The sequence below is a fragment of the Arvicola amphibius genome, chromosome 2 (assembly GCF_903992535.2).
Source record: "Arvicola amphibius chromosome 2, mArvAmp1.2, whole genome shotgun sequence".
NCBI lineage: Eukaryota > Metazoa > Chordata > Mammalia > Rodentia > Cricetidae > Arvicola > Arvicola amphibius.
Genome location: NC_052048.2, coordinates 7,997,960 through 8,053,976, shown reverse-complemented (window position 1 = coordinate 8,053,976; position 56,017 = coordinate 7,997,960). Strand labels below are relative to the sequence as shown.

The 56,017-nt window shown below is 42.6% G+C and overlaps 2 protein-coding genes across 2 annotated transcripts; one reads left to right on the top strand and one right to left on the bottom strand.

The window, feature by feature from the left end:
- The first annotated feature begins 8,226 nt into the window (after positions 1-8,226).
- Positions 8,227-13,616, top strand: Spx (spexin hormone). Its single transcript, XM_038320684.1, has 6 exons — positions 8,227-8,731; positions 9,052-9,132; positions 9,258-9,315; positions 10,061-10,123; positions 12,349-12,432; positions 13,408-13,616. Exons 1-6 carry the CDS (start codon positions 8,726-8,728, stop codon positions 13,464-13,466), a joined length of 351 nt encoding a protein of 116 aa, XP_038176612.1. The 5' UTR covers positions 8,227-8,725; the 3' UTR covers positions 13,467-13,616.
- A 3,996-nt stretch (positions 13,617-17,612) lies between these two features.
- Positions 17,613-53,901, bottom strand: Gys2 (glycogen synthase 2). The gene is made up of 16 exons (XM_038321040.1): positions 53,542-53,901; positions 46,689-46,870; positions 44,051-44,242; positions 42,230-42,412; positions 39,215-39,359; positions 37,909-38,026; positions 37,012-37,132; positions 34,054-34,160; positions 32,970-33,029; positions 32,453-32,531; positions 31,442-31,555; positions 29,047-29,173; positions 24,171-24,266; positions 23,176-23,339; positions 22,016-22,096; positions 17,613-18,706 (listed from the first exon to the last, which is right to left on the bottom strand). Exons 1-16 carry the CDS (start codon positions 53,660-53,662, stop codon positions 18,485-18,487), a joined length of 2,112 nt encoding a protein of 703 aa, XP_038176968.1. The 5' UTR covers positions 53,663-53,901; the 3' UTR covers positions 17,613-18,484.
- Between the last annotated feature and the right edge of the window lie 2,116 nt (positions 53,902-56,017).

The window sequence follows — 56,017 nt, the reverse complement described above, 5'->3', positions numbered from 1 at the left end:
ATCAGCCTCTGTCTTTGTGACAAAAAAAAAAAAAAAAATCCCTTTGATTATTCCCCCAGATGGAAGAAAAGTTCCAGTACTCGGCCTTAAGTGTTTCTGTCATGTTCAAATGTATCTTCTGTAACAGAAACATGCCTGCAATGTTTTCCCTTACAATTCTCTGGAATTCAGCTGCTTTAGAAGTCTCATGGTCAAATTATATACTCTAACAATGGCGTATTGTAAATACACTTGTCTTACCTCAATAAAAGGGTACTTTTCTATTCATTGGTGGTCAAGTTTATCTTTAAAATTTTAAAACTTAAATAGCATTATAAAATAATTACGTTCTTTAAAAAATTGGGCCTAAGTGCAAGTTTTTCTGTCAAATGGCCTTGACATTTTAATTTCTAAATTGCTTAAATACAGTCAATTAGCAAACACATTTGGAAATTATTAATGTGTATAAAAGAATATTGAGTGGATGGAGAGAAGTTCCAGGGGTTTGGAACTCTTGCAGAGGATCCAGACTTGGTTTCTGGCAACCATGTGGCCTGGCTGATTATATCATTCTTGGAACGTGTTCCCTGCTTCAGTCAAACCTTCAGGAGATTCCCTCACAAGCCTGCCCACAGGTGTCTCCTAGTTGATCCCAGTGACATCACAGTATCTTTAGAGGACAAAAAAAAAAAAAAAATGCTATCAGCATTAATTTGGGGAGTTTCCCTCAAAATGTGATTTTGTTTGCTCTTCAAGAGATAGGTTTATTGTAGGGTGAGGGGATGGGTGTTGGAAGACAGTCCTTTTCATTTCTTTTTGTTGTAAGCCTCAAGAGTCAGAACTGTCACTGCTACTCACTGTAATAAGCTCACTGTAGGTTTTCTATCAGTATGTGTAACTGAGCTTTTGAGGGAAGTCCATTGCGGTTGCTGCCTTTAATTCCAGAATTCAAAATACTTTATTCTGGAAAAGAAATTTATTGCCCTTGAATACTTGTGACCTGGATGAAGTGAATGTTCATCCATAGTATTTTCATCATAAATTCTGTTATAAGCAAATAAAAATATAAAATGATGGGTCAGTGCACCCCTAACCTGCTAAGTATTTACTAAGTCCCATATTAAATATTAATTGTAATTTATTGTCACTGGTAAATGGACATCTTGAGTCTGTTAAGTATCTGTCTCACCACTTGGGAGGCTGAAATAGGAGGATTGCCAGGACTTCATGGCCAGCCTAGACTAACTAACTAATGTAACATTGTCATGACTGATAGATGATTGGCTGTAGACAGACTTTTCTTGTTCTGCCAGCCAGCACCCAAATTACACACAGACATTAATTACGAAAGCTCAGCCTAGAACTTGGACTTGTTCGTAACTAGCTCTTGCGATTTAAATTAGCCTATAACTGTCAATCTACATGTTGCCAAATGACTCATGACTTTTACCTGTTCTCTAGCATGTCTTGCTCCCTCTGCATCTGCAAGTCCAATGACTCCATCCTCAACATTCTTGCCCAGAAAATCCTGCTTAGCTATCAGCCAATCAGCTTTTTATTAACAATGAGAGCAACACATTTTCGGTGTACATGATTATTCCACAGCAATTGGTGATAGGTGGTCGATAAATGATTGGATGGGTGGATGGATTGATGGATGGGTGGATGGTGGATGGATGGATGGATGATCTAGCGCATCTCTCAAACCTTGTCCTGGAGCCAGTTTTAGCTTGAGTCCTGTTGTTCAATGAAGTAGGATGTGTGAAAGTTACTGGCTGCAGTACACCTATATTACTCAGTTGTGAAGACCTCACTAAATGCCACTAGAATGTCTCCCTTACCTGTCTGCTTGGGCCAAGACAGCTGGATCTTCTGGCTCCTGTCCCTTGCTACTTTTATACTGATTGGGCAGCAAGTGATCCCTAAGGCTCCAGTCTCTTACCATCCATCCTTGTCCTTTCACATGTAAATGTTGAACAATTGGAAGTGTGGTTATCCAGCTTTGCTTTGTCCCCTTCAATACCTTGTGTGTTGAAGTCAGTTTTTTGGAAGCAGAGGTCTCAGCCACAGTGAATGAGGTGAACCTCTACTCCACATCCTGAACTTTACGCAGGGTAACTTGCTGGAGGAGAGGTTGGATCACCAAGGGCAGCATTTCCTTCCTAGGAAAGCAAGATGCCAGGGCAAATGGGCATAAATCATTGGTTCTCAGGTCAACCTCTATAAAGGGGTGGGGAGGACTTTGTAATTAGGGTTGATATGATAAAGAACTCTACTAAGGGGAAAGTAGTGAAGTAAACTTACTCCCTACTTGAATTTTCTGTAAACACCAGCATGATTCAATCCCTGGCAGGTGTAACTGCTTAAGAGAGGCAGTGGAACCCTTGGGCCTTGAGCCTTTCGGTGTGGTGCTGCGATTGTAGTGTTAATGCCAAGCCCTGCTGCGGCAGCCCCAAAAGAGGGCTGCCAGCTGGTGTCAATACCCCACTGAAAAGATAATTAGGGAAAGAAGAGAAAGGAGATGTTTCTCCATGTGCATGGGAAGGGGACTAAAGGGCCCCAGTGAGCCCCAGTCCATCGCTGGGCAGGCTAATAGGAGTGGCAGCTCTCAGCAGCAGTGGATTGGGGCAGAAAGTGCAATAGGTACGCAGCTCTGGTTACAGTGTAGCCAGTAATGCTTTGTCTTAGCTCTGATTCCACGGGGTCTAACGAAGTCATTAGCTAGGCATGATGGCACACACCTGTAAATCCTAGCAGTTCGAGGTATAAGGATCAGGTTGTAATCCTATTGCTGCTAGGCCTGGATGAGGAGCCTTCTTCCTGAAAAAAAGTGAACTTCTGAGCGCCTCTTCCCATGTGCTTGAGCCAGTGAGGCAGCTCTGATTTCAGCAATTGTGTTAGCACTGGTACCGATACTACCTTTAGCTGAGCATCCAGTCAATTCAAATATATGTAACTTGAGGGGATGGCACTTTGAACAGTGCCCAATGATTGTTGTTCAAATGGAATCTGGGCATCCTAGAGCCAAGTTTCAAAATCCACGTTATGCTAGTGGCAAAGGCAAAAATGTTCTCTAATGAATATTCCTTTAGAGAAGGCATAAGAGCCTGTTTGACAACCTGCCTGTGCATACTGTCAGCAGAAGAAAGTTCAGTATTGTGACCTGTCATATTTTGAACCAAACAATGGGGCCCCCTCTCTTGTCTTTGGCAGCAGTATCTTCCTGGAGGTGGTGCCCTCTGCCAGCCTTTCAGAGCAGCATCTGGCATGCTGTCCGTGATAAGACTGATATTGACAACATGTCAGAGTCGTTCCCTTCATTTGTTCAACAAAATGGAAAATGGCAGCTTTGACGTAAAACGCCTACTTACCGATTCACCAGACATACTGAGAGTGTACTTATCCTTCCTTGGACCGGAAGTACCGATTCACCAGATAAACTGAGGGTGTACTTAATCTTCCTCTGACTGGGAGTTTTTCTTGGTGATCTTGGTGATTTCCTTTTCCTGCTCCTCTTCCTAAAACGTTCATGTCGGTTTTTTTTAAATGTTTTATTACATTACTTTACCTGTGTGTGTGTGTGTGTGTGTGTGTGTGTATGTGTGTGTGTGTGTGTGAGAGAGAGAGAGAGAGAGAGAGAGAGAGAGAGAGAGAGGAGAGGGAGACAGAGAGAAAGGGAGACAGAGGGAGAGAAGAGAAAGAGAGAAAGAGAGAGAGAGAGAGAGAGAGAGAGAGAGAGAGAGAGAAAGTACATGGACCACAGCATACATGTATAAGTCAGAAAACAACTTTTCACCTTATAGACCCTCAAATTTGCCAAGCTTTGCTGTACCTACTACAGCGGCTCCCTGGCCCCTAGTGCTTCATTTAACCTGTCCCCTGAGGCAGTGGGTACCAGCCACAGCTTCAGCAGCTCCAGCTGCTCTGACGGGAGGAACCGTCCCAAATCCCTACATATAAACTTCTCTCTATTTTCCAGTCACACTGGCTATGATGGATGATCAACTGTCACCCTGCTGAGTGAGGTTCAGAGCCCTTGGCACGCCCTGAGAGGTTACCTTCTTATTGTTGTTCCTTTTTTTAAGAAGTACTTTTAATTAAAATGGAATTATATCACTTGTCCCACCCTTTCCTCCCTCCAGCCTTTCCAAACTGCCATCTCTCAAACCCCTTGCATGTTCCCCTCAAAAGTCAATAACCTCTTTTTCTTTATGTTTGCTATATACATATGTGTGTGTATCACAAATATATATATAAATACAATCTGCTGAGTCCATTTTTGTTGTGTTGTGTAAATGGTTTCCAGGCTGATCACTCTGCTTGAACAACCAATGAGGTTCTTCTCCTAGCAGGCATCAGTTACCTGTCATCCTTTGTCTAGGGTGGGACCTTGCAAATGTCCCCCTTTCGTGATGGAGGATGGTCATCTGTCTATGTGTTACTTTCATTGGTTAATAAAGAAACTGCCTTGGCCCTTTAATAGGACAGAAAATTAGGTAGGCAGAGTAGACAGAACAGAATTGTGGGAGAAAGAAAGCAGAGTCAGGCAGACGCCTCAGGCAGATGCCTCAGGCAGACACCATAGCTCTCCTCTCCAAGATGGACGCAGGCTAAGATCCTTCCCGGTAAGACACCACCTCGTGGTGCTACACAGATTACTAAATATGGGTTAAAGCAAGATATGAGAATTAGCCAATAAGAGGCTACAGATAACGGGCCAGGCAGTGTTTAAATGAATACAGTTTCCGTGTGATTATTTTGGGTAAAGCCAGCCAGGTGGCGGGAAGCGGCCCTCCGCCGCTCCCATCACAACACTTTCGTGTTAGTACATCCGTTGATCCTGTGCTGTTGCAGTCTTGTTTGTTCAGCCTTTTCTTGGAGAGACTGTTTCACAGCAGACTTCACAGTACTCTGGCTCTTACAGTCTGTCCAGTCCCTCTTCCCAGATGTCCCCTGTGCCTTAGGTGCTGGAGCTTTGATGTAGATTTATCCACTGGGGCCACACTGGAGGGAATTATCTTGATCAGGTTTACCAGGGTAAGAAACCCCATGTGGGTGGCACCATTCCTTGGGCTCCAATCCTGGGCTGTGTATAAAGGGAAAAGGTGAGATGAGCAGAAGTGTCCGTTGTTCTTTGCTCCTCTGGATGAAATGTGACCAGCTGCTCTCATCTCCATGGATGTCATGTGACAGTTATAGACTATTGGGTCTTTTGAATTTGGACTGGATGCATTTTTACATTATGATATTACTATGGTTACAAACTTTTGGGGACTAGGGAGTAGAATGTGGTGGTTTGAAAAAAAAAAAGGCTACCAAAGGTGGTTTGAAAAATAATGTCACTCATTATTAGGACATGTGGCCTTGTTAAAAGAAGTATGTCACTGTAAAGGCTGGCTTTGTGGTCTCACATATTCTCAAGATATGCCTGTAGTGAGAAGCGGCGGGGCTGTGTCCCACCACCCGGCCGCCGGCTAGCTTTACACCCGAAATAATTACACGGAAACTGTATTCTTTTAAACACTGCCTGGCCCATAGTTTCAGCCTCTTATTGGTTAATTCTCACATCTTCCTTTAACCCATATTTAGTAATCTGGGTAGCACCACGAGGTGTGGCTTACCAGGAGAGATCTTAACCTGCGTCCATCTCGGAGAGGAGCAGCATGGAGACTCACTATGGCGAATGCCTGAAGCGTCTCCCCAACTCCTGCTTCCCAGCATTCTGTTCTGTCTACTCCGCCTACCTAATTTTCTGTTCTCTTAAAGGGCCAAGGCAGTTTTCTTTATTAATAATGAAAGTAACACATAGACACTCCTCCATCATATGCCCATTATCTCAGTTCAATTCCTGTTGCCTTTGGATATAGATATAGAATTCTCCAGCAACATGTCTGCCTGCACACTGCCATATGCCCAGCCACCATGCTTCCTGCCATGATAGTTGAGTATACCTCTGACTGTAAGCTGCCACCTCAAGTAAATATTCTTTATAAGAGTTGTCGTGGTCATGGTGCCTCTTCCTGAGATTAGAAACCCTGACTAGGATAGACACAGAGTCTCAGGCCTCTGCCAGCCTTTAGCTTAGGCTTGTTCCCAACTAGCTCTTATAATTCAAATTACCCTGTTCCTATTAATCTGTGTTCTGCCATGTGGCTCAGTTGCCTCTGCTCTATACTGTATGTCTGACTTCAGAGTCTTCTGCTGTGATCCGAGCCTAGCTTCCCCCTCCTCTTTTTTTCTTTGCCTGGAAATCCCGCTTATCTTTCCTGCCTGACTATTGGCCATTCAGCTTTTTTTTAGATTTATTTATTTATTATGTATACAACATTCTGCCTTGATGTATGCCCGCACGCCAGAGGAGGGCACCAGATCTCAGTACAGATGGTTGTGAGCCACCATATGGTTGCTGGGAATTGAACTCAGGACCTCTGGAAGAGCAGCCAGTACTCTTAACCTCTGAGCCATCTCTCCAGCCCCTGGCCATTCAGCTTTTTATTGAACCAAACATAGTGACACATCTCTACACAACGAAACAAATATTCTGTAACACACATTCTTTTACCTTTTCCCCTTATCTTTACTCTTTGTTATCAATTGCTCTGATTATCTTTGATGTTTTTCAAATGATTGTTATCACCAGATAATGACAAATCTAACTGATCTAAACAAGAAGACACGAAGGAAAGATAATCACACCCCAGACCTGAGCTCTGGAATTCACAATCGCTCTAGAACCTACATCTGTGCACACTGTGCCAGGGGTGCCTTCTGTCCCAGCCAAAGGCTACATCAAACACACAAGCATGCTAGAGAAGCCTGGGGGTAGAAATATACAAAGGTAGGGAGGCATTTGCTTGCTTCTACATAAAAGAAGAAAAACTCCACCACCCAATGGCATCATAATTCCACAACCCACAGCTTAGAACACTCTGACTCATTATTTTTCCTCCCCAAAATGTGACTTTTGGGCAAGTTATCAATGCTTTTTTGATTTCCTTATATTTTAGTTGGTATTTAACCCACTCCAATTTTGCCTCTACCCTCAGACACCATCACAATTCCAAATCCATCGGCTATCGCATCATCTAGCTTGAGCTATCAAATTTTAAACTACATTTGTCTTTGTGTGTACGTGCGCGCGCACGTGTGTGTGTGTGTGATCTCTCTCTCTCTCTCTCTCTCTCTCTCTCTCTCTCTCTCTCTCTCTCTCTCTCTGTGTGTGTGTGTGTGTGTGTGTGTGTGTATACAACACCATGTATGCAGTCAGAGGAAATTTTACAGGAATCTGTTCTCTCCTACCACCTGAGTCCTAGGGCTAAAACTGAAGTCATTAATTAGAGGTGGCAAAAAAAAAAAAAGCACCTTGACCTGCTGAGCCATGTCGCCTGTCACTTGGGCTCTCACTATCACTGCACACTCTCTGACCTGCTTGACAACAGCCGCCGAAAGGGCTCCTTTTTCCTGATTGCTCTCCCTCACCTCTTTTTCTGAACACCTATTTCCATAGCTCTGTCGTTTCCTCTTGTTGATACCTTCATTCAAGCCCAGTCTTTCCCCCACTTTTAAAGAATCCTTACAGTTCCTACAGTGGATTACTCCTTTGTTTAGAAACACATAAGCTAAGTTAATGGCCTCTTTGCTGGGCTCCTAAGTCTGGCATCTCCGGTCACCTATTTTGCATTTCTACTTGGATTTCAAATACATATTTTGGTTTCTGCATGTTCATAATTTGTTTCCTTAGGAAGCCTCTGTTGCTCCGATAAACTGTTTCATTTATCCGTGCTTAAAGCAAAAATCTAAGCAGTACCCTTGACTGATTTATTTTCTCAAGCTCTCATTTGCCCACAAATCCTGTATCTTCCACCTCCAGAATCACTTCTAGCTCCCCATTCTTTGCCACTCAAGCCTACCATCACAGCCTTTTGTCTGTGACCACATTTTCATATGTGCCAGCCAGTGCCAACCCCCCCTTCCCTGTGCCCCTATAGTGTTACTGCCTCCGCCGCCTCATAGAAACCAAGCTGTTTGCTGTCTCTCCGTTCCTTTTCAATTGTCTGTAGTGTGTAACTGGAATACCAATTCCTAATCCCTTAGAATCTTCTCTTTCTAATCCCCTTTGACTTTCAGTCCCTCTAAAGTAGCCCTGCACCTCCCCTTAATGTCATCTTGCCTGCCTTTACTGACTAAGCTCAGCACTGTTCCCTTGTTCGTCAATAGTTTAGAGGCCGTCCCCCCATCACTAGAAGATTAGCTTAGGACCAAGAGGGAGGCTTGGGTTGAAGGAGGAGATGGACATTCAACACATATTTGTTAAGTCATTGACTAGACAGATACTTGAGTGAATGGCTGATGTCCAGTTCCTCTGAGGTTCCCTAACCTTTTCATGTTCACTGGGGTGATTCATCTTCCGCCATAGCTCCTTATGTTATCAATAGCGATGATGACAGGATGCTTTGGGCGGCTAGCAGGGAAAGCAAAGGTGATGCAGAATGTCTCCTGGCTGGTGTGGTCAATTCCTAAACAAATAATATCCGCTCATCAGTCATTGTCCTATTTCTGCCAACTAGATCTCCCCAGAGGAGTCATCCATCAGCTTGGTTCCGAAGACTGACAACCTCACCCCGGTAGTCTCCTCTTCCCTGTACAGACTCATACTAAGAGTTTTAAAAAGCCCCAGGTTGCAACACGGTTAGCAGACTTGCAAGCAGAGGGACAGCGATCGAGGGGCTCTGGAAAGGGCCAGAACATGAAGGTAAGCCGCCGACACCTGTTTTGAGAAGTGTTCCTTTATACCTAGGTTATATTTAACGAGCATTCTAGCGGCAGAATATTTGAAGAATATGCCTTTAGTGAAACTGTTTGGCTTTGATGAGTAAAATAACGTATTCCCCAGTTCTTAATTTGGGTGAAGTTATGAAAATCATATATTCCTAGTTTTTAAAGTTACTCTGTGTGGATTATCTAGAAGGTAGGATCATATACTAGAGTGAAGAGCTTATTGTCTGGTTTGAGGAGAAGACAAAAAAATCCAGCGCAATTCAGATGGACCTGTTTAGGTGATGTTTCTTGTAGGGCCCCAGCAGCTTGGTGATGACAGCCTTAGCCCTTCTCCTGGTGCTGTCTGTCCTGGGAAACTCCAGCGGCGCTCCGCAGGTAATCAATCGCATTGCAAGCAGAGAAGACCGCTTTAGCGGGAGCTGTTCGGGCGTCTTGGCTTTTCCTTCCTTCCCATCCCACTACCCTGCCTTAACTGCTTTTTTCTCCCATCTGGGCTGCAGAGACTCTTTGAAAGGAGGAACTGGACCCCCCAAGCTATGCTCTACCTGAAGGGCGCTCGTGAGTCCCAAACTCTTTATTTTCTTCACCGAAGTGATGGGAGGCATCCGGGGAATCCCGGAAGCCACGGAGCAGGAGCCTGGGGAGACAGTGTTACAGTTGGCTCTAGAAAATAGTTGGGATCTTAGACAATCCAGAAATGGTGGGCGAGGGCAGGCGGGACCAAGAAAGATTCCCTGATATCGAGAGAGACTCTACTAGAGAGGACCCCGGTGTCGGGGCTCACAGCGGTAACCCCAGCACTCTGGAAGCTAAGGCTGGAGAACCACGGCGAGTGTGAAGCCAGCTTGGGCTACCTAGAAGGTTTCAGGTGTAAGGACGATCCTGTTAAGGAAGGTGGGAGGAGGGAGAGGGAGGGAGGGAGGGAAGAAAGTGGAGGAGAAGGGTTCTAGAACGGGATAAGGAAGGCAAAGGGAAGGGAAGGAGAAAGGGAAATACGGGAGGGAGCACTGGTTAGTAAACTGAAAAAAACTACTGTTTTTTGTCGTTGGTGGTTTGGGTTTTTGTTGTTGTTGTTTGTTTTTGTTTTTGCTTTTGTTTTTGCAAACAAGGTATCTGGGGCTGGTGAAGCAACCAATGAACTTGACGAAAACAAAAACTAGGAATTGGGCGGGTAGAGGGGAGAGGGATGCTCGAACCCTCCTGGGGCTGCTCACCCAGGCAGGGTCGCCTCGCAGGCCGCCACCTGCGGCCTCTCCTGGCCAGGGGTTTGGCGGTCAGAGCTCAGCCGGTGTCTCCCCCGCAGAGGGCCGTCGCTTCATCTCCGACCAGGGCCGCAGGAAGGAGCTCGCTGACCGGCCGCCTCCAGGTGAGTGAGCCCAGCGCCCGAGGGGTGGTGGTGGGGCTCCCTATCTGCGCTGCCTCGCCCCCAAGCAGGCGACTAGGGCTACAGTGGAGACAGAGGGCAGAGAGATCGTCCTGGTTCAAGAAACCCACCCGGGTATTTATGAATCTAAGACCCTTGCTCTTTTTTCCTCCTAAACACCAATTACTATTAAAGAATTACTTAAAAGTTTCAGATGTATCTCCTCCTTAAATTACCAGAAACAGCTACCAAAAGATTTTAAACCGAACATAATTAGGTAAGTCATTAAAAATAGAACCAGGTATGAAGGACTGAGGGAGGATCAGTTATTTTCTTGGGCCAAGTTCAGGTTAAGCTATCCAATCTCGAGTGGTCAGCCCGAAATATTTGTACACTGAGTAACACTAGGTAACTGTGTGAGAGAGAGAAGGAGGGAGGGAGAAGGAGGGAGGGAGAAGGAGGGAGGGAGGGAGGGAGGAAGGGAGGGAGGAATGGAGGGAGGGAGGGAGGGAGGGAGGGAGGGAGGGAGGAAGGGAGGGAAGGAGGGAGGGAAGGAGAGCGAGCAGCACATGCAGGCAACAATAATGACTAAAGAAAAGGTCATGAATTTGAGAGCAGGCATAGGCACAGTAGGGGGACAGAGAGAGGGAATGATGTGGTATTCATGATATGTGAAATCCTCAAAAAAAGAGAGAAAGAAGAGAAGAAGAAGAGAAGGAAGGGAGGAGAGGAGATGGGAGGGAGGGGAGGGGGAGGGAGGGATGGGAGGAAAGAAAGAAAGAAAGAATAAAGAAGAAAGAGAAGAAAAGAAGGAAAGAAAGAAGAAAGAAGAAAGAAGAAGAAAAGAAAGAAAGAAAGGAAGGAAGAAAGGAAGGAAAGAAGGAAAGATAGGGTCATGGACTTTTGTTCTTGATGAACTTAATGTCATTGCAGTTTAAAAAGAAGAAAAATTGATTTTAGTAAAATGTTGTATACAAATTCTAAGAATAAAAGCTATACTGATTTTGAGAATTCTTCAACACCACTGAACATAACCCTAGCAGATGCTTCACAAGTTTTTGTTTCATGTTCCTCAAGTGTGCAGTGTAATTAATCTTATTTTGTGAGGGTAAATATGCTTCTTCTCTTTCTGTTACTTTCCATTAAACTCAATGTCTGCATTGAATTGGGAGTATGTCTTCTGGCAACTTAAATTTGAGATAGAGTTTGACAGCATACATAGTGCGTGTAACCTGAGGAATTTTAAATAGCTCTGAATATTTAGCAAATTTATCTTTAGTCAGCTAATTACCTTATGTGTGGCCCAGAAGGCAGATGTTTATCTAAATCTGATTTGAGAGAAGTAAAGTAGGAAACTCAGGCTCCAATGGAATTATACCTGAATCTTTTGGCCCAGGCAACTCCCTTCTAAGCCCTGAAGAGGGGAAGTGCAGTTGCTTCTATCCTGTCTTCCTTTTTTGTTGTTGTTGGTTATTGTTTTGTTTATGTTTTTGCTTTTAGAGAGAGGGTTTCTCTGTAGCTTTGGTGCCCAGCCTGGAACTAAATCTTGTAGGTCAGGCTGACCTCAACTCAAACTCACAGAAATCTGCCTGCCTCTGCCTCCTAAGTGCTGGGATTAAAGGCATGCACCACCACGGCCCGGCCTCCTGTCTTCCTTTTGTGACACACTCCCTAGCATAAAGTGTACATTCCTCTCCCATCCCTGAATGTAAAAACAGCAAAAATAACTGAAAGTCATTTCCAAGAGACATATGATATCTCAATTTATGAAGATTGTCATGAAGCCAATGAGACTTCATCATCAGCAGTCACGTGCCACCAGCTTTACTACCTACGTCCAATCCCTTAGAGGATGCATATACGGAAGGAGAGAGGAGACTCCCCAGAGTTGTCCTCTGACTTCCACATGAGTGTGGGCACATGCATGTGCACGCATGCATGCACGCACGCACACAACACACACACAGAGGACAGCACTAAATAAAATGCTGTATAAATGACTACTTCATTTTCGAAAATCAATATGCAGTGTACGCTGCTTACAGATCAAGGGTTGGCCTCACAGAGGCCTTCCTAATCTCATACTGCAGAGCAAGCTCCATTTACATGAAGGTTCAGTTGATGCAAAATATCTGAGTGCTATTTATTTACAACGTTGAATGGGCATGAAATTAAACGCTGGTGTGTTTATATGAATATCAAGGCTGTATACATTTCTCTTTCTCCAGAAAGACGAACCCCGGATCTTCAACTGCTGGCTCTCCCAGAGGCTGCAGCCCTGTTGCTGGCTTCCTTGCAGAAACCACAAGAAGGTACAGATGTTGGTGACCTCTTTCAGTTCTGGACTAAGAAACTTTGCTAACTACCGAGCCTCTCCTTAGACCTACAAAAATGCTTATTCAATCAAGCCAATGTGCTTCCTAGTAAAATTAGTCCCAAGAATACAAAAATACTACCTTCTTGAGAGTGGGGAGTAGTATATGAATTTCATAACCCCTTACCTGTTATTAGTGACATTTATTTGTTGGTTTATTTTCAAATACAGTGTCTTATGTACCCCAGGCTGGCCTCAGATTCCCTATGTAGCAAAAGCTGTCCTTGAACCTCTTATCCTCCTGCCTCCACCCAATAGTTAAAACTGAAAGAGCTCTAATCAGCTTTATTGTTTATAACTAAAACCTAAAAATGTGAAATAATCAAAATCCAATTGCTCACTATGTAAAATTAAACCAAATGAAAGTACTGATCGCCAATCAATCCCTTTCGCTTTTGCATACAACAGTAGGTATGGCTCACTCCAACACACAGGGCCAGCTTTGACTGTAGGCCCGTGTCATCGGCACCTCCCTGTCTAGCTTCTTCTAAGCCAGGAGTGGATGTCATCTTCAACCACCCTGTCCAGGTGGTGAAGAAGTACTGGCAGAACTGGGTTGGTAATAATGGATCAGCTAGATCTTTGGAAGTTCACAGACCTGCGTGTACATGCTTGCTCTGTCAACTTTGACTGGCTGTGTGACCCTGGCATAGGGATGGTCCCGCAACTCTAGGGACCCATTGTAATGAGATGTGTAGTGAGTGTGTGTGTATGTAGTATGTGTATGCGTGTGTACAGAAGTATGTACATATATATGGGTGCTAGATGTTGTCCCTGGATGTCTTGTCAATCACCCTTCACCTTAGTCTTTAAGATGGTTCTCTCACTGAGCCTATCTTTTTCTTGAGCTTCTGTTCCTCTCTCTAAAACCAAGAATGTGAGAGTTCATTTTGTTTGTTTTTCTTTCTTACAGATGAAGGAGGGAATTTTGATCAAAGCAGACTCCTGGAAGACAGACTGCTGAACTGGTGAAGATGCAGCAGAGCACTCTCAAGTGTAGTTCTATTCATGGTGAAAACCGTAGCCACACCATTAGGGCCCATGCCCCCTTCCATCCACACCTGTAACCCTAGACACCAGCACCTCTAGGATCAGTTCTTCAGAAGTAAGACACATGGGATTCTGAACACTGTCAAGTTCTACTGCCTTGGGTTGACATCACCTGACTTACGTAGGCTTGGGTTTTGTATGGCCTTTAGAATGCCAGGGTGGAGAACGCAGACTTGTTCTTTCTTTCCCCTGTAGTCAGGCCCTGCTGGATCTTAGCAGCTTGTTTCTCATCCCATCACCTTTTTGGGTGTCACTCAGCAACAGTTCTCCCAACCCCTTTTCCTCATCCCCGGTAAGAGAGAAGGTATGGTAGGATTTGTGTGGCTTTTTATAATTCATTGAGGAGAGGTCAGTTAAGGAGGGAGGTGAAGAGAAGATGCCTGGGATGATGCTCCCATAAAAGCACATATTAACTATGACTGCTGAGACAGAGGACCCTCCATGATGAGGAAGCCCTTGGAAGGTCTGGGAATACCCAGGGCTGGGAGCCTCTTTGTGTTTCAAGGGGATCTACTTAGAAACTTGGACCTTAAAGTTGCTGGCACACAAGCAGATGGGTGATGGAGTTTGCGAGAGCGTATGTTCCACAAATGTACAAAATAGCTTGAGGTACCCCGCTTTCTGTGACTGAAGGAGACGTCATCATGACTTTGCATTAAGGTACTCCCATGACACAAGTGTACTACATCTGCTTGATTTATCTGTTTCCAAATCCACACACACACACACACACACACACACACACCACACACAGAGTCAGGGGTGTGGGGGTGAGATTCCCCACAGCAAGCAAAATAACTAACTTGGAATTACAGCATGATCAGTGGTATTTTTTTTTTAACTAAATCAGTTCAAAGACATTAGCCATAAGTGCCCAAGTGACAAGTATTGATTCTCACCGTCCCCAGCTTACGGCTATTACTTTGTAGCTATAGAATATTTTTATGTGAATATCTCTGTAATGTGAAATTTTAAGTCAACTGTGTTAAGTAATCAAAACCATGTATATATGTTTTGTCTGCTTCTCAGTTCATAATTAAATAATAAAACTATATTCAAGTTAGTGTACCATTAATTTTTGCCAAAAAATGTCCAAGTACTAGAAACTGGGTGGCCTTAGAGGCACCTGTCACTAGTCATGACTTGACTTAAAAGTGGATTTACTAGAGTGCCCCATATCCAACTTACTAAGTACTGAAGGGATACACCTTGTATGGACTGCTCATTTAAATACTTTCTTTGTTCTAAGGATGTTCCTAACATCTAGCTCAGGAAGTAGGTCTTCTCACAGTCAGCCAGAACAACCTCAAATGTTTGTTTCAGAGAAAAGTGGGAGTCAAGAGAACACGTGGGAGAGGCAGAACAGGAGGAGAGGTCACATTTCATAATAGCACATTCCAGTGAAATGGCCCAGTTCCTGAGCCTGCAAAACTGCATTAATCACTTTTAATGACCTAATTGCTTTTTAAAATTTTGTTTACAATGGGAATTTGACACAGGCTTTGTGCATGTTACTGAGCTTCACACCTGAGGATTTTAATCTCATCTTAAAAAGCCCCACCCTCCAACATGACCACAATAGCAAGAAAATTCTAACATGAACAGATGGAAAGATTACTTTCCAGCAAGAAGAGCATGTGTTCTCAATTCTCTTTATTTCTACCTTTGTACAAACTGAAATCAGTAAGGTCACAGATAAAAACTGTTTATATTTTGAGACTTTATATTGGAAATTGCTGACCTCAGTACATGTTCAGGTACTGGACCATTTCCTCTGCAGGATTTCCAGCTACTTTCTGCACAATGCAAGATGTCCTTCCTCTCATTGCATCCCTCCTATCTTCAGCCTTGACCCTTGGTTATTCTCTCTGCATTTCTGGTAGATGGTTTCCTAAACCCCAACACCATTGTAATTCTCAAGAGGGCAAAGGGACTCTGCTTATTTGGATCAGTGTCCAGTCCACACCCCTTCTGTAAGAGACTCTGCCTTGCTTGGATCAGTATCTGGTTCACACCCACTTCTGTAAGGGACTCTACCTTGCTTGGATCAGTATCAGGTCCACACCCACTCTGTAAGGGACTCTACCTTGCTTGGATCAGTATCCAATTCACACCCACTTCTGTAAAAGACTCTACCTTGGTTGGATCAGTATCTGGTTCACACCCACTTCTGTAAGGGACTCTACCTTGCTTGGATCAGTATCAGGTCCACACCCACTCTGTAAGGGACTCTACCTTGCTTGGATCCTTATCCAGTTCACACCCACTCTGTAAGGGACTCTACCTTGGTTGGATCAGTATTCAGTCCACACCCACTCTGTAAGGGGCTCTACCTTGGTTGGATCAGTATCCAGTTCACACCCACTCTGTAAGGGGCTCTACCTTGGTCGGATCAGTATCCAGTTCACATTCCCTCTGTACTTGGTGAAAAGCATATGGGTGTGTATTAGCAACCTTGAGTCTCATTGTTTTACCTTGGCAATGCAATTCCATTCAGTTCAATCTTTAGGTGACTTAATTTTTTTTAGGAAGAGCTCATTTCTCCATTCATTTGATTCTTAAAAACGCTGCAAGAAGAGATAAAGCCATGTCACCATGCTTACTTCATAGAATGTTGAGCTCCTCCTATGAGGTCTCTTTGGACTTCCTCAAGAGGAGTCCTCCCTGTGCCTTGAAAAAACATCATTATAGCATTTGTAAGACCTACAATTCATAACAGCATGTGTAAAACCAGCTCGGTTCACCTTGGTTTTGCCATGGAAGGAGGGTGGTGGTTTCAGTTAGCTGGGACCACTAAAGCAAAATACCCCACAATGATAGTTTAACAAAAACAGATTTACCTCTTAGAGTCCTGACAGTGTTGGCAGAATAGATATCTGGTGAGGGCTGCCTCCCCATAGGTGACTCCTTACTGTAGCTACACTTTCACATGATGGAAAGGCAGGGCAACTCTCTGGGCCCTCTCTTCCTTCTCTCCCTCCCTCCCTCCTTCCTTCCTCCCTCCCTTCCTTCCTTCTTTCCTTCCTTCCTTCCTTCCTTCCTTCCTTCCTCCCTTCCTCCCTTCTTCCTTCTCTCCCTTCTTCCTTCCTTCCTTTCTTCCTTCCTTGTTCTCTCTTTCTCCCTTCCTATATTCCTCCCTTTCTTCTTTCTTCTTTGTCTTTTCTCTCTTCTTATTTTGGTATTGGGTACTGAGCCTAGAGCCGCATGCAACTGAGCTACATCCCCAGCTTGGTAGGGATGTCCCTTTTCTAAGGTCATTAACTTCATTCTCAAAGATCTTACGACCTAGATATCTTACAAAGGCCATGATTCCTAATGTTATCATAGTGGGGGATTTTTTTAACAGGACTGAAATTTCATGTTCCTTCTTCCCAACGTATAATAAAAGGTGAACTTATAACCATCTTCTACATTGGCGTGACTCTGTTTGTAGCCGTGCTTCTACTTTCTCTATGGGGAAAGAGGTGCTGGATGACAGCCTCCCCTTGTTTTCAACCATGTGACATGGTGCCTTTTTCACTGCTACTCTCAACAACCCAGATCTAAGAAGATCAACTCTTGTACAGAGCATTTTCAGAGCATGGCCAACTGATATGCCAATCAAAGTGAACACTATGCAGTGGGTGGGATGTAGTGATTGGTCAGTTATGAAAAATGAACCAGGAGTAAATCTGGGTTCTGCTGCTAGTGTTCAGTTTATGACATTCGAGACACAACTCTGCCTCTGTGCAACCATTCAACCATCCCCTTCAGTAATCCCAGATGTTAGAGAGATTGTTCCCATATTTAAGGAGATTTCTCTTTTTTTCAGTAATTCTTTTTTAAGATTCCTTTCAGCTGGGCAGTGGGGGCACACCCATTTAATGCCAGCACTTAGGAGGCAGAACTCTGTGAGTTCAAGGCCAGCCTGGTCAACAGGGGGATTTTTCTGGACCGCCAGGGCTACACAGAGAAACCTGCCTGGGGGGAAAAAAGATTCCTTTCCATTTGTTAGGTACCATTCATGACAAGTGCTTTACACATGTTAATTTGTCTGAAACATTTTAAGCAAGATATTATCAAAGAAAATAAAATTTGTAAATAGTGACACATTTATTCATTTGGATTTGGCAATTAATAATTATCTACAAAAGATTGAAATTTCCATTTAAACAACAAAAGTCCTGTTACAATAAGAGGACACACGTTGGTGGTAACATCTTATTATCAACGATCTGGACACAAATTCTGGACTTCCAACGTCATGTGGTAAATATCCACTGGACTACATAGAACACGGATTTGGGGTAGTTTGTTTTCTCATGGATTTTGACAATCATCTGCAGAGCAAGATAGAAATTCATGACTTTAAGGCACATGACAAATGAATAACAAAGTCTTTTTATTTAAAATATGTGAGTCATGCAGTTATAGTTAAGAATCAGTCTTTGCTGGAAGAGGTTTGCTTGGAGTATAGAAGCTTCCATAAATATTAATCAAAAGATTATGATGATGATTTTTGGACAAGAAAAAGAAGCTAAAAATTTCTGATCATTTGCGTTAACTGTGTGTGTGTGTGTGTGTGTGTGTGTGTGTGTGTGTGTGTGTGTGTGTAATGTCTTACTCTTTAACCCAGTCTGGCCTTGATATGAGGACAATCGTTCTGCCGCAGCCATCTGAGTGCTAAGGTTAAAGGTATGAGTCACCATCTCTAACTAATTTAACTATCATTAAAATGTCCCCAGTCCTGCCACTTCAAAAACCTTCCTCATCTTTAAATTCACAAGGAAAACAAGACTTGAAGATTAAAATGCTTCATCCCAAATTACAAAACTGTCATTCACTTAATCTCCTCCATTCTTCGTGGCCAGAGAGCATATTCCATTGCGATTTTCAGAAGAAAAGGGGAGTCGCGCATTTTCACTCTCTCCGAGAGCCATTCTGACTTTGTTTGCTCCGGGTCAGCTTTTATACTCCCCATGAAGCTTTTTCTTCCCCTTAGGAACGTGGTTCAGAGAAAACGGTGACTTGATATTTAGCCGATCCCTCTCAGCCTCCTCTTCCTCGTCGTATCTTTCGTCCTCATCTTCATCTTCCACATCACTGCCCTGAGGACTGGAGGTCTGAGATCCCGACGGAGAAGGGGGAACTGAGGAGGGCCTGGGATACTTAAACCCATCCGTCTGCCAAAGACAAATAAAACACACATGTTTTTTAAAAAGGACTTCTAGGGGGCGTCGGAGAGAAGGCTCAGTTAAGAGCACGGGCTGCTCTTCCAGGAGTCCTGAGTGCAACCACCTGGGTGTGTTCACAACCCTCCGTAATGAGATCTGGTGCCCTCTTCTGGCCTACAGGCATACATGCAGGCAGAACACAGCACATAAAAAAATCTTTTTATTTTTTTTAAGACTTCTAGGTTTTCTTTTATTGTTAGTTTTGTTTTGTTTTTGGTGGTGGTTTTAAAGTAGTCTCTATACACAGCTCTGACTGTCCTGAAACTCATAATGTAGATGAGGCTGACTTCAAACTCACAGAGATCCACCTGCCTCTGCCTCCAGAGTGCTGGGATTAAAGGTGTGTGCCACCACACCTCTTTCTAAATATAATTGCCTTTTTTAAGATTTTTAATTACATGTGTGTTTGTGTTTGTGATTACAAGTACATGCCGTACACATGATTTATCTTTTTCCAAATTAGCTTAGGTTTAACATCATCCAAACACATGTCCAAGCGCTTGCACACACACACACACACACACACACACACACACACACACACACACACACACACTGCTAACAGATACCAGATGCGAACATCAGATTTCCTGGTGCTAAATTAATAGGCCGTTACTCCTTAAGGAGTGCTGACAACTGAAATCAGATCTTCTGAAAAAGCAGCAAGCACTCTTAACAGCTGAGTCACCTCTCCAGCCCTGACTTCTTGATTTTCAATGACACAGACAGTATAGATACTAATTGAATTGTTTTTAGGTAGTCTACTGTGATCCTTCAGGAGCTTAGGAACTTTGACTCTGGTACTATCAGTATTAAAATAGACTCATTAAACATGTGGTTATCTTTGACTAAGTACTAAAATATACCAAATACTAGCTATACTGTCTATAATAATTGTATATAATCATACAATGTATCATTTAATATTTTGACAATATCTACATAAATTCTTCTTGCTTCCTCTCTGAGAAAAAGAGACAGAGAAAAAGCAAATGACCTACTGGAAGCCATGGTAAAATTTAGTGCTGGTCTGTGACACCCCGAAGTCTTTTAGTTTCAATGGCCATACACATTGCTCTGTCTTCTTGCAGATGCTTTCAGAAAGTTCCAGGACATGGGCAGTTAAATAAGCCACCAACAGACATCATTATATAGAATCCTGGTGGCTGGGTGACCTCATTGATTCCCGAGATTGTACCAATTGCATCATTTCAGTTGGTGGGAAGGCACCGCGAGGCTTTAGTGACACTGCCCAGCTGTGTCCAATCATTGAGAAGCTCGCTTGGCAAACACATGCTGAGCGCCAGCTGTGCTGTGCGTCATGGATCACAATGCCACCAAAGGCATAGCTCGGAATGCACCGCATCATCCCTGCTTCGCAGGAGTGTGTGTGCTTGAAAGCCATTGGTCAACCTCATTTCAATCATTTTGTACATTGTTATTAAGTTACACAATATAGTCCTATCAATCTCCTGGTACTTTGCTTGAAATCAGAAAAGGAAATGGAGCATGAATAACCCACCATGCTGCTAAAGAAGACAGACTCTCCCTCTCCCATTGACCATCAACTGCTGACAGTTGCCTCAGTTAGGGGTGGGCCGCATCCCTCTCCATGCGAAATACTGATTAGCGCTCTACACCTGCGTGTATACAAGCAGCACTAATTGGACTCAAAGCCTCAGAAGGAGAAGGAAGAGGAGGAGAGAACATGAAGTTGGAAGGTGGGGACTGATCTAAATACATTGTACTCATCTATGAAAGTATCAAGGAATTTTTGAATAGAGCTGAACCTGCATTTAGTTTCTTGATAGAGTAAGAGCTAAATACTCATTCATTGAATAAAAATATAAATGGGTGAATGGATCTGAGTCAGCAAGTGAAGATAAATGAGGCACCCAGCTCTCCAGAGAGAACACGGTAAATCCAGAGGTTGGAATGTGCCGAGGGGACGTTTAGGGGAATCCTCCTCCTTCCTCTAGGGGCTAATACTTCCTTCTACATCTTTTCCAGAAATCTGAGCTAGGCGGGCTAGTTGTTGCATTATTAAAGTTGTTTTAGTAAGACTGATCCCTGCCTAAGACCTTTAATCAAAGTGCAACTGGATTTGAGGGATTTGTGCCTTCTTGATGGGAATGGATAGTTGGGGGGGGGGGGGGGTGGTAAGATCGATGACTCTTGATACTGAGCATATGGTGAACATTTGTGTACATTTGTTCAAAAGATACGTCTTCAGGACACAAAGCCTGTTTGTTTGTTTGTTTGTTTGTTTTTGTTAAGGCAGGCTTGCTCCATGTTGCTTATGTTGGTCTTAAACCCACAAATTCAAATGACCCTCATGACTCAGCCTCCTGAGTAACCGGTACTATACGTCCACATCCCTAGGTGATCTTATATACAGTGGTGATTCAGATGTGTCCAACGTGCCATCCATGGGCTACATGAGGCCAACAGGGATGGCTATTAAAGTGGCCCAACACAAAACTGTAAACATTTTTCTAAAAGGGTAAGGTTTTCTTTGTGGTTGTTTAAAAAAAATATGTTTACTTGATTGTACAGTTCTTGTGTGAAGATTGTACAGCCCAGTATTGCAATATCAAAACATTGGATACGTCTAGATCTCATCTTCTCACTCTGAGGCTGTCCCTGGATGGATGCGAAGCTAAAAAGACGTAGTCCTCGGATCAGGGTGTAGATTCCAGCAAGAATGGATCATGCTGAAGAGAAATGCCCGGCTCTATGCTGCCTTCAGGTGTGCCCTGCTCTCTCTCTTTAGAAGAGAGCTCCTGTGAACTATGATGCTTTCACTGATAGAGATGTCTAATTGGTTGTTAGAAGAAAACTCCTCTGTGCTGAATGGAACAAAACCACTCTTAGGGTCCAATTCCCCCTCTGAGCTTGAATTTGCTCTATTTCATTCTTGCCAAATGGTCATTCTATATTTAAACACTTCCTTGGATAGCAATCTACCTCCTGCTAAATCCTCCTACTCTATTGTTGAGTAACTCTCAGGAAAATAAATGAGAACCTAGCAGCGATCCCCAAGCATCAAGGCAGAGAGTGTTGTAATGAAGAGATGCCTCCGATGATATGAATCAGCCATCTAGGCTTGTGTGTCTCTATTCTTCACTGTTCCCACACCATAAAAGGTGTACTACTGGCCTATTCAGCTACTTACGGATTCAAAGGTCTTGTTAGAACTACCAAATAAGAAATGTCATTTTTTTTTGTAAAAAAGCAAATACTACATTAAATACTTACCACTGGAGGTGAGGTGGGCTCCAGATGGAATTTGTCTGGAAAAGCTCTGCTCAGAGTCATGTGTCTGGCATGCTGGTAATACTGTCAAAACAAAGCCAGTTCACATGTTCTGAACACATGAGGTATTTCAGTAACCAAGTAAGGACATAAGGCCCCATCTTCCTAAGCCTAGGAAATCTATCGCCATATCAACTGCTATGTGAAACTGTACTTTGAGTGATACTTTACCACATCAGACATTGTGTTGACCGATAGATTGCTGTATATTTGAAGTTGGGGAAACTGTGTGTCCCAGATTAAGAATAAATAAAAAAACTGACCATCTATGGTTCTATTGCCTGTCAATATGCATGTCCAGAAATACCACAAAACATTGTGAGAGATCAGCTGGGTTAGCCATGCTGAGACCCGGATTGAATGTAAACATGACTGAAAATTGCTTTCGTTCTCCTTATCTAGACATATTGGACACGAATCCTGCCCAGACCTACATAAGGAACAGAACTAAGGCCCTGGCCTTCCTGCTTTTGGTTCAAATGAGGGAGTAGCATTAACTACTTAGGTCATCCTGAGTACCAGCATTATTGGACATAGATACTCAGCAGAGAGCTGTACCAATTCTTGACCAGGAGAATTCAATAATATGCAAAACCCATATTACAGGAAAGCTAAGGTACCTTGTTTAGTATTAAATCACTCAGTTTTAGGCCATATGGACACCTAGATGATTGCACACCTATGGAGCAAGTGAGTGGAGGCGTTGCCTGTACTTAATGCATTCGCAGATAGTGTCCTCTCCAGCCTGCATCAGAGAAGGATAGGACTGCACCATCTGTGGAGTGAACAACAACCAATGTCCTTGCTCCTGACGTTTTCTCAACTCCACAAAGCACTTCTGCATGCCCGTTGGGCATCAGATTAAGTGCATGCTGGGTTCATGCTACATCCTGAAAGATGTGGTGTCATGGATATCTAAACCCAGGAACACTTGGGTATATAGCTTTCAGGACTCTCATTCCGTCAAAAGGAACAGGGACACACCTTGAGATTTCAGCACTCATGGTACTGAGTTTAGTTTACAGATGGGGACTAGAGGCAAGGTTTTCATTGGGTAATATGATCTCAATGAGCTCTGCCTAGCTCCCGAGGAGCTTTCTTACTCTGCCTAGGTATCTCCAGTCCAGAAGATCGGAGAGCCTTTCTGTGCGATTCCTCTGGATGATTCTTTGACGGCGTGACTGTTTGCAAAACCCGTAGAGAAACTGAGTCAGTTGATTGCAAGAATCGTCTGGAGATCGGAAGCGCCTGTCGACGATGTAAATACCTGGAGAACACACACACAGATCAAAACACGACATCTAACTTACTGCCTAGACTCCACCAAAGACCACAACTTGCCCATCTTCAGTACCTGCCTAAGCTACCACCTCCACTTTATTTTCCCCTCTTCTAAAGTTCTATATTTTCTATGATCTTCTAATTATTAAAAATCATCATCAACCCTCTGCCACCAAAACAAATCTTACCTTAAAAATTATATCTAGCCCTCTAGTTTAGTAATTCTTTAGGAATTGCCACAAACCAGAAACACCAGATGGAACTTATATTAGCTTCCCCTTCCCCCACTTCTTGTTCCCACTAACAACCTCACTGAGAACTACCACAGGAGAGCTGCCTCCTGCAGACTCAAGGCACAGGCAGAGAATCCATCCTGGTCTTGTTGCTATGCAACATGAGCAGATACACAGTAAAATGCAAATTGTCCTACAGTGATTTTTAAATCACTTTAAAAAGTGATATTTTTTCTACCGTGACATGGATCTTTAAAAGAATAAATGTGATCTCTATAGAGTGACCAATATGCATACTCCAAGACCATAGCCACTGTGGTATTGCTCCTAGGACTTAAGGGGAAAAAAAATCCTATCACCACCATCAAAAAACAAGTTAAAGGCAAAGTTTGCCCAAGTTCCACCCTTCTGCAATTCTTCTTGAAAGCAAAATACTCAGCATTAAGAATACTCTTCCCTATGGATCCCCTACTTAAATCTACTTTTACTTAAATGAGAAATATAAACTTTAATTTCATTACAGGACAGCTTTAGCATTAGACCCCGTGAAGACCCTGAGGACACAATGAAGGAAAAAACCTCACCATACGCTGTAGGGTCAGCCACATGCTCTTGCATGAAACAGCCAAAGCCGGAGAGGTTTGTTGTCACACTTGGGATGCCCATCACCGTGCATTCGGCTGCAAGAGAATGGACAAAGGAGGAGCTGCAGACCTGCTCTCAATCCCCACATTCACATGGAGGAGAAAGAGCCCTGTTTCCTATGGATAGATTGTTACTCCCTGCCCCGCATGGTATAGACCCTTTATCTGCACTTGTAACACAGGTAATCTTTGCATCCATTCCATGAAGCGATGCCGACATCACCCCTCTCTGACAGGTGAAGAAATTAAAGCATGGGGAGTTGATGTCACTTGGCCGTTCTGTAGAATCGGGAGACATGGGAAAGCTGGGCTTGAAGTGAACCATCCAGTCCGAGAGTTCTTGCTAGGACCTCCTGCTTTTTACTAGCTGAGCCCAGCTGCCTATTTTCTGATTGACTTTTGTTCCATTGTGAGCTTGTGACTCTGCTTGTGACTTTATGGGGGAGGGTGTGTGCTTGGACACAGCCAGGTTTTCCCCTACTGTAATCTCCTCTGCACACAACCCAGCTACTCACTTACAGGTGCAGGGAATTCATGTCTCTTTCAGTCTTCCCTCACCTTTGAATTAAAACCCATTTCCCACAAAATATCTATGCTATCTCTAAAAATATCTTTCTTTCAAAGATAGCTGTGTTTTTCTTTGTTCATTTGTGCCTGAGTGTGAACCCGTGTGTGTGTGTGTGTGTGTGTGTGTGTGTGTGTGTGTGTGTACATTCATGTGTGGATGCCCAAGGCTGATGTCAAGGAAATTTCCTCACTTGCTCTTACACCTTATTCATTTAGGCAAGGTCTGTCAATCAAATCCATAGCTGGTATAGCTTGCAAGCTTGCTTTCAGGACCCCCTTCATATTTCCTTTGAGAGTGGAATTACAGGCTTATTGCCATTCCCATGAGGCATTTGGTGGGTTTGGGGTTCTGAATGCTGGTCCTCATGCAAACATACCCAGTCCTTTAACTCTTGAGCCATCTTCTTATCCCAACATCTACATTTTAAGCAAGCAATATACATTTATGGGCTTGTGGAAATCTCCTTGGTTCTTGTGTGGAGATGTGTGCAAAAGTTGTGTCATTACGTGTGCGGTGGTTCAGTTTAGGTCACGGCTTTGTCTCCTCTGTTTGTGAGTATTTCCTCCTGGCTCAGTTCTGCTGCCACACAGAAGTGCTTTTTACTTTTAGGGAGGTTGCAGAAGGGGAGCAGATAGGGATTGCCAACTTCTTTAATAGCTGCTGAAAATTTTGGAACTCCTCCTGGGAATAATTCATATAGCTACATAAACACAAAGTTTTGTCTAAAAATGCCATGAGATTAAAAAAACCCTTATTTTTCATTCTCATTCAGTAATTCACTAGTATATTTTATAGCAAAAGCCAGGAAACTACAGAAGCTCAATGTATGTCCCTTGAATGATTTTATAAAATAAACATTTCGTAGGCCTTCTCAAAGCCCAGTGCTGGTGTGTTAGCTTGCTAACTATTGCTGTCCTAAACACCATGACTGCAAACATTTGGGAAGGAAAAGGGTTTTTTCACCTTAGGTCTCACAGTCCATCCTGAAGGGAAGTCAGGGCAGAAACTCAGGGAGGCACCTGGAGGCAGGAACTGAAGCAGAAGCCATGGAGCCACACTGCTTACTGGCTTGGTCCCCATGGCTTTCTCAGCTTTCACAGACCCAACTGCCAAGGACTGACATCACCCACAGTGTGCTGGATCCTCCCACATAGATCATTAATCAAGAAAATGCCCCACAGATTTGCTTACAGGCCAATCTGAAGGAGGCATTTTCTCAATACAGACCAATGTGATGGAGGGATTTTTCTCAATACAGGCCAATCTGATGGAAGGATTTTCTCAATACATCATATAGGAGGTTCTTCTGTCTATGTATTGCTTTCATTGGTTGAATAAAGAAACTGCCTTGGTCTTTTGATAGGGCAGCACTTAGGTAGGCAGAGTAGACAGAACTGAATGCTGGGAAGAAGGAGAGCGAGAGACGCCATGAAGCTTTTGCCTGAGAATGATGCTGGTTAGAATCTTTCCCAGTAAGCCACGACCTCATGGTGAACACAGATTAGTAGAAATGGGTTGGATCAAGATGTGAGAGTTAGCCAATAGGAGGCTAGAGCTAATGGCCAGGCAGTAATTTAATAATACAATTTCTGTGTGGTTATTTAGAGGGTATAAGCTAGCCGGGCAGTGGGATGTGGTCCACTACTTATACAACAAATACAGGCCAATCTGATAGAGGTGTTCTTTTCAAGTGAGGTTCCCTCTTCCCAAATAACTAGCTTATTTCAAGTTTTCAAAAAAAACTTAACAACCTGTACAGTTGACTTTAGTGAATGCTTTCTATAGTTCAAGCAGCACCATGTTATTGTTATAAAAACAAACTAGAGATGATGTACTATGAGAAGGTTAAATCCATACCACAGAAAGGCTAATTTTTTCTTCAAGTACCAATTTAGAGAGTGACTATTCTCTTTGGCTGTTTGAATACAAGATGGCCATACAGATTCATGTGTTTGAACAGCTGGTGGTGCCATTTGGGAACCAATGAAACCTTTAGGAGGTGCAGTCTTGCTGGAGGAGACTTTGGGGTTTATAGTCTCTCCCCTCTGCCTGTGAGCTCTCTTCTTCCTGAGTTCAGACACAGTCCTCTACGTCTGCTTCCAGGCTTTTCATGTCTGCTGTCCTATCTTGTCTATCAAGACAGACCATACACCACTGGAACCACAAGTCCCACAAACATATGCTTTCTTCCATATGCTGCTTTTGTTGTTGTTTTAGGGTTTTTATTTGTTTGTTCATTTGTCAGTCAGGGTATTTTATCAAAGCAATAGGAAGAACACTTAACAAACTCATTTTGGTCAATTTAAAGGTACAGAAAAACTCATTGGCTGTATTAACTCTCACAACTTCCTTCCCCTGTTTATATCCCATAACTTCTTCCTTGTCCTTCATCTTAGAACATTAGATAAATCTCTACGATTTTGGGTCTTATAAAATGAAGTGTTGGGAGCCTGAAGAGATGGTTCAATAGTTAAAATCATTGGCTGCTCTTGCAGAGGACCCATGTTTGATTTTCAGCACCCACATGGTGTCTCACAACCCTCTGTAACCCCAGTCCCAGGAGATCCAATGCCCCTCTGGCCTCTGTGAGAACTGCATGCTTGTGGAGCACAGGCACCCATGCAGGCAAAACACTTATACACTTAAAATAGTAAAACCCTTATACACTTAAAATAAAAGTGAAATGACTTTAATAAAAGATGTTTTGCCAGGCCGTGAGTGGTGCATACCTTTAATCACAGCATTTGGAAGGCAGCAGGTGGAGCTCTGTAAGTTCGAGGCCAGTCTGGTCTACAAATCAAGTTTCAGTACAGCAAGAGCTACACAGAGAAATCCTGTCTCAAAAAACAATAAAAACAACAAACAAACAAACAAACAACAACAACAACAACAAAACCATTCAGTGGAAAGGCAGGGTAGGTTTATAACAATCTCTGCACTAATGGGCATGTCTTCCCAGTCCCCTCAGTCAGTCATGCATTTATTTTTCCCCCTCTGTCCACAGTAGGTTTCCCTACAGGAAAACCACACTGCATGCTAGCAATCGTGGGAAGAGAAATGGATAACATGTGTCCCGTTCATCAGCAAAGTGTGCATTTTGTTTATTACTTTATTAAATATGTGATTGAAATATTCTCTGTGGACATATCCTTCTTAGAAGGAAAACTGTTTTAAAAATGTAGAAGTGACACTAATAGTAAGCTTTAGAACTACAAGGGAGAAAAATGATTTAAATGCATTTTTGTCAAATTTCAAGAAGTAGTCATATTTTGTCTCTTCAAATTTTAATAATTTTCTACTGTTGATTAATTACATGGGTGAAAGGTAAAAGTTCTGGGTGCAAAATCGCATGAAGGAGAAAATTCTAATGAAGAAAAAAAGGAAAAATTAAAAAACAAATCCTTTGCAATTTGCTTGTTCCAATACTATAGAATACCATAGTCTCATAATTTGATGGGATTAAAACAATAGATCAGAATAAAACAGCTTCAGAGCCCTTAGACTGCTCATACGTAAGGGTGACAGTAGTCTCTCCTTATAGAATTCTAGATACTGTATTTAATTAAATTCTAGAATGAAAACATAGACATGCTGCTCTTGCAGAGGACCTGGGTTCAGTTCCCACTGCCCCCCACATAATGGCTGACAATCAACTATAACTCCAGTTCCAGGGGATCTGATATCCTCTTCTGGCCCCTGAAGGCATTGCATGCATATACACACATGTAGTTTAAACAATTATACACATGAAAAATTAAATATATTGACATTGTGAAAGTTCTTCTCTTTAATAATTCAATCTAAATCTGCCCCTTTACCTGGTCTCTGTTGTCTCTTGAGTTGTAGGTCAATAATTTTCTTTTAGCATTTTGTTTTAAAATAAGTAGAATTAATCTAGATCAGGAAGGATATTTGTTATTACCAAGAAGACACAGGAAAGTTATTCCTATCCTTTATGCTGGAATGCAGGCAAACTGCTTGCTTTTTTATTTATTATTTATTTAGTGGTGCTGGAGATTGGAGGGACGGCCTTGTATATTCTAAGCACAGTCTCATAGATTTGTCCCCATTCTCAGAATCTACAAAGCACAAAACTGATGCTTGAATGGATCCAGCTCATATCATTTTTTATAGGAACTGAGAAAGCAAAGCTTCAGTAGAGATTTCCTGCCAACTTTAACATACATACACATACAGAATAATGTGTAACCCAATCAGAATCCGTTTGTAATAATACATGTCACATACCTGGAGTGTAACCCCAGGGTTCATAGTAAGATGGAAACACCCCAAGATGACAACCCCGGACAAACTCTTCATAATCCATGGGTAGTAGCGGGCTGGTGGAGGACAGGAATTCAGGGTGTAAAATCACCTACAAAAGAAAGTTCTAATGAAGAAAATGAAGCAGAGACAAAGTCCCTCTATACTTTATTTCAATCCTAGAGAATTCATGTGTTTGATGTTCACAGATAGAGGGGAAATAAGTTGTAAAGATCTTAGACACTCCACCTCCTTCCACTCCGTAGCTCTAAGTCTGTGTTCTGCACTAACTTTGCCCTTCATCTCCAAATTCTGGGTTACAGGGTAGAGAGTTGCATGCACATTCTCTGCTTTCACACCAAACTCTTCCCTTGAGCCTTCTCCATCCCTGTTCCCCAACTGCTGATCCCTGTCTGATTTGTGAGTTTGTTCCCAACTTGAGCAGGGAAGAGGGGATGGGTCACCTGTGACCTACACATGAGTCAGCTGAGGGAGACAGACCTCAGGGGAGGGAAGGGGCTGGAACAGTCCTGCCCAGGTTGCATCACGCCATCCCCTCTCACCTAGAGGCTCTTGCCACCTACCATAACTTGCTTTTATTCTCCAAGGCTCTCTAGTCCACACAACACCTGGAGTGTCCTGCAAAGATGCTATTCATGCCTCTGCTCAAAAGTCATGTTTGCCTCAGAGAAAAATACATGTACATAAACGCCTGTGTGCAGTGGAGTGCCGGTGTTCAGGAACAAAAAAGTCAAATCATAAATACCTACTTCTATGTAAAATATCATCACTGTATGATATTCTGGAAAAGACAGAATTGTCAGGACATATGCAGAGCACAAAAGTGTTTAGGATGAAAAGCTTCCTATATCAAACTGTAATGATAAATACACATCATTGTTCATTTGTCCAAACTCAGGATGAATGAAGCCAAAGGTGAGACCTAGTATGAAGACATTGGAGGGATAGCAATGTGACAATTGAGACTCATCAGTTCTAGCAAACAGACCGTGCCACTAAGGATGCTACAGAAAGGAGGTGGTGCCTGGATGAGGCTCCCAGAGAATGGCTCTTGGGTGAAAGGCTATTAAAGTATATACACAGGGCTGAGAAGATGGGGAAATATGTAAAGGGCTGGCTGTACAAGTGTGCAGAACCCACATAGAAATCCAACGGGGGATTGGAGAGGTGGGTTGATGGCTAAGAGCACTAATTGTTCCACCAGAGGAACTGGGTTAGATTCCCAGAACCTACAGGGTGACTCATAGCCATCCCTTCCAGCTTCAGAGTATCTGATGCCTTCTCTGGCCTTCTTGGGTACCAGACATACGCATGGCGCACATGCATACATGGAGGTACAGGTGTGTGTCACTAAGCCTGGCAACCCGGGCTTGATCCCCAGGAACTGAAGACAGAAGGAGAGAACTGACTCTACCCGTTGTCCTCTGACCTTGTCACGACAGCCGTGCCACATGTTATCCTCCACCACACACACAAAATACATAACAAATAAATGTAATCTTAAAGATGAAATGCCACAAAAGAAAACGAAAAATACTTAAAAACATAACTCTTGTCAGAGTCCTTTCCTGAAGTAAGTTTTAGAGTACGTTTTGATCACTAAAAAGTAGGTAATTTCCTCGTGCCTACTCTCAACATTGTTCAGTTACTACAAATGCTAGGATCAAAGCTCAGAGCTGATGGAGATCTAAGAGTAATCATGTAAAGCAAGAAGCAGAATCAATCAATTTTTTAAAAAGTGTTTAAGTGTTTTTTACAGAAAACACTTACAAAAAACAATGAAGATCTTGTAATAAATTCCCTCTGAAGTATATTCTACATAATTCTTTTGTTAGTATATGTGAGCATGGCAATAGGTGTTCTAGTCTGTGCATGTGTGTTTTGATGTCCCTACATTTGTGCTGTTTTTAAGGAGTGTCCCATGTTACTATTTGAGGCAGGGTCTCTCTTTGGCCTGGAGCTCACCAATTAAGCCAGGTTAGCTTGCTAGTGAGCTCCAGAGATCCCATGGATTCCCTGAGCACTGGGTCTACAAGTGTATGGCACCTGACCAATCTTTTTTTTTTTTTTTTTTTTTTTGGTTTTTCGAGACAGGGTTTCTCTGCAGCTATTTTTAGAGCCTGTCCTGGAACTAGCTCTTGTAGATCAGGCTGGCCTCGAACTCACAGAGATCCACCTGCCTCTGCCTCCCGAGTGCTGGGATTAAAGGCGTGCGCCACCACCGCCCGGCTGCACCTGGCCAATCTTGTACCAGAGTGCTGGAGGGTGTCCTCAGGTTCATGCATGGCCAGCATTTTACCAACTGAGTCTTTGCCTCAGCCAATTCTGAAGTTGTTTATAACAAACCAATTAGTTCCACCTTGACTCTGTCTGCACGGTTGTTGAAAAGTCCGATCCGTCTAATGGTGCTGAGAATTGGATCCGTGGAGTCATCAATCATGTTGTGAGTGGTAACAGGAGGCAAGGACTGTCTCTGCGGGAACAAGGGGAAGAAAATGTCAGTGGTGAGAAGCATTAAGAAGTGTGATTCATTTCTGCAAAAGGCCACCGACATCTCATGCTCCCTCTGGGTACTCAGCCCTCTAAGATGATGCTGGTTTTGATGATTAAGCTTTGTGTATTTTGGGGGAAGAACAGAAAGCTTCTGTTCCCGCATGCAGCCACTGTGCAGAAGGTGTGGATGTCACGAATGCTTCCGGGTATGTCTAGAATGCTAAGGTACTTTGGAATCTGCACCCAGGATGAACTTAGTCACTGGAATTGTCTAGCAAACCACACTATTAACAGGACCCCCATGCACATCTAGAATACTACAGTGCATTTTAAAACAGCAATTCAGATCAGTAGAGAAGCATTGGCATTTTCTCTACTATGGTGGGGATTACGCACTTTTAGAGATTTTCACAAGTTATTTTGTTGTTGTTATAATGGAAATAATTTTCAGCTGAGAATATTGGCTCAAAAGGAATTCTGTAAATAGGTTCAAAGACAGACTTTGCGAGATTTCTTAAAGAATCCCTTAGAAACAATTCAGAAAAGCACATATAAAATCATTCAAGCGACTGTTTAAGAGTATTGTTCTGGGTGGGTAAATGGCACAGTGGTCAAATGTTCCAGTCTGATGATTTGAGTTCCATCTCTGGGAGCCATGTGGTGGAAAGACCCGAACTCCTTCACGGTATCCCCTGCTTCCACTTGCATGCCCTGCTTCACAACCACAAACATACATGGAATGAAAAAAGAATTATGTTTTCCAACTCAGATTTGAAATTTTCTAATTTGGCAAATTCCTTATATGAATGAAGAAAATTTTGCCTAGATTTATTTTAATGATTATGAGAGATTGTAGCTTCCTTTAAATTTTTCTTACCTGAGTTGAAAAAATGGCTCTTTTCATAATTGTTAAGTCATCTCGATCCAAGATGGTATTCATGTCAGGAATTTCTCCTCTGTGATGAAAACAATGTTTAAAATAAAAATGGTTGGCACTAGTTAAGTTCTTTCTGCCAGGCATATATAGCTCATTTATCATAATAATGTTATTTACTAAGATGTTAACACAGATTTAATATATGAATATTTACTATTTATTTGTCATATTAAGTCAATATATATTTGAATGTAAAATCCCCTTCATTCTCAGACTGATGTATTAAGGAGTACCCAGTGAACGAGAACCTGTGCACAAATGCACACATGGTCTCCTACGTGAAAGCTGTTCACTAATATTGTCAAACAAAAGGTAAAGGTCTAGTGCTCAAATGACATCTTCAAAGGCTGCAAAACTTCCGTTACGTATAGAAGGAAATGCGTGAAAAGTGACTAAATTGGGCTGTGTGGATGGCGAAGACTTAAATGTTGATGTCTACGTTGTTCTAAGCACTTACCTCAATAACCCATCGTAAAGCCTCTTTCCAAACTTTTCCTTCAAGGAATGCACAGTGTCCCTGTTTGACACAGACAGATTTCTAATTCACACGCAATCACAACTTTTCATTTTGATTTTTGGGAGTTTGAATGAGAATGGCCTCCAACAGCTCAGATATTTGAATGCTTAGTCCCTAGCTGGTGGAACTGTTTGGGAAGATTTCACAGGTGTGGCCTTGTTAGAGGAGGTATGTCATTGGGGGTGGGCTTTGCTCTGAGGTGTCAAAGTGCCCGTGTAATTCCTAGTTAGCTCCCTCTGCCTCGTGCTTGAGGATCAAGATGTAAGCCGTCAGCTGATGCTCCAGCATCACATGCCTGCCTGCCTGCTGCCTTCCTGCCTGCTGCCTCCACACCATGATGGTCATGGACCCTACCTCCTGCAACTGTGAACACTGGATTAAGTTTTTACTTTATATGCTGCCTTGGTTGTGGTGCTTTGACACAGCGACAGCAAGGGAATGAAGACCCCATCTGTTGTGAAGGTGCTGTTGTCTCATTAGCATTCCTTGAAGTTACAAGTATTTTTCTTTTTTTAACGCAGCCCCTCCGATTATTTCCCAACTGTCTAATTTAGCTTGGTCGAGAAAAAAAAATCCAGGACTAAGGTCACAAAACATTTGAACAGCCTAGAGAGCTGGAATTCTTTTTTGCTTGCTGTAACTGGGGAATGGTTGAGAGAGGGAAGGGTCAGTGAACAGAGAGAGCACTTTAGTGAAGTGTTTGGTAATTGTTTGATCTGGGCTGAGCGTAGAGGGAGTTGCTATACTCATCCCCTTGCTTTGGTATACATCCAACCCATCTTTAAAACCCATATGTGGACACGCGCTCATTCTGTGGCTGTTTGTTAGGAAGTTTTCCTAGTACCGCCCACCGTATTACGGGCATTGCACGGTCCAATGCAGAAGCTCAGAGGAGAGAACCACACAGAATTTAAGCGACCGTCGTCAAAGAGAAACGAAGTTCAAGGGCACAGCTCTGAGGTCGTAGACTTAGGCAAAACTCCCTTCACGGGTTGCCGGAGAAGGCTGACAAACACGAGATTACCACAGCTGTTTCCGCACCGCCTGGCCCTTCAGGGTTTCTACGTTGAAATTGTTTGTCTTGGCAGGCATGATGAAAAACACCACCACAGTGACGTTGCTCTTATGCATCTGAGGAGGGTCAGAAAACACAGTAACGTCACCTAGCAAAGATCAAAAGGCACCTGGCACAGGGACCGCAAGCCTGGAAAACAGTGTTTTCCTGTGTCACGGAAGAACACCGAGCTCTGAGCCACAGAGCAGGAGCTGATGTCTTCTTCCCAAGACTTTTCTAACTGACTTCCAAGCAGGATTTGCCGGCAACGAATATTTCCATACCATTGGCTATGTAAAATAGATAATAATTGCTGCTCAGGTCATTGTGTTTTTCTGTGGCTAAAGGACACATGGGACCTGACAGAAAAAAAAAATCAAAATTTTTTCTTTAAATGTTGAGGTCCATAATTTAATGAGGATTTATTTCTGATTCTTCTTCTAACTCTATCTAATTTACTGAGTTGTACAAATGGATTTCTTGCATGTTGCTGCTTCATTCCTAGATGGTCCATTTGATGCATTCTGACTTTTAGGCCAACACGTAAAGGAATAGAGCAAGCTGTGCTGGGCACTGTAAACACACAACTGACCTCTGCCCTTGTAACCACCACACACATTAGATGTGACTCATCTTCTTCTACTGATGCTAAGGAGCATGGATTGTGTAATATTTTATCTGAGCACCCAAAGCCTATTGGGGGAAAAGCTCATACTTATTTTAACATCTAAGATCTATGTTTTCTTGTTCTCTTCCACACATTCCTTAGGCATAACATCTCTCTCACACAAGGCAATGACATATTAAGACACTTTGGAGGAAAAGCCTAACCTCATTTAAAACTATGAGCATACGGATATCCTGATGGCGTAAAATTATAAGACTGTGTCCTGAGTTTGAGACATCTTTCCATCAGCTGCGTGGCCTCTGCCCTCTGACACCTCACAGTTCATTCAGGACACCTACAGAAGAGAGGGGACTTGAAACTCACTGCAGGTGGCAGCCAATGTACTATCAAAGAGGCTACTACTTATTGTGTATTTTAGTTTCTTTAAGTATCATAATTATCCTTTCTCTCTAATTTAATAACAGTAAGTTTTATTTACTCATGTCTACAAATAAAATGAGCATTTAATAAATGTATGGATTGGTTTATTAATGATGACCTTAAACATGATGCATGTTTGATATAGTTATGAGCATACTTACAAAACATGCTTTATGAATATATGCCTGGAAATATGAACAAAGATTATACTAGAATGACCCTTTTCACTTTAATCTTTCTTGCACATGGTGTTATTATTACTAATCATTTACTTATAATGCAGTTTTAGGAAGTCTTTCATCATACATGGCATAATATTTTTGCTAACAGAGGAAAAGAAGAACTATATTCCAAAAAACTTAGAGACAATAATGCAGAACTCAGGAAAATCTAGATTGTCTCAGTATCTTGTTTCTTTCTTTCTTTGTTTTAAACTGAGTGTGTATATGTGTGGGTGTGGGCACAAGAGCACAGAATCTGAGCAGGTCAGAAGAGGGCAGTGGATGCCCTGGAATTGGAGCTACAGGAGATTGTGAGCCGCCATGTGGGTGGAGGAATGCAGCTCTGAAGGAGAAGCCTGTGTCTTCAACTGCAGAGCCATCTCTCGGATGCCCAATGTCTCTGCGTCTCGATAGCTCTGAACTTTCACATTCTTGTGTCATTTGTCCTTTACTTTAGTGTGATAGGTTTGGAATAGAAACCAATCACTTTAATCAATAGCTATGACTTAAAGCCATAAGTCTACAGCTGTCTCCTTGGCCTGGGTTTCTCTGCTGAATTCCTCTTTTTAAGGCCTACTTCCTGAGCAAAGGTGATATACTATTAGGGGTAGGACCTTCTTGATGTTGGTGGAACCCTTCAGAAATGAACAGTTGGAGATCTGTCAACTTGGGGAGCTGGTGTAGATGGTAAAAGCGGGGAGAAACTGAATTAGCAACATCTTTCCTATTCTGTGGAAGGCTAGTGCTGTGACCCTTGACTGTTTCATGCAGCGGGGCAGCCACAGCTAGAGCTGTATGAATTCGGGTTGCTAAGTGTGATGCCAAGGGCGATATCTATCAGGACGCTGTATTATCACCCACAGGCTACATCTGGTTTTGTTTCTTCTTCTTTCCATTCATTTTTCCTTCCTTCCTTCCTTCCTTCCTTCCTTCCTTCCTTCCTTTTTTTTTTTTTAAGTTTTCAAGCTAGTGTGTCTTTATGCATCCCTAGCTGCCCTGGAACTCACTCTGTAGACCAGGCTGTCCTTGAACTCAGTGATCCTGCTGCTTCTTGAATTCTGTGATTAAATGTGTGTGTGTCAGCATGGCTAACATTTGGTTTCTAATAAATGATCTGTGGCTTTTAGTTTGCTTGACATTGCTGTATCTTTCAACAAACTCCCTTTAAGAAAAGGGCTATTAAAATGGCTTTCTAACATACATGTATAGTACAAAACTGTGATTTAAAAAGGTACTTTAGATCATGAACAAAGACACATGTGACTGACATATAACTCCAACATGTAAACTGAGCAGGTTTCCAGAATTACGTCATTTTTAATGTTTTGTTACATTCCTCTGCTCCTCCTCCTCTTCCTTCTTTCTGTCTCTGTCTCCGTCTCCCCGCCCCCCATGTGTGTGTCTGTGTGTTTGTCTGTGTGTTTGTGTGTGTGTATTAAGAGGGCAGTTTCTGGGGTTCTGGGGGTCTTTCCCTCTTTCCATCATGTTGGTTCTAGAGGTAGAAATCAGACTTGGTAGCAAGTACCTTTACTGGCTGACCTGTCTTACCTGCCCAAGGTTATCATTTTTAAAATACCAAAATCAAATTCCCTCTTGAAAGCTAGGTTCTTCACATCCCACAGAAGAAAGTCAATGTGCCACTCCCTAGAGGTTCCTTACCCTTAGGAGGAAATTAAGCCTGGATAAGGATTCCAAGAAGATGTCAGCTCCTTTGTTTGAGAACTCATACCTCCCAGCAATGAAAAGGAATAACGCCTTTTCCAGATCAAAATCCAAGTGACTAAAACAAAACAAAGCAGTTTCTGATAAAACATAACGACAGCCCCAAAACCCACGGCAGGAAGTCTCTTCAAACTTAAGGGGGCTGGAGAGAGAGAAGAGTTAGCTATATGCCTTGAAACCACCTTGAAAAAGGTGAGTGTGTGTGTGTGCCTGCCTGTACATGTCCTTGGAGACCAGAAAAGGGAGTCAGAACCCCTCCCCATGCTAGAGTTTCAAGTGGTCGTGAGCCAGCTTGGAACACAGTCCTAGTCCTCTGCAAGAGGAGCCTGTGTCCTTAACCATCGAGCCATCTCTGCAGCCCCCATCCTTTCTTTCTTTTTTGGGGTGGGGTGGTTTCAAGACATGGTTTCTTTGTGTAGCCCTGGCTGTTCTGGAACTAGTTCTGTAGACCAGGCTGGCCTTGAACTCACAGAAACTCACCAGCCTCCACCTCCCAAGTGCTGAGGTTAAAAGCGTGCATGGCCACAGAACATCCTTCCTTCCTACCTTCCTTCCTTCCTTCCTTCTTTCCTTCCTTCTTTTTATTTTTATTTATTTTTAAAGAGATTTATTTATTTATTTATTTATTTATTTTATTTATTATGTACACAGTGTTCAGCCTCCATGTATGTCTGCAGGCCAGAAGAGGGCGCCAGATCTCATTACAGATGGTTGTGAGTCACCATGTGGGTTGCTGGGAATTGAACTCAGGACCTCCGGAAGATCAGTCAATGCTCTTAACCTCTGAGCCATCTCTCCAGCCCCCTTCCTTCTTTTTAATAAAGAAAAACATACCCATAGAAATGACCCCGAACAAAATCCTGGATTCTGGCCTTGTACATGGCATGGAGATTTTGAAATTCATGCACTGCAGAAAACTTCTTAACATTCAAGCCATTTGGAGTTACTACATCTGAAAAAGCAAAATAAAAAAAAATGGGGACTCTTTTCTGAGCGGTAATGCATATTTTTTTTCACCTTTAATATCAGGGAGACTAAATTAAATAATTAATTAAATAAATAAATAAACAAATAAACAAACAAAATAAATAATAAATAATAATAAATAAATAAATGAATAAATAAATAAATAAATAAATAAATAAATAAATAAAAACCCCGAACTCGGTAGTTTCTTAAAAAAGGCAATTTCGAGTTCATGTGGGAGGACAAGCGCGTGAGGCTCGGTGGGTAATTGGAAGTGGACACTGTGGTTTACTTTTCCATGGTATTTGGCTGTGGGGAAAAAGAAAAACTAAAAGCAACCAGAAACGACAGCATGCAATGCTTCAACAGGGCAGCCCCACAAACAAAAACTTCACTTTAGAACAGGAAAAAGCAAAGCATTTGTGTAAGTGCAAAGATGGGCTCTGTGGGCAGAGAGAAACACAGACAGATCAGGAGAGAAAGGAGGACGTTGTTGGCCGAAGTCCTCTAAGAACATGAGTGTGTGACTGAGACTGACTGGGTGGGTTTTGTCAATTTACTAGGGTATCTGGGAAGAGGGGATCATACTGAGAAAATGTTTCTGTGAGATGAGGCAGCCCTGCGGTTCATCTTTTTGATCAGTGATTGACATGAGAAGGCCCAGCCTGGCCCAGCCCACTGTGGGCGGTGCCACCTCTGAGCAGACAGTCCTGAGCAAGCCAGGAAAAGCAAGCAGTCAACCAGCAGCGTTCCCTCACGGTTTCTGTTCCTCCGTGTTCCCGCTTCACTTCCTGCCTTGGCTTCCCTTGATGGCAGGCTGTGATCAGGACCTGTATGCTGAAACAAACCCTTTCCCCCACAAGTCCCTTTCCGTTGTGTTTATCACAGCAATTGAAACCCTAATTAAGACAGAGTCCAAGAGAGCCCCAAATCCAAGGGAACATTCGGAAAGAACAAAGACAACCTAGCACACCACACTGCCACTGCTCTGTCCTCGGGCTCTTGTTTTCCACTTGTTTGGTTTGGTTATTTGACAAAATTTATTTATTTATTGAAGAGCCTCCTCTAGGCACCCAGTGGTATCTGAAAGCAAGGGGGTGCCAGGTAAGATCACAGCCGTTAAGCACGGGTGCTGCGTGTGTTAGGAGATGGCAAAGCCAGCCTCCTGGATTACCTGGCTTCCGCTTCAGCATGTGCTCCGCCTCGATGGCTGTGATTTCTGACACGGTGGTGAACACATGCGCGCAGTGCACCGAGGCCCGCTCCATGCAGTAGCGGTGGTAAATCTGCCTCTCCCCTGCCTCCTTGTCTATGTCGAACTGTGGAAGACAAACACATATTCCTTGCGCGATCCTCTTCACAAGCAAAACAGAACCCGTAGTCCACAGCTGTTCTTCCTCACAGCTGACTGAAGTTATAATAACTCCATCAAAGCGCTAGTGCATAAATTATAAAACTGGTATTTTTAAAAATATTGTTTGCTTCATGTCTTCTAGACTGCAATTTCATCCCCCATAAAATTTTGACATGTTGTTGCATGTTTTCTTATTCCACAGTTTATAAATATACAGATAATCCTAACCTCCAAGGATTTTATATTTTACCGCAAACAACGAACCAGAAAAAGGCAGTGTAGCAGAGTCTTTCAGAAAAAGTGTGTTGGGCCCATAATAAAAAAAAAGGTTGGAGAAAATGGGGGCTGGAGAATGGCTCAGTGGTTAGGAGCACTGGCTGCTCTTGCAGAGGACCCAAGTTTGATTCCCAGTGCCCACATGGCAGCTCACAACCATCTGTAACTCTAGTTCCAGGGGATCTAATGCACTCTTCTGGCCTCAGAAGGCAGTTGGCACACACATGGTGCATGGACATACATGTACGCAAAACACCTATACTGATAAAATAAAATTAAAAATTAAAAAAATTAAACAAAGCTGACACCAAACTTGACACTGAAAGTTTGGATAATTATTATCCTATTTAATTTGAAAGAGAAAATATGAGAGATTTCTTTTCTCGGTTACTTACTCCTTCCAAGTTAATTTCAAAGAGTATATGCTCACTCCATACATGTGAGGTTGTCACTCGATATCAATCTTAGTGTAATATTTTTATGAGATTTTGTGGGTGCATTCCAGATATTTTAGCTAAAAACAGGCAAAACAACAACAACAAAAAACAAACAAACAAACAAAAAACCAGAAACCAAATCCTCAGTGAACCCTTAAACTTCTTTCATTTCACTTATTTGGGGTCATTTCTCACAAAACCCCCTGTGACATTGGCAGTGTCTTAAAAGAATGTGTGATAAATATACATACGGCGTCATCGGGTGTCTCCAACATGGCATTCAGCTCTGCTGTTTGTCGTGTTTAATTCTCAGAAAACTCACCTGTTCTATCTTCATTTTACAGAAGGGAAACCTGAACCTTTCAGAGGCGAGGGAACTTGGCTAGGGTAGCTTTTCTATTAAATATCTTAGTTGAGGAGAATAATTTAATGTTTATATGTTGCCTAAAGTAAACCTAGTGTGAGCTCAGAATCTCCTGCGGTTAAGAAAATACTTATAAATATTGCTCAAAACCTAATTTTTGACTACTTGTTATCCACTAGTGACTGGCAGAACTGTTTACTAGAATAAGGGGTTGAAATACATAGCATATATCTGAACATGATTGAGATTTGTAGTTATCATTGAAGGCATAATAATGTAACTAATCAAAAGGCTTGTAATCTATCTGCGTACTATGATGTCTTTGTTCCCAATAAGACACCCATAGTACATTATTATATTTTCTTGATTGTTGATCTCTAAGACCACAAAGCACTCTTCAGCCACGGACTCCAGGGGTCATTGTAAGATCCAGGCCTGACCTTCTGGGCCCATACTGCAAGGGTGCTCACCTCAGGGCGTTGTTTTGCCCTGATTAGTTGACTGTTACCACACACTGTTTGCCAGTCTCCTTGGTCTCCTGGCTTTTTAAATACTTTGTTGACTTATTGAAAGCTTGAATCTTCGCTTGAGCTGACCTTTTTGTAGGGCAGCTCTCATTAGCACTGCTGTCTGCACTGTCAGAGGCTCTCAGAAGGCGTGACCTTGCATTCCAAACGTGTTCGAGACAGCGGCATCAACTCCCCCGGCTACTGATTATTATTCATGCGTGTGCATCCACAGACACCCATTCTGATTCATAAGATCCCAGAACTTTAAGTCTGGGTAAGTTTTTAAAAATTCAAGTTTTCAGTTTCCTAATTTTCCTAATAGTGAAACCAAACCTTTAAGCCCTAAACTGACTTGATAAGTAAACTAGATATTAAACGCACACTGTTTTAGTTAATGGCCATCGAATGTGTGCTTTTGATAATCTTTCTGACTTTATGATATAAAATGCTTTGATGCTGTAAAGACAGCTCAATGGCTAAAGGCATGTGCTGCTCTTACAGAGGACCCGAGTTCAATTCCCAGCCCTCACTTGAGCAGTTTACAACTTGTAACTCTAGCTCCAGACGATTTGACATCCTCTTTAGACCTCCAAGGGCACTTGCACACTTGTGACACACACTCACACAGACACATAAATAGAATTAAAATTGAGAAGACACTTTTATCATGCCAGTTCAACTGAAAATTGAAGAAAAATAAAAACTAAATGATCTGAGGTCACAGACTTGGGCACTCGGTAAAACAGGCCATGAGGTGCCCACCTCCACTTTCCATGACATCTGCTCTCTGGCCCTGGAATCACCTCAACCGTGCACTCCAGAATTTCAGAGAGAAGCTGAGGCATTTGGTTAAAACATTTGCCAATAAATAACTCGTGCAGGGGACAAAGAGATAAGGCTCAGATTCCAGGTCTGCCTAAGATCCCAGTTGTCTATCTGTCAATCATCAGACCTTGAATCTGTGCCTGGCAGTACACTGTCACCTTCCTGTTATGCCTGTCTCGATCCATGTCCTCAGAGAGGGAGCAGAACTCGGACCTCTCAGCCTCTATATTCCACTGCACCCCGAACAAAGTTAAACTTCCTCCACCTCTGTCACCCAGGGGAGGCTGCTCCATGAATTCTGATGAGCTAAAAGGGCATTGCTGCCATGCGGTTGTTAGCTGAAATGTAGAGATCAATATCTTTCATCTTTGGGCTTCAGCGAGCTTAAAAGAAAGGGGACAAGTGGGGCCGGTGGGTGCTTTACCTTGTCAAGCTGGTTGTAGAAGTCAATATTTGCTGCACAGAGATACCGCCCAAGCAGTGTGGCATGGGTTGTAAATATTGTGGCGATGGGAAGTTTCCTGGCACGGGAAAGGACCAGCCCAGTTCCAGCCTGCCATTCATGGAATTGGGCAATGACATGTTTGCCGTCCACGTGGTCTGTCACCTGCATCAGGAGAAAAGCCTTTAGTGACTGGTGTTGCTTGATCTTGAGCAGAGGCACAGACATGAGGTGACAAACCGTATCCCTCTTAAAGGGGTCTAAAGAAGCATGAGGACTGAGCAAGAGGAAGGAGTCACTGACTCATGTTTTTATATCTTATGTCTTAATCCTCCCTTTTAGTAAGGGATCAGGTTTATTTTTGTATCCACAGAATAAATATAAATATGATTAACAAATAATAAATATCAGGTACTCTGTTAATAACTTGGATAAACATGACACAGACAGCAATATTCATTGAGTAACTGACTCAATAACAGTAGTAATACTTTGGAGGAAATCAAGGGAATCCACAGAGTCTACCCATGTGAGCTTCTTTCACACCCAAACCCCTGCATGTGAATATACCACACACCAAACATGTGCACACCACACACACAAACACACACACATACAGCCACACACCAAATATACTCACCTAACACACAGAAATACACCTTCACAGTAAGTACATACATGCCACATACATACAATAAACACAACACACAAATACACCTCACACCAAACACACACACATACCTTCCCACATAAATACACGCACTCACCAAACACATATTTACCACATACACGACACACACACACACACACGCACACACACACACACGCACACACACACACACATGCGCGCGCACACACGCACACAAACCCCTACACCAAAGACATCCACACTACACACAATACCACATGGCAGCTGGTCTCTAACTTGGAGCCATGGCTCAGGCAGGAAGACTGTAGAGGAAGAGTTGGTAGCACTTACTGGTACCATGCGACTGCATATCTGTCATTACAACAGACTTTTTCCAAATCACTAACCTGTCTTCCCTTCTACTACTACTAAGAAGCTGCCTATCCACCTTCTCCAGTCAGCCCTTGGTGAGTACTGCATAGGACTTCATCAGACAGGTGTATTAAGGGTAGCACCATCACAATACTATGCCCTTAGCTCCCTCCTTATTTGGGGTCTCCTTGCTTAAGATCTGACTTTTGTTAGGCGTAACCATCTGGAGGTGATGAGAGGCACGCACGGAAATCCTGCTACCGTGCTTTGAGAAGGTAAAAGACTAGAGGCTGGCCCCATTTACGAAACTGGCTTCTGGTGGTCTTCCTCTGTACATCTCTAGACTAAAAATTTGCTGTTAAGGACTCCTCAGTAGCTGCTGAGGCCACTTCAGGCCTTGGTGAATAAAGGAAATATCAAGAAGTCTCTCTAGGTCCAGCTGTGCTCATACATAGACAAAATGGACTGTTTCAAGTCTTTTCTGTTGCCTAAAATTTATATGTATTTTTCATGACATATCTCTTTTATGCATATATTTTGCATAACTTCTATATGAGCAGGCAATATAGCTGGGTGTTTTATATGCATGACTTCATTTAAATATTCCATGAGATAAGTATTAATAAGTATTACTATTTTGTTGCAAAGGTTGGTAGTTAAAGAATGATAAATATTTCCTTGACATCATTTTTAAAACGCATTATGACAATCAATAGAAGCCTTATCTCCAAATTCTTGAGTCATTGCTGGATCCTCAATGCAGAAGGTTGCCCTCTATTATGTCATTATATGGCAAACTGTACCTCTTTTAAGAACCAGGCAGTTAAAGACCCAAATATAAGCATGTCGTTGGCTTCTCGGTCATGATGAGGAATGCCAACGCTACATGCTTCCCAGAAGTCACCCTTCCACCTGTCCAGGTTCCATGCTGAAGAGCTGATGTCAAAAAGCACCACGTAGGGACTCCCTTCTATCAGCCATCTTCCAAAGTACACCTGATACGGAAAGAAAACATAGCCAGTGTTTCTTTAAGTAGAACGTAAGAGAAGAATGTGCACTTGGGCTTGGAAGATGTAAACATTATTTGCAGAGGGTTAGGATTTGAATGGGAAATGTCCTCTATTGACTCATTTGTTTGAACACTTGGCCCCAGCTGGTTGTACTGTTTGGAAAAGTTGTGGAGCTTTTCGTAGGTAGAGGCCCACTAGAGGTAAGCCTTGGATTTTTGTAGGCTGTCCTGCCTGCTGCCCTGGCTGTCCTGCCTGCTGCCCTGGCGTCTTCCCTGCCACGACGGAGAATATCCCTCTTCACCTGCAGGGCGAATGTGCCCGTTCTCTCTCACTCTTGTCAGAGTGTTTTTATCACAACCAAGAAACTAGGAGGCAGAACAATGGCAGACCAAGGGTTAATGTGAAATCGTTCTCCAGAGACAAAAGTGTATCTATCAGACTCTATCTTTCCGGCTACCACGCAGCTCCCAAATCATGACACATAGACTTACCATTAGTTTTGAATGCTTGGCCTAGCATAGGCGCATTTCTGACAAGCTTGTTTAACTTAAATTTTAACCTGTTTGTCTTTATCTACCTTTTCCATGGGGTTTATAACCTTTCTTTCTTCTCTATATCTTAGTTTCATGGCTTATCAATGTCTGGCTGGATGATGTCTGCCTGCCTTCTTCCCTGGTTATGTCCTGTACTCTCTCCTCCTTCTCTCATTCTTCATCCTTCTTTTTTTTCTATTTGAGCCTAGCTTTCTCCTCCTATTCCCTCTAGCCTGATAGCCTTGCCTATACTTTCTCCTGCCTAGCTCAGGTGCCTTAGGCAGGCAAGGTGAAACAGATGTAACACATCTTTACCTAATTAAACACACATCCTTACATTGTTAAACAAATGCAGCATAAACAAAAGTAACACACCTTTACACAGTTCAAGTAATATTCTGCAAATATAGCATATCTGCCTAGTTAAAATAACATTTCATAACAAGTTCTTATTTTAAATACCTGGAAGTTTGTATTCTTTAGAGTTTTCTGTATATAAGATCAATGCCATCTGAAAAATAGTGATAATTTGGCTTTATTCTTTTTAATTTAGATACCCTTTATTTCTTTCTCTAGTCTTATTGCTCTAACTAAGGCTTTTAAAACAAGGTTACATAAAAATAATAAAATTTGTGTATGTTTTTTGTTTTAGAGCTTAGAAAACTTTAAGCTTTTGGGTCACAAAGGTACTAACTGACTCAATGGATGAATTTCCAACTAAATAGCTATAAGAATGGGGTATTTTTTTTTTATCAATCCCTAGCCCTTGCTTGGTGCTTGGGTCTACTATGAGCTGAACAACCTCTAACCCATATTCACCTCCAACCCGATGATATTCCATCTCAACACCTCCCAAAGCAATGATGCTAGCTAAACACAGACTAAAATTGTTAACCCAAACTATAATTTTTCTCCTGTGAATTGTTTCTCAGGTACTTGTCAGCATGGCAAAAGTGTGACTTACTCATCAAGCTACACGGAAAAGAGTGGTGATATCATCTGACACTTGAGCTTGAAGTTGGAGGGAGCACCCATTTATCTGTGTCATCTACAAGTTCCGCTCTTCATTAAGTGAGGTCATTTGAAAGTCAGGTGTCCGGATCATATAATTTCTGCTTTTCTGTCCCTTGTTATCTTCTTGTGACTGAGTTCATAGATACTGCATTTAATATCATATGTGAGAAGTATCTTGCTATGTAATCCAGTCTGGCTTCCAGTTTGGAATCCTTCTACTTTAGACCATGAAGTGCTGGGAGGCCAGGCATGTGGCATGACTAGTCTGGGCATTTTGCCTGAATGTATGTCTGTGTGTCATGTGTTTCTGGCTTCTAAGAAGGCCAGGAAAGGCGGTTGGGTCCCCTGGAACTGACATAATAGACTCTTCTACCCTAGCTTCCTTCTGATAGGGTATTTTATCTCAGCAATGAAATATATTATTTCACTTTCTGCAGCTGTGAGGTTCTAACAAGGGCCCCTGGCGTCATGCATGCTAGGCAGTAATCTACCACTGAACTACATTCCCAGCCCTGTCACAGCAAAAGAAAAGGAACAAATTCAGAAGCCATTTGACCAAAAGTATGCACTTAGTAAACTGGTATTGAATAATGTCATCAACTCCTATGACCTAGCCCCACTTTATGTACAACTTTCTTAAGACTGTCTCAACTCTGAATCTTCCTGGGGCTCCCACTCATTGTCCTGTTAGAGAATCTTAGCCTTCACAAGGTGCCTCAAATGCCCTCTGTGTAAGAACAATCACTGTCTTTCTTGCAAATCTTCTCTTCTTCCTAAGCTAGGCTGATGGTCATCTCTGGTGAGTTGTCGGAATGTGTGTATGTTGTTTGCTGGTAACAGTTCATTGAGAGGTATAGAGGGAAGGGACAATCAGAATCTTTTACCTGGCAGCCGTGTTTGTTCATTGCATCCATGGCTCTTTTGACAGCATCGTTGGTTGGTTCACACTGCTCTACTTGAGTTTTCATATTATGTTCAAAATATGGACCTATCAGAAAGTAGTTTTCTCCCCATTCATCTGCTGTTGTTTTGGCCTTGGTCTGAATCACAGTGTAGATGCCCCCAACTGTAAAGGAGAAACCGTTCTATATTATTCCAGTTGGTGATGCAAGAGACGAATTACTGTCTATTACTGTACTATCTAAAGTCGCATTCCATTTAACCTTTTTAAAGGGCGTGATTTAAGGTGTTTTGAAAAGTTCAATGTTGGGCCCATTCTCAGTCACTTGAGGAGTTTCCCACAGGTCTCACAGAACACTACAGGGACGATCCTGTGTTTATTTCACAAACAAGTAAAGCGAAGCCTGGAGAGACTTCGCGATGGACCCGTCATCACACAGGGCTTGGGATTCCAGCTCAGTCTGACTCCACAACCTCCAGGCAGCAAAGTAGGATCATACCACAAGACATGGAGCAACAAATGGATGGGCCTTTGGAAGTCCCTAAGGGGAGATAGGTACAGGGGGAAAATGAGCAGTTTCGTGAAAAGATAAATGGCATTAGGTTTCACAGGGTGTGATGATGGAAGGTTTTTCTCCTTGTGGTCTCAAAAACCCACATGGAAAGCAAGAGCCCGATGAGATAGTTGGGGTTTAGCTTTCATAAAATTTTAAATTACGTTATTATTTTTATGTATGAGAGGTGCATGTGTGTAATAGCACATTTATGAAGACCAGAGGACAACTTGCAAATGTTGGTCCTCTCCTTCCACCTTGTGGGTCCCAAGTTTGATTGCAGGCACATTTATCTGCTGAGCCCTCTTGTTGTCCCTGGGTAAACTTGTGTGTATGTGTAGAGGAATGCATGTGTGCATGTATATAAGTCTGCATGTGTGAATGTATTTGTATGCATATGCATGTGCATGTGTATGCATATGTGTGTCTAAATGTATGTATCTATGCCTATGAGTGTATGTATTTGTGTGTGCATGTGTGCATATGTACATGTATATGTGTGAATGTGTGCATATGCATGTTTTCTAGATACTTTTGGAATGACAAATGTAGTGTGGAGCTGTGGGCTGCATTCCTGCCCGGCTCCCAGCCGCCGGCTAGCTTAAGCCCCAAAATAATTACATGGAAACTGTATTCTTTTAAATACTGCCTGGCCCATTATTTTCAGCCTCTTACTCACATCTTGACTAACCCATATCTAATAATCTGTGTAACACCATGAAATGGTGCCTTACCGGGAAGTTTCTAGCTTACGTCCATCTTGGGCTGGAGCTTCATTGCGTCTGTCTTCTCTCTCAGGAGAGGCACGGTGGTCTGTCTAACTTAGGAGAGGCATAGCATCTGACTGAGCCATCTACCTCACTTCCTTCTTCCTGTTCTGTCTACTCCGCCCACCTAAGGGCTGGCCAATCAAATGGGCCAGGCAGTTTCTTTATTAGCCAATGGGAAGCCTCCATCAGACAAAAAAGAGCCATGGCTTTTTTTCCCCTATTTTCTAAATAACCACATTTTTATAGTGTGTGTGACATTTCAGTACTTGTACATTTTGCAGTGTTGAAGTCAGGGTAAGCGTGCCCATAGGTAATACTGCATTCAGTGGAGAGACTCTGAAAGTTCTCCCTGTAAGCTCTGTGTAAGAAAGTGCTCATAGAGTTATCACTTCTCTTCAGTGTGGTGACAGAAGCCCATGCCAGAGTAGCATGACATGAGAAAGAAATGACCAGTTTCCAAGCTGGAGAAAAGAAAGTCAGATTGTTGCTATTTGCAGATTACATGATCTTCTATCTAGAAAATCTACTAGAACTAACAAATCAGTAGAGTTATAGGATTAAAAGTCCTCATGCAAAAGCAGTAACATTTCCATAGGCTAAAAGTCACTTGCCTGTAAAGAAATCAAGAAAGCATTCCTATTCACAATAAAATAAAATTTTAACACTTAATACCATCAAAACTCACAGCAACCAGCAAAAGAAACAGTTGACAGAGGCAGCAGAGACTTGCGCAAGACAGTTTGCTGAATATTAGTTTCATAAAGAATTAATATCAAGAGTATGTAAGAAACCCAGTTCAATAGTGACTCATCACCTCCATATGGTGAGCAGCAGACCTAAATGAACATTTCTCTAATAAACAGTTGTTTCTGCATCAATCCCTGGGTCATCTGGAAATCTGATAAAAAAAAAAATACCAGGTCCTCTTCTCAGAAAAAGTCTTAGATTAGACCCAGACAGTAAAGAGTTTGCCATGCAAGCATGAGGTCCTGTGCAGGGTATTGCACCCTCACATGAATATGCAGGGTCTTGTACAGACCCACACGAATAGGCAGGGTATTGCACAAACCCATGCGAATGTGCAGGGTATTGCACAGACCCACGCGAATAGGCAGGGTATTGCACAGACTTATGATCCTCACAGGAGAGATGGATGGGCAGACACCTAGTGCTCTCTAGCCAAACAGTCTAGCCTTATCAAGCCAGTGAGAGCCTGTTTCAAAAATCAACCCTTACAGCTGTGTACCAAGAAGCTAATACATCAGTCCCCAGTGGATATTTCCAAACACAGACAATCTTGGTTAAAATCAGTGGTCAGAAAACAAAAAAAGGCACGAATGTTCTATAAGGAAGGGGGAAGATGATGGGTGGGAGAGAGAGAAAAGAGGGTGAGAGCAAGAGTAAAAAGAAAATATGTGAACAGAATTGTTAAAGAACAAATTTAATTGATGAAAAATGTACATCAGAAGTGAAGGACAAAACAATGCAGGAGATTTGGTACAACTGGAGATTATCATGCGTAAAACAGACCAGACTCAGGATAACAAAACATTACACGTTTTCCGTCATCTGTGGATCTTATGTTTATCTTAAGGTAATAATTTATTGGGAATTTCACAATCTAACCCTGACTAGCCTCTCATCTCTCCACAGACTCCTATTTTCTCTCTCAGGTCTGTAAACAGAACATACTGTGTATATTGGTTTACACACAGTGAGTCTTGGGGAGTATAGTTCTCACACACAACACTGAATTATTGCCTGCTTCACCATCTTTGCCCAAAATGATTCAGTCCATCGGTCTCAGCACAGACGTCTCTCCAGTAGATAACTTTCCCTTAACTCTAGAGTAGGCTGGGAATTTGACTCTAACCACCAGCACACAGTACAAGTCCACAACCTTGTTCTTCTGCCCTCACACCCATCACAGTGGGTTAGGAAATGAAGTCATGACCATCTTCCCACAGAACCTGTGCATGTCAGAGGACTGAAGAAATTCTGCATTGTTCAAGACAGTCTATTCTCCCAGTGATTGACAACTAGTAGACACTTGATGCTTTTCATTAAATAGCTGGGTAGTTGTAAGAATATGCAAAAACAACAATTTGAGGCTAGTGTGGACAAGTAGGAATGGTTGTTTCAGGGCCTAAGCATAATATATAATAACTGTGATTCCTTCTCCTTCTGTATTTCCCACATTCATGTCATTCACTGGAAAATGCTGGCACTGAAGAATTATTTCCCCCCCTTCAGATGTCTTTTGTGAACTGGAGAGATGGCTCAGGGGATAAGACCACTTGTTGCTCTTGCAGAGGATTTGATTTCATTTCCCAGCACCCATAACCATCCATAACTCCATTTACAGGGGGTCAGACGCCCTCTTCTGGCCTTCATGGACACTTTGTGCACATGGTAACCTACATGCAGGCAAACACTCATACATATAATTTTTTTGCTTTATTTATTTATTATGTATACAACATTCTGCCTCGATGTATGCCCGCACGCCAGAGGATGGTGCCAGATCTCAGTACAGATGGTTGTGAGCCACCATGAGGTTGCTGGGAATTGAACTCAGGACCTCCAGAAGAGCAGCCAGTGCTCTTAACCTTTGAGCCATCTTTCCAGCCCCCATACATATAAATTTAATAAAAAGGAAACACTTTATAAAATTCTTGTTTTCTTGGCTATGAATACATCTCTCATCCTCCACAGATCGCTGTAGGACAGCCAGAGTATGCTGTATTCATTTTATTCATGAAGTACTGATATTTAGATATCGTAAGGTTTTTTTAACCCCAAAGCCTCAAAAATCTCTAATATTTGACAGTAAGTCAAAGCTTTTTCATCTATGAAATATTTTCATGACAGTGGATATTTTAATAATTAATTGTTATATGGATTTGGAAGAGGCAAAGGTGATCTTTCCAACCTCTGCCATTTGTGAAGTCACTGGGTGTCCCCATGTGTCCTTTCAGCTATGAAGTGTGTGTGTGTGGGGGGGGGGGGGTCATGATCTCAAAGACGCCTCACATCATAACCACAAACTGCACAGGACTACAGCCTCAAGCTAGGTTTTTCAAAGGAGCTACAGTAGCAATGAGTTGTCAGGGAGGGCTGGAATTACTATCTATCTAGATAGAACTTTAAAAATTAGATTGAAAATATTAAATATATGTTGAAGATGTCAGCATGAGTTGATGGCAATCTAAAGCCAACTAATAGGGGCTGAGAGATGGCTCAGCCGCTAAGAGCATTCGCTGCTCTACCTGGGTACAATTGCAGCTTTCAAATGGCTGCTCACACTGCAGTTCCAAGAGGACAGACGCCCTCTTCTGGCCCTTTCTGCACATGCAGGCAAAGCATTCATACAGTACATAGAAACAAAAATAAATAAAATGTTTAAAAAATAAAAAAAAGTCAGTTAAACATGTCCTATATGCCAGGAACCTCCCTAGAGACAGAGATCTACACAAATGTCACATAGGACCCACGGAACTGCAACTTTCATGAATGATCACTAAGGCCCCATTCATGTTTGTTCAACGGAGAGAAGAACCCGGCTGGTGTCAAGGGCCTGTGCGCAGCTCTTCAGGACTGATTCCCAGCACTAATTCTCCCCATCTTCCCCTTCCAAAAGCTCTCTCACTGAATTCCTGCCTACTCTACAGAGAAAAACCTTTCTTTCATGGGACACCTGGATTCATGTGTAGTAGAAGTGGCCCGGTTCCCAGGAGCCCTGGAGAGAAAGAATTGGTGACCGGAAAGGGGCATTTGAAAGAGCTGTGCATGTGACATTCACCTTCTCCGTGCTAAGGTGGGATCCTCTCTGCTCCTCCTTGCTAATACAGAGGAAGAAGAGCTGTTCTCCAAGCGTCATCTGGGCGCTTCTAAACAGAAGAGCCTACTGTTAACCCTTCTTTTTATGTATTTTCTAAATACATACTAGAGAACTTTGGACAATCAGCATGAGGTGGAAACCAGGACAGAGTTCAAATACAGCTATGTGTGTGTGTGTGTGTGTGCGAGCGCGTGTGTGGGGGGGGTGCACGTGGTGCACTTGTGTGCCCATGTTCCCATGGGTGCTCGTGTGAGGGCGTAAGCACACACACAGGGAGGCCAGAGGTCAACAGAGGCCTCTTTCTCGAGGCTTTGCTTTTTGAAACAGGGTCTCTCAGCTGCCTGGAGTTTAGCAGTTCTGCTAGGCTGACTGGCCAGTAAGCCTCTGGGGTCCACCCATCCCCACTTCCCCAGCCCTGGGACATCAGGCATGTGCCACCAGACCCAGCTTTTTCAGATGAGTTCTGAGGGTGAAACTCAGGTCGTTATGCTTGCAAGATTAGCATTTTACTGAGTGAATTATCTCACCTGCCTCGGCAAATATAATTCTACCTCTGACACTACGCTGACTCTCAAAAGGTCCAAGGAAGAAATAGAATCCCCATTCTCGGGTCCCATCTTCAAATTTCAAAGGCCTGTTGTTGCCGTTCACCCATCCGTCTCTCTGCCTGGTTTTGTATGATCTTGGAGAATTCAGCCTGTTAATCAAGAGTTCCGTGCCAGGTGTGACGGCACACACCTTTAGTCCCAGCACTTGAAATTCTGTGAGTTCCAGGTCACCCATGAATAAACAGTGACCCCCTGTCTCAACACCCTTAAACTAGACGACCTCAATCTACAGGAACTGGTTTCCACATAGTTTTATAACTATCTGTATTAGAAAAATCATTTAGGTTGATTTACTCCATTTTAAAAGCATTTTGCTTTGCTTTTTTTTTTTTAACCAATTTTATTTTTTTCCCTATTTGGTATTGTCTATATATGCATAGAGTTGGAGAAAGGTTAATTTTATCCTTCTTAATTGAACACAATTTAAATTAAAACCTAATACAATCTTATCCTGAATTTTTAGAACATTTATTGAATTTTTTTTGTTGTTGTTGTTTTTTTGAGACAGGGTTTCTCTGTAGCTTTGGAGCCTGTCCTGGGACTAGCTCTTGTAGACCAGGCTGGCCTCAAACTCACAGAGATCCACCTACCTCTGCCTCCCGAGTGCTGGGATTAAAGGCATGCGCCACCACCGCCCGGCCCATTTATTGAATTTTTTATAGAAGCACTAATAGTATAAAGAGCTAAGCTATGTATTGGTCCTGACCACATACAGCTTTTCATCTAATAAAAGAATTGCCTAATTTGCTTCTTATGCCAGAGGAAAATGCTCAAACAAACAAAAAATAACTTTTAAATTCCTATTTTGTCATGACATTAATTTAAAATGTTAGCATAAACGTGTATATTTAGCCACCACCACCCTGTCCAGTTCTCTCCTCCTTCACCTCGTGAGTAGGTTTATGTTTTCATTACCTGTTGAGAAAAAGTTAGGAGCTCTGCAGGCGTCTTCAGATCCAACTCTGCCCCACTCTCTGGCATTTCATTGTCACTAGGGTCACCCGTGTCTCCTAATCTGTGTTCCTCCACACCCAGCACAGGCCAGTGTTAGGGGCATTACAAACCTTTGTTGGTCACCTCCCAAGAGACTTCAAAGAGCAGTAAGTCTTCGACGGGGAGTCTTTCGGCTTCCCACACAGGGAGCCCACTCAGGGAAGTCACAGATAAGGACCGGCCTCTGAGCATTCTTCTCCCGGCCTCTGGTGCCTTGGGGAACCTGTTTCAGCTAACTGAAGTCGCAGGAGTTGAGCACGGAGCACAGGCTAAGAGGTGACAGCCTTGGGTTCTGCTCTGCAGGCCAAACTGGCAAGGTGAGGTCACATGAACTCGCAGCCGGATGAAGCTTGCCCAGCTCCTGTGCTGCTGCTTTTCGGGGCACGTCTGGAGAAGGCAATACCCACAGTTAAAATCCACACAGACACCTCCCCTCCTCCCCCCCAAAAAATCGCAAGTGAAACCTGCTTGTTCACAGCGGGGCAGGCAGCCAGAGGACAGACTGAGTGACAAGAGTCCAGCCCTTTAGCCCCTGTCCTTTAGACCTAACTCCTACTGGAATAAGTGCTCCCTAGATACAGTATTTCATCATCTGCAGACACAGCATCTGCAGACTGTGGGGCAGCGGGCACCTTGCTGCGGTCTCCCCTCCGGCTCCCCGAGTTGTACTCCTCCTTATGTCACTCTCTATAGACAAATTGCATTGTGCTGAGAGCCCGACTATTGAAACGCCTTAATTACTGTAGTTTTTCCTTATACAAAAGCATAAACCACCGTGCTTTTGTGCATAACACAGAGGAGTGCAATTTGGGCTGTTTGATGATTGTCAGTCCCCATCTTAGCGGCAGAACAGAAATAAATTTTAGTTACATTTGTAGATTTTAAATGTCAGGTATTGTGGGACTGATAGTATTTGATAATTTGGTGGACAGGAAAGTATTCAAATATGAGAAAGTTGCAAAAGAAGTTAGGCTCTGAACTTTCACCAGGATTGCATCACCAGTAAATGCCATACATATATTGCTTCTCCCTGTGTTTGTCAGTGTGCAACCATGTGTGGGACAGTGTGCTTATTCATGCATACAAATACATATTCGGACACCCCCACCACCCACATCCACAGACACTCACAAGTATGCTCAATTTTAAGCCATGTACTTTACAGGGTTTTTTTTTTTTTAAATTTACTGTCAGCATGTCTATATTACTATGCTTTTCTTCTTCTTTATGAAGATTTTCTATTTATAACTTCCCCAAATACTCTTTTTGTTTGAATTTTATGAATTGTCAGGCCAGTAAGACCACTCAGCAGATAAAAGAGCTTGCTGTCAAGTCTGATGGCCTAAATTTGATCATTGGACCCACATGGTAGAAATAGGTAGCCAACTCCTGCAAGTCATCATCTGACCTTCATATTTGTATTGTTGCACATGCATATAAATACACACATGTATACATGAACACACATACACACATGCACATACAAACACACTTGCACACAATACACGCATGAACACACATAAACACATACACACACATGCACACATACACACATGCATGCACATGCACAAATGCACACACTACCCTCAAAAAATGTAATAGAAAAATTTAAAAATAGAATTTTTGAAATTCTCACAAAACTACTTAATTTTTAATACAGTATAGAAACTATTTTTATGTTTTCAGCAACATCGTTTTGAGTTGGTTTGATTTACTTAAGCCTGTTTTGATGACTCAAGGTGGGTAAAGACATATTACATTGTGAAGCATAATTACATCTATAGATGTATATATGTGTGATATGGGATGTCCTTCTGTATATGTGCTTTTATTGGTTAATGAATAAAGTTACTGTGGCCTATGTCAGGAGAGAATATAGCCAGGCTGGAAGGGATATAGAAAGAGAGTAGGTGGAGTCAAGGAGACGCTATGTAGCTGCCAAAGGAGAAAGACATCGGAATGCCAGAAACTTACCAGTAGGCCACAACCTCATGGTGAGTCACCCATTAATAGAAATGGGTTAGTTTAAGATGTAAGAGTTAACTAGAAATATGCCTAAGCTATTGGCCAAACAGTGTTTTAGTTAATATAGTTTCTGTGTGATTATTTTGGGTCTGGGCAGCCAGGAATGAACAAGTAATCTCTGTCTACAAAATGGTACCAGCTGCCTGGGGCAAGGTTCCACATAAAATCTAAAAAAGCTTAAGAAAAAAAAGAGGGCTTCTAGACTCACAAAAGTGGGAGCCAAGTGCAGTTTCTTGGTAGCTGCATTTTTTTCAGACATTCTCTGTTTGCTGGTGGCCAGCAGAGGCACGGATCCTTTATGAGAAGTCTTCCTGATTCAGTGTTAGAGGTAAAAAATCACATGGCTTCTTTAAAATCCAGCTTCCTGGTTCATGCTGGCAGAACAAACTCTGGCTCTTTCAGGAAGTCCTGCAATTAAATGGGGCCTGTGAACAGCATGTTACAAATTGTTAATGGTGACATAGACCTGCAGCATCCCAGGAGCTGGGGTGGTGAGTATGCAGTGAACATACCTTCTCCATG

Excerpts from the sequence above, each read along its gene's own strand:
- Spx (XM_038320684.1), top strand. Across the intron at positions 9,133-9,257 it reads ACTCCAGCGGCGCTCCGCAG|AGACTCTTTGAAAGGAGGAA; the intron begins GTAATCAATCGC and ends TCTGGGCTGCAG. Across the intron at positions 9,316-10,060 it reads GCTCTACCTGAAGGGCGCTC|AGGGCCGTCGCTTCATCTCC; the intron begins GTGAGTCCCAAA and ends TCTCCCCCGCAG.
- Gys2 (XM_038321040.1), bottom strand. The coding sequence starts at position 53,662 with ATGCTCAGAGGCCGGTCCTTATCTGTGACTTCCCTGAGTGGGCTCCCT. Across the intron at positions 44,243-46,688 it reads TGAACAAACACGGCTGCCAG|GTGTACTTTGGAAGATGGCT; the intron begins GTAAAAGATTCT and ends TTTCCGTATCAG. Across the intron at positions 23,340-24,170 it reads GGCTGACCCTACAGCGTATG|GTATTTACATCGTCGACAGG; the intron begins GTGAGGTTTTTT and ends TGTGTTCTCCAG.